This window comes from Alosa alosa, chromosome 8 (assembly GCF_017589495.1).
Source record: "Alosa alosa isolate M-15738 ecotype Scorff River chromosome 8, AALO_Geno_1.1, whole genome shotgun sequence".
Classification (NCBI taxonomy): Eukaryota; Metazoa; Chordata; class Actinopteri; order Clupeiformes; family Clupeidae; genus Alosa; species Alosa alosa.
This window is the reverse complement of record NC_063196.1, coordinates 12464012-12536100: the sequence shown is the minus strand read 5'-3', so window position 1 is coordinate 12536100 and position 72089 is coordinate 12464012. Positions and strand designations below refer to the sequence as shown.

General features: G+C 41.2%; 1 protein-coding gene and 1 long non-coding RNA gene across 3 annotated transcripts; one reads left to right on the top strand and one right to left on the bottom strand.

The window, feature by feature from the left end:
• The first annotated feature begins 25007 nt into the window (after positions 1-25007).
• rhag (Rh associated glycoprotein) lies at positions 25008-67026 on the top strand. 2 transcript variants are annotated; one of them, XM_048250167.1, is made up of 10 exons: positions 25008-25194; positions 59905-60088; positions 60646-60796; positions 61184-61331; positions 62088-62254; positions 62536-62673; positions 63052-63173; positions 64008-64081; positions 64432-64505; positions 65102-67026. In XM_048250167.1, exons 1-10 carry the CDS (start codon positions 25020-25022, stop codon positions 65174-65176), a joined length of 1308 nt encoding a protein of 435 aa, XP_048106124.1. In that variant the 5' UTR covers positions 25008-25019; the 3' UTR covers positions 65177-67026. The 2 variants fall into 2 exon arrangements, with proteins under 2 accessions (XP_048106124.1, XP_048106123.1); XM_048250166.1 differs by lacking the exon at positions 25008-25194 and adding an exon at positions 54717-55000 and having other exon boundaries at positions 65102-66137.
• On the bottom strand, positions 37499-45221 carry LOC125299079. Its single transcript, XR_007194320.1, has 3 exons — positions 45016-45221; positions 37880-37923; positions 37499-37632 (listed from the first exon to the last, which is right to left on the bottom strand). It is a non-coding gene; the product is annotated as an uncharacterized LOC125299079 (long non-coding RNA).
• Positions 67027-72089: the final 5063 nt, after the last annotated feature.

Genomic DNA, 72089 nt, shown 5'->3' with positions numbered 1-72089 from the left:
GTCTTTTAAAGAGGCGCTATATTAGTAGAGTGCCAGCAGTGTCAGAACATGCAGGCAATTAAGGTGCTCGTGACTGAGACCTATTTGTCAAGTTGATTGAGAGGGGGAGACTGACCAAGAGCGATAGAGGGGGCAAGAGAAACAGGGAGTTAGGGTTAGAATGAGAGCAAGTCAAAGCCATTAATTTCTACTCCATACAGTTGGCTACTGGGAGGCCCAGAAACACACGCACATCAAACATGGCATGCTGGAGGCGTGAGAGATGGCCCCAGATATCGCATGTGAGCTAGTTATTTTCTCTGTAACTGCCTCGGATTCCTTGTGCAAGCAGTCTCTCTCTCCTTCTCTCTCTCACTCTTCATTCTCTCTCTCTTTTCAGTATGGCATCTCCACCCACGACAATAAATAATCGTCCATGGGCCTTTGCGTCCGCTTATCACAGAGAAAGAGGGAGAGAGAGAGAGAGCGATTTGCTGGTAATTTGACACAGACGTTGCCCAGGCCTGGCGGCTCAATAAAAACTACTGAGGCATTCCTCTTTCGCATCTCTTGCCCCCCCTCCTGTTCTTTCTTTCTCTCTCTCTCTCTCTCTCTCTCTCTCTCTCTCTCTCTCTCTCAGGTCTGGTTGCTATTATAGTGCCAGGAACCAGATTCATATGGTTTGCAGAGGAACGCAATGGTCAACTATAGGTCACACACACACACACACACACACACACACACACACACACACACACACACACACACACGCACACACATGTATTCTCACATACACACACACACACACACACACACACACTCTCTCTCTCTCTCTCCTATACACATATGTTTGGACATAAAGCCCCTATTTCAGCAGTGTTACCTCTTGGGAAAGAACCCCACTAAGGTGGAGGAGGGGGAGACCCAGAGCCCAGTCCAGGAAAGAATGTGAGATGAACGTGCAGAACAGAAACATCCAAGAACTACAGCCTCCCAGCCAGGATACATCAGCACGCAACCGAAATGCTCCGTTCAAGGAACACAAGAGCGGTTTAAGAAGACTAGTGTCATTTTTTGAATGTGCCTGCCACTATTATGTCTGGTGTAGCCAGTTCCATTGCTAATAGTAGAAACTAATTGTAGCAGCATACACTGCAAACCGAATGCATTTGTTGCACACCTGGTGTAGCCCAGCTGTCACTCTTGAACATCATATGTAGACCTATTAGGTAACTGATACAAGAATCACAGATGTCTTTATCATTCCTGAACAGCCACAGTACCCAGACCAACTTCAGATGAACAAATATTGGGAAATAAAAAACATCATAAGATCTGCTGAGTTAAAATATAATAAAATATACTTGCAATACTGAGCGCTGTCAACTACAGTTTTCTGAAGCCAAATGTCATGGGTGGTGCATTTCTAGGGGTGGCTTATGTAATACATTTTACATCTGTAATTACAATAAATTCACAGGAACCACCAGGAATGCATATGGTGAAACTCTATAATTGAATCTATGTAGAGACATCACGTGTTATCCAAAATGATAATGCTGCCAACAGTGTGGGCTAAAGAAGCTCATCACAAGCCAACCAAACAAAACATCAGAGGAATACTGGGCAGCTGATTACATTTTTAGCAGCTTGGCAAAAATGCAGCTTTATTATTGTTCCAAAGGTGGGGGCGTCCATTCCAATGTCCCCATTGAAACATAACATAACACACACACACACACACACACACACAAACACACACACACACACACACACACACACACACACACACACACACACACACACACACACATACACACACACACACACACACATCTATTCAATTAAAAGTGTAGTGCATAAAATACCATCTTCAAATCTACCACAGAGACCACACTGTAATTAAGAGGTAATGCAGAAAACATTACTATATTAAAAACAAAGGCACTGCATGCTAACCACACCACATCTACAGTACATCATATCTAACCACACCACATCTACAGTACATCATATCTTTCTTTGTCATCTACAGGAAATAGCATTGGGCTCCAGTGAATCTAGACTCTTTAAACGGAGCGTCAAACAATTTAAAATGACTCAACAATATGACAACCATGTTTGCACATAATTCAAATCATTCAGTTCACTTCCCATCATCTCCATCATATCACTTGTACATGTCAGTCAATTCAGGCTACTTTGAACCAGGCGCCACAATATTTTGCCTCACTGACTTATGCAGACACGGCAACATGCTGTAGCATTCCTTGTATGGGTTCTAAACAAATTAACCCTTAAAGGTGTAGGTTTTTGAACATTCTAACATAAGATTCTGTTCTGCAACAATTGAAGGTTCTAAAATTATATGTTAAATTCAGAGCCATATAATACCTTTATAGTCCAGTCATTTTAGGAGAAAGGGTTGAACAAATTGCAACACAAGCAAACTTAACTGATTTTGTATCCTCAATATGTCCCGAGTAAGGGAAAAAAAGCCCCGAAGAATCCCAATAGGGGAAAGTTTAGAAAAAGACCTAAATATACCCTATTCATGCGCCTATACAGTATTTTTCTCACGCAAATAGGGGGAAAAAATTAACCTTCACATATCACCATGAAAATTACTGAGTTGATTACTTACATCAAGACAAACAAAACATGTATTATAAGTTTTTTGAAATTGTTTGTTAACATGGGCAAACAGGGCATAATGTAATTATGTCTAGTTAATGTATAGTGACCCAAAACTAATTGCAACATATGACAAACAAATTGTCCAAGGCATGGAGGAAGATAATACAGGTCTTAACTGGTATTATATCTCATCTAGAAGGTATATGCTTATAGAAAATATATAGATAATGGTGTTTAATTTGTTTTCCCTGGACAGTATAGGCCAAAATGTATCCACTTTACACTAGATTCGCCTTTACAGAATAGAGGGCAATGTATTGTGCATGGCATAGAGGAAGATGGGAAATGTCTTAAATGGTGTTATATCTCCTCTAGAGTGTATATGCTTATAGAAAATATATACTTTATGGTGTTTAATTTGTTTTCCCTGGACAGTATAGGCCAAAATGTATCCACTTTACACTAGATTCGCCTTTACAGAATAGAGGGCAATGTATTGTGCATGGCATAGAGGAAGATGGGAAATGTCTTAAATGGTGTTATATCTCCTCTAGAGTGTATATGCTTATAGAAAATATATACTTTATGGTGTTTAATTTGTTTTCCCTGGACAGTATAGGCCAAAATGTATCCACTTTACACTAGATTTGCCTTTACAGAATAGAGGGCAATGTATTGTGCATGGCATAAAGGAAGATGGGAAATGTCTTAAATGGTGTTATATCTCCTCCGGAGGGTATATGGTTTCAGAAAATATATAGTTTAGGGTGTTTAATTTGTTTCCCTTAATAGTGCAGGCAAAAATGTATCAGCTGTTCACTTGATTCGCCTATACAGAATAGAGGAGTATGTGTTATGCATGGTATGGAGGAAGATGGGACATAAGTTGATTGATGCTATATTTCATGTACAGTGCATATACTTTTAGAATATGTATAGTTTTGACTGTTCTATGACTTTGGTAAAACCATGATCCATGCATAGGCATGCATTGTTAATTATTAATCTTAAACTATATTTATTAGTATAGCATTTTTGCCAGATGTCACAACAATAGTCACACTTGGAGGCTAACTGCAGATATCCCATCTGCACCCTTCTGTCGAATTAGGACATTATCATGTCCATCTTCAACTTTGCCTTCACAATTTACCCTGCATTCACTAATATAAACATACTGTGCTGTCCGATTATTGTTTTAGACAAAAATTGTGCAAAGTAAAGGTGCATCATACAGGCCCCTCTGATTGGACAGACAGTATATCAGTCAACCCCTGGGCAAGAGGTCAATTACTATAAGACTTGCAAAATGATGGACTGATACTTTAGTGTGATATACTGTATGTTTCAGTGACCTCTAAATCAGATTACGTAAACACCAAAACCACTTTCCTAGGCTGAATAATGCCTAACTATGTGTTTGTACAGATTACATTGTGGAACACTTACATGCAAAAACCCACTTGGCTCTGTTTAAAGATTCAACAACCATTTCCATTGATTCAAAGGGCCACAATGTAAAAATAGACACCAATTTTGCAACAAACCAGTATGAAATAAGCCAAAGGAATTCACTCTTTGAAACTCTTTGTTCCTCAACAATGCAAGATTCTTAAGTTGGATGGGGTCAGATATTCTTTAGAATGTGTATTCTACAACATTCTAATTACAGTTTTGTCAGTATTCGCTGAAGAATAATGCATAAAACAACCCTCATTTTAACATATTTCCACCAACTGGATTTTCATGGTCTTTTACTATGGTGTAAAGATCACCAATTGAAATATTAAAATGTGAAAATAAATTCTGTTGCAATTAGTTTTGGGTCAGACCTTTGCCTGGACTATTAGCTCCGTTGTGGTATGTAAATTAACTATACGTAATTACATTATGCCCTGTTTGCCCATGTTAACAAAACAATTTCAAAAACTTATAATACATTTTTGTTTGTCTTGATGTAAGTAATCAACTCAGTAATTTTCATGGTGATATGTGAAGGTTAATTTTTTTCCCTTATTCACGTGAGAAAAATACTGTATAGGCGCATGAATAGGGTATATTTGGGTCTTTTTCGAAACTTTCCCCTATCGGGATTCTTCGGGGCTTTTTTTCCCTTACTCAGGACATACTGAGGATTCAAAATCAGTTAAGTTTGCTTGTGTTGCAATTTGTTCAACCTTGACCCCTATTTTGGCTTAAAATGACTGGACTATTATGCGGCTCTGGTTGAATTCAATGAACCCAGATATTCTTTAGAATGTTCATTTCCCAACATTCCTATAAGGGATAACACCCTTTTTTCCCTGTAAATATGTACATGCACGTGTTCTTTGCGTGACAAGCCATGCTCTGGTTTCTACTCCAGGTCCCCATCCCCCAACGTATCTCCAACCAATTTCACTCCCTTCCTGCGCACAGACTGCCTGCCACCATGTGTTGATGGAGGCAGGATGTTTTTTTCCATGTCTCTCGTTTTGTCCGGCTTTTCCGATTTCTTTAGGGAAATGCTGGCTTTCTGTGCCCAATATTTAGAGTTTTAGCGCTCCAGGTTGATTGTCTGTGAGGAAGGGGTGGAGGAGCACCAGCTCAATTAAGACATTTTAAGTGTCTCTCTCTTAAACAGATAAAGCTATTACAGCTAGCTGCAGGGGACGATCCTTCTGAGAGGCATCATATTCCGAATCAAAATACACAAAAATATAGAGATGAGGAAAATTATAGTGGAATTCTTCTGCATTGTGGGCGGGTCTGCACAAAAGTGCAAGTAAACATAGTGGCAAGTGTGAGAATGTCTATGTGTTTTCTGTTGACTACAATTCATGGTACAAAGTCCAGTTGGATTAAAAAAAGAAGATATTGTTACAGTGAGAAAGAGATTTAGCAAAACCTTGTGTGTGTTGTGTGTTGTGTGTGTGTGTGGGGGTATGTGTGTCAGGGAGCTTATCACACATTCCATATTTGCACTGGACTGTGATGCAATTTTGTTTACGTTATCTGTATAATTAAGGAAGCCTGTAAGAATTTTTTTTTTTATCTTTGCTTTCCCCTAGCTAAAAAAAACCCTCCCAGAGCCCTCATGGGCTGCATCTTAGAGCCCTGACCTCAGCTCCAGACTCCTGAGGGCCCCAGCATAGGCCGCTTAGAGCTGGACTGTGTTGCTGTTACTACACCAGCATGGCCTGACAGGGGCGTGAGAGCTAAACAGGAAGAAAGCTACAGGGCTAATTACCAAATGAGCTTTTCCTCAAGTCCTGCGGTGCCTTCTTTACCTGCCACTCCCTTCCCAAATGGAAATGTCCGACCTCCTGTGCTAGCCATAGCAACATTAACACATATAAACAGTGGCGCTGGAAGTCTTGTGAGCGGTTCAAGAGGTGAAAAGGGAGTCATTGTGTATAGGGAATTCAGACTAATTAGAATGGGGTGGTTGCTAATACAGTTTGCTGTCAAATCTTAATCAGTCATCTGTCGTTTCAGCCATCCACCATTCTTGAAGAAATTAAGTTGCGTAAAAAAAACACCCAGGATGTTTTATTTTCACTCAGTCGAACAGCCAGAGTGAAATAAATCGTGTGAGATCCAAACTAACTGGTACGACAGCAGTCCTCAAATGAGGAACACCCAGTTATACGTTTCTCTGTGTATGCACACATCTCTGATATATTAAGTACGGCACAGACGTGTGTGTTTGTGTGTAATGTGGGCCGTAAACAACAGTTGAGCCTGTGCTCCACAGACTCGCTCACTGCTCCCAATAGTAAACTCGGCACTAAATTCTCCCCACTCTCCTGTCAAACAGATGCGTGTGAGTCCGTCCAGGTGCGTTTTCAAATGAGACCGATCTGTTAGGCAAACTCTGTGTGTTCCACCTACATACGATCACGATCATCAAGGGTCTGAAGCTTAAAAGATCTAGTGTTAGAGAAGGAGTAGAGTAGAGAAGGAGAAAAAATGGTTGTCCTCAGGATGAAAAAATGGTTATTTTGCAACATGATGTTATAAAAGTCAAGAGAGGTCAGTTACAGTAATCCACTGTAGACAAACGCAACATAGTTGAGTAAGCCGGTATTGATCTGGTTTAAATTGATCGGGGTCTTGTTGACAGTGATGGAAGTCACCTTGACTACTTTGAAGTTAGTGTTCCTTGTTCAGAGATATTAGTACATGCAGTATGGTTTGTGTGTGTGTGTGTGTGTGTGTGTGTGTGTGTGTGTGTGTGTGAGAGTGCATGTGTCCATGTGTGTCCATGTACATGTGTGTATGCACATGTATGCTCACATGTGTGTACATGTGTTTGTCTGTGCCTGGTCACATTTTTTTGACGACATGTACTGTATATGGGTGGTCACAAGCAAAAATAAACAAAGTGATAGCTGCCGATTGTTCTTGATTGCCAAACATCAGAGGGACTGATTAGTGGCGTGGGTAGGCTTTCCTCCCCGTTCCTTATCAGGGGGCCCAACTGTTGCCCTCCACTATAGGGCCTCAGGAAGCTTGGGGGTAAGCTTTTTTGAGTGTGGGGCAGGGTTGGTGAGGGTCCTGGATATGAGTGTTGAGGTGGGTATGAACTGTATACAGGATTTACAGTAATGGTTTTGAGTAGTTTGACCCTGCGCCTCATGAACTGTTGAGCAGGTGTTTACACTCTCCCTGACCAAGTCTTTGCTGTAGTTTGTCACAATAACCTACTTCCAACTGTGTCCAGAAAGTCGCAGTTTAGTCAAAAATGACGTTCAAAGAGACGTTCAAACCACGTTGTTAATGACGTTATTCAGCATGTTGAAGGTGAAAACTATTATATTGACTGTCTACTGTATGCACAATTGCACATTTTCAACTCAATTTCTGCTGCTCTTATTTTCTTCATTGTATGTGCCTTCTTAATTTTACTTTTTATATTGTTTACTTGAATGTTATGTTTGTCTGTGGACCTAATTGGTAAAATATGTCTTGTCTCCACCGTGGGATAGTGGGAAACATAATTTCGATCTCTTTGTATGTCTTGACATGTGAAGAAATTGACAATAAAGCAGACTTTGACTTTGAAAACCCATACCCTCAGTATCCTCAGGTCAGTGAGTGAGAGTGCTAACTACAGTATATTTGCTCTTCACTATGTAGTGCATTTTGTAGAGCACAGTGTAGTTATAGAGTGGATGCTTTGAATGCAATTTTGTCTAACCACAGTTGCATTCTTTGTTATGCTGCAGTGGATTATAATGAATGCAAATTTAAGACTAATTAAAAAAAGAGAAATACTCAGTTGCAGAATGTTCAGGTAGGTATATGGGTCAAACTTATCCAACTAATGCAAGGAAAATGTTAATAACAGCAAATATCCATAAATTACCCTTCTAACTAATGCTCTCAAGCTGTCGTTCCAACCACCAAAGTTTCCATGTTTGCGATTATATAGAAACACTGTTTTGCTGACCAAGGTTGTCACAGACATTAGCCAACAACCCATTCTAGAAACAAACTCCACGTTGGCCTTGGTGGATGAATATGCGCAGATGTTCCCTGACAGGAGTTATGTATGGATTGTAGCAGGGGTCCACTATATACCTCCATGCACGCAATGAGCAGAGGGAAGTCAGCCATCTCCTTTCTTTAGACCAGCTGGAGTCAGGTTTGGAAACAGCAGTTCGCCCAGGCCATGTCCATTTCCCAAACTTCAAGCACCACAGCTTCAGTGACCCTCACAAAAGCCTGCAAGTGCAAAGTTTTTTATTTATTTATATTTATATTTAAAAATATTTATTTTTTTATCAGAATGCATTTAAACCAACTAAAGAAACACCTACTCTGATGTATTCTGAGACCATGATAAAGGAATGGTTTAGATTTAAACTAAAACAATTCCTGCGTAAGATCAACATTCCCAAAAAGCTCCGGATTTAGGCTCAGGACACCAGGCAAATTCCTAAGAACACACCTCAATAAATCAGTTCTGACAGGCAAAAAGAAATCAGTAAAGAGAGGGAGGGGGAGGAGAGAAAGAGTGAGTGAAAGAGTAGAGGGTGAGAGAAAGACAGTGAGTGAAAGAGTAGAGATGGTGGGATAGAGAGTGAGAGAAATAGTAGAGAGGGTGGGAGAGAGTGAGTGAGTGAAAGAGTAGAGAGGGTGGGAAGTGAGTGAGTGAGTGAAAGAGTAGAGAGGGTGGGATAGAGAGTGAGTGAGTGAAAGAGTAGAGAGGGTGGGATAGAGAGTGAGTGAGTGAAAGAGTAGAGAGGGTGGGAGAGGAGTGAGTGAGTGAAAGAGTAGAGAGGGTGGGAGAGAGTGAGTGAGTGAAAGAGTAGAGAGGGTGGGAGAGAGTGAGTGAAAGAGTAGAGAGGGTGGGATAGTGAGTGAGTGAAAGAGTAGAGAGGGTGGGAGAGAGAGTGGTGAGTGAAAGAGTAGAGAGGGTGGGAGGAGGAGAGGGTGGGAGGGTGGGGTGAAAGAGTAGAAAGGGTGGGTGGGATGGTGAGGTGGTGAGTGAAAGAGTAGAGGAGGGGTGGGAGAGAGTGAGGTGAAAAGAAGAGTAGAGAAGAGGGTGGGATAGAGAGTGAGTGAGTGAAAGAGTAGAGAGGGTGGGAGAGAGTAGAGAGGGTGGGAGAGAGTGAGTGAAAGAGTAGAGAGGGTGGGAGAGGAGTGAGTGAGAGAAAGAGTAGAGAGGGTGGGAGAGAGAGTGAGTGAGTGAGAAAGAGGAGAGAGGGTGGGAGAGTGAGTGAGTGAAAGAGTAGAGAGGGTGGGATAGAGAGTGAGAGTGAGTGAAAGAGTAGAGAGGGTGGGAGAGAGTGAGTGAGTGAAAGAGTAGAGAGGGTGGGAGAGAGTGAGTGAGTGAAAGAGTAGAGAGGTAGGGAAAGTGGTAGGAGTGAAAAGAGTAAAGAAATTGGGGAAAGTGAGTAGAAAGAGTAGAGAGGGGGGGATAGAGAGTGAGTGAGTGAAAGAGTAGAGAGGGTGGGATAGAGAGTGAGTGAGTGAAAGAGTAGAGAGGGTGGGAGAGAAAGGAGAAATGACTGATGTTCACTCTGTATTTGGATGCAGCATGCGCTCATCTCTCTCTCTGATCCTGCTGTTGCTACAGTACTGTAACTGCAGGAGCAGCTGTTGTCGGGATGGTGTATGACAGGTCACTGAGGGGTGGGCAACGTGTCCGGTGGCTGCTGGACCGCACCGAGTCGGTGGGGATCCCATTTCAGAGACATTTCAAGTGGACACGGAGGTTGCTGCTCACCCTGACCGCACTGGACAGAGGGAATGGCATTTGAGTGATGAGCATTCCCAGCAAGCATCACATAGGGAGTTCCAGAACTACCACTGCTGAGCTAGCAGACTTTAGTGACCAATGGAGAGTGTCAAATACTGTCTTGGGTGGAGGAAATTACTACCACTACTGAGTCAAGGTATACCATGACTTTTATGTAGCACAAGGTGGGCATAGGAATAGGTGGGCACATTTACTTTGCATGTTAAATCTTGCTTTTTCTTTAGGTCACTTGAACACGGTCTCCTTTTTTAAACATTAATGTTAGATAGATGTCCAAGTCAAAACTAGCAAAATGGTTTTCCACAGACAAACTTCAGCTACCCACCCACTGACCCCTACCACAGCCCCACCCCCAAACACACACACACCCTAATCTTTCTTTTCTCATGCTTCATAGCATCTGCTCCGCCTGTGATATATTACTGACCACCAGTTTCCTGCACTGTTCCCTATGTCTGCCTCAGCCCCTGGCAGAGCATGGGAAAACAGGCCCCATTTACCCCATAGAGCTGGGCAAGTGCTCAGGAGCATTAACCAAGGAGAGCACACTGCATTTCAAAGAATCCCCCTGCCCTGCGACCCACAGAGTAGCACAGGCCATGGGGTCAAGAGCTGTCTACTAAAGGAGCGTTTGATCACGCCCATAGTATCTCATGGCTCTCTATTACATTACAGGCTACTCTTCACTAGATAATTAAAGCCACATTCTTGTATGTTAGCTGCAGTAATCACATTTAAAATGTGGTACAAACCCTATTAGTTGTAATTTTTTACCAACTTCATTGAATTTCCTGCCTTTGCCAGTCATAGTTCCCTATATCATGAAAGAATCCCCTATCATTACAGACATATTCACAGCTAAAAGTATTATGTAACATTATACCCCTAATTGTATTCACATAAACATAATAAATGCCTTTATAATATAAAATATGTATTGGCATGGATAAGTTACCTACTATTAGACAACCCCTCCTCTGGCTCCTGCCCCAGTGTGAGGGGTGGAAACGGATCCATTGTTCAGGACACAGCTCTGTGGTGATTTATCAGACTCATACCACTACAGTGCTGGATGGGGCCCCAAGGCTTGTGAATAACTCCACTGTCCACTCATGGTGTATCTGTGTGTGGGGGTGTTGGTGGTGTGTGTGTGTGTGGGGGAAGGAGGGAAAGCAATGTCACACTGGGATTACTGTTGGAACGCAGCGCCAATTTAGTGTGTGTTGCGTGCATGTTTCTGACAGTGTAAGTTGTTCAATCTGAGTATCTCCTCTGTCTGAACCTGCGTTGTCTTAAGGACATATGTTTATCATTATTCACATTCATAACCTTGGTGTATCTCACACTATGAGGTAACGTAGTTCATACACACACACACACACACACAAACATAGTCTGTCTGATACACCACAAAGCCTACCGCAACCCCTATCAGTATGTGTCACACCACGATACTGGAAGTCAAGAAATCAAACTGCTCAGAATCTTCAACTGTCAACAACATGAGGGTAGTCAGATTTTAAAAGCAATCATGGGGGGGAGACCATAGAATTAGAATATAGCGGATGGATGGAATTCCATACTGATCCAGGAAGACGTTGCACAGGCTAGCCTCACCGCATAATGCTTTGAGGTTAAAGACCAGAGGTATCGTGAGATGTCTCGGGTCCTGAAGACAAACAGGCGCGATACAGGAGTTATGACAGAGGTGTTAAATCATAACATGTGGGTCCCCTCTGGCAAATGATAGCCCTGCCGTGAGAAAGAAACATGCAAAAGTTTAATTGGACAGCTTGTTAAAGGAGAGAATCTTTTAGCGCTGAATGGTAAACTGAAACATTCCAGAGCAATGATAGCAATGCTATACAAAACAGCGTCTCAAACATACTCACCCCCCACCCCCGACTACACATTTTGATTGTTCGAAAACTCAAAGACACAATCTGTTTGTCATATCACTTGTTCACTGATATTTCCACTCGAAGAATGTGTAGCTTGATGCATATAGCAATGACCAAATGTGGATTCGAAGCACAACTGTTGAGATCAGACTTAGACAAACATCCCCGGCATTTGTAAGTGCATGCTTATGTATGGACTGGTTGACTGTTGCCAGACACCTGTGTGACGCTGGTCATGGAATAGGGGGGCCCTTTCCGCGATCTATGTCTGTCTGCTCTCTCGCCTCTGGTGTGTCCACACACATGATTGTTACCTAGCTGCTAGCTGCTAGCTGCCGGTTGCCATTTACTAAGGCGCCAGTTTCTTCACTGAAAGTGAAACAACATGAAAGCTATTTCATAAGCGATTACAGTGTTGCCGTAAAGAACATGCCCATGACTGTGTTTATTACTATTGGTTACATAAGTAGTATCAGCGGGACTAGCAGACAGGGACATTTCTGGACAAATTCTGTGTGGATTTTCATTTGTTTTGTTTGCTTCTGATAAGCACTCCGCTGTACAGGAGGCTCTCAAGCGAGAGGACATCATTTGTTTTAATGGTTTTCCTGGAATGCATAGTTCAGAGAGAGGCTAGATTCAGATAGATGCTTTGATAAGAAGAGAGAGAGAGAAGAGTGAAGAAGAAAGACTAGGAATGGGGATTATTTGTCCTTTCACAACTTTTTATCGACATAATGAATCTTGTGAAACGACAATGGTAGCTAGATGCTTAAAAGGGGGCAGGTTCTGTCAGCTGCAGCCTGCGAATTGAACTCCCAAACAGCCCAGAGTAACAAGGGTTACCTTCAGTGTCTGGTCTATTTTACACATGCAAACACACACACACTCAGGGGCGCTGCTAGAAAATCTGGGCCCTATGACAGAATGACAGACAATAATTCTGTTCGGCTCTCTGGGGGCCCCTGTGAGTGCTGGGACCTTAGATTCGACCCCCCCTCCCCTCCCAAAACGGCGCCCCTGCACACACGCACATACAATTGGATCACTTTCCCTGGAGGACAAAGGCAGACAAAAACAGTGTATTTGAAAAAGAAACACAAAAAGAGATGGCAGCGTAGGAAAACTAAACATGCCCCCAGCCACACACACACACACACTGTACACTCTGAAAACATGAGAAGTGTTTTCTCAGCCTAGTTTAATGTGTACAGAGCAATCATTCTTAAGAAAACCCTTAATTACTTTTCATAGGCTTGTTAGTTTTCCATTGTTAGTTACTGTCTGACCTTCCCACTGACTTAGCTTGCTTTGTTTCCAAGGTTTGTATGTGTTATAGGCTCTGACATACATTATTACCGTACTTCTTGAAACGCATCGCTGAAAATAGTTGACATGCAAATTACATGAGATTAGCAGCCTAATTCACTTAACATGTGGTTGCGATTTCCACCAACTCTGGAACTCCAGACAGAGGTTTACATTCCAGCTGATTCCATATGTGTGTAGACGCATACAGCATGCTTTACTGATGCCCTTGAATAGAGCTGTTACCCTCTGGCCCAGACGTGTTGTCTGTGGCCATTACCTTCAGGAGAGGCCATCAGTGTTTCAGTATGAGAACCAGTCTCTTGGGACATACTGCGAAACATGAAACATGAGGCTCAGGAGACTCTAGTGTGGAGACTATATGGTGGGAAAGCAGGCAGAGTGTTTGGGAACAGCAGACAACTGCCATGCAGCCCTCAACCCAACCCACAGAGGGGACAACTGTGTGTGTGGGTGTGTAAGGAGCCAGTAACCAAAGGCTGGCCTGGGTTTGTGTGAGATCTGAATCAGAAATTCACATCTAGCGTTATTCAAAAAATGCAAAAAACATGTGTTCCTACTTCAATGCACAGTAATTTCAGTTGGAGGATAAAGCAAGTCTTTCAACACTCAATTTCAGGTGGTAGTCAGCCATCTTAAAGGTCTCAAATCAAAATAATGAATTAAGTCTCCATCTTCAGCACTTCAATTGGATCCACTTGTAGCTACAGTACCTCTACTAAAAGATGGCTCAAAGACTGATGTTGCACGAAGTTCACTTTATGTTTATTACACAGAACTTGAGTAAGAGCAGTCAAAAACATAGGCTTTTAACCATAAACTCTATGAACACCTGCAAGCACTGTAAGAGCTTGTCAACACTCCAGTAAAGGAGCAACCTTTTTTCTACTCCCTTCCTTTTTTCACAATATATTTTTTAAATATATGTAAATATTCCAAATCGGCCCAAAAATATATTTTGGACACTTAAAAATGATTTCCTTCATGAAGTCAGTATAATTTTAGCAGAATGTCTTATCTCTGGATAGCCTTCGTTTCAGGTGGTTGAGTCTGATCCTGACAAGCTGTGTATTGTCGGGTAGGAGGTACTGTAGGAACAGGATGTCATCTTGTGACACTTTTTTACTGGGGGGGGGGGTGGGTATATCAAGGCGTAAGGTATGCCGTAAGGTTCCTCATCACCACCCACAATTATATTTCTTGGAGCCATTGGCCTTGAACAGTTGTAGCCTATCAACAGACCAATCTCACAGTCTTGAAGGGGTGGAATTTCCTTAGCGACGGCCTAAAAGTGGCTCCAACACTTGTAGGGATATGGGTGCGATTTACTGGTATGCAGGTGGGAAGTCAATGTGATTAGCTGAACTGTACCTTCTCACTTAAAGGCCTGGTACTACTACTCTGCAAAACTGTGCCTTTGTCTAATATGATGGTCAGCTTCAATTAATAGGATAGGAGTCAGCTTGTTGAGCATCTCTCACTGCTTGATCAATGTGTCACTTTGAGTGTCAAGTAGCACATAGACTAATTTTTTGTTGTTTGGATTGTGAGAATCTTCACAGGCAGGCACACAACCAAAGTCCTTTTGGGCAAGTCCCTCCACTTGGCGGCCATATTGCAACGCTTTTTGGGCACTCATCGGGCATCCTATTCGGCAGAAATGCGCGTGCGCAAGGCTTCACGACACCAACCTTGCTCCAGCAGCGAGTTCACAACACATGATTGGCACGATGTCTTCACAACACACCATATGATTGGCTCAATGTATTCACATCACACCACATGATTGGCTCAATGTATTCACATCACACCACATGATTGGCTCAATGTATTCACATGTCGACGTTTTGCCGAGGAAAGGGTGGGATATGTGTAGACAATGGCCATATTGGCGTTACAAACTAACCCCATGCATTTCTATGGAGGATTTTTTGAGTGCTGTGTCTCCTCATTAGAATGTCTCTGACACAACTAGGGTGACCAGATAAGATTGGCTGAAATTCGGGACACTTTTTTTTATGGGGTTTGTGGATGGTAGGCCTTCAGCTAATTTTCAAAACTGTACCAAAACATATTTTTATTCAAACATCAAGTCTGCCTCAAAATACAACAGAGAAATCATGAACTCAAAATGTCATTGTGGGAAAAAAACGCAATGACTGCGTAACAGTGCAAATCAGACCTTTCAGAATAAGGATAATAGCCTAACGCTAATAGCAAGCCTGGCCAAAATTATGGGTCATTAAGTAAGAATACAAAATAATTGTTAGATTAAGTAGATTATGTTAAAACGACATGGACATTAGGCCGAACTTCCGGCGTATTTTTTTTTTTGCACACACGCTGGCTCTGCCTGCTGCGCTGCCTGCACATTCAATGTCCTCGGATTCGCGAAATCAGTGCATATTCGCACCTAATTATAGAACGTCAAAAAGAAACAAAGTAGCCGGGCTGCATCCAGACACTTAGCTGCCGTCGGGGGATGCATGCGGTCGACTCAACCTCTCTACGGACAGTTTTTAATGTTTATCAGAAAATAACTACTCAGTATTCTGATTGAGTATAATTTTCGGGACAATTAGGGCAGGATTCGGGATTCGGGACAACTGCTTGGATTTCGGGACTGTCCCGAATTTTTCGGGACGTCTGGTCACCCTAGACACAACATAGCTGCATCACATTCACACAACACCCGGAATCACATGATGTCTCGAAAGGTCACATGACTAATCAGGAAGTGATAAGTGTTTGCTGGCTGCAAGTCATACTCTCTTTGTGTTGGTGCTAGAGGTGGGCTCCCTTTTAATGCAGGTACGCTTGGCCATGGTAGAGCATGATTAATCACTGGCATTTGAATTTTAATAATTATTTATTTCATTTTATCAGTGTAATTTCTAGAAGCGTGCATCTACTCTTCACGGAGGACACAGGCTTCTGCATGGAGTTTTAACATTGATGTGATCATCTCATTGTGACTTGAGCTGCTGAGCTGCACTGGTAAATGCCTTAATATGCACATTTTCATTGACTGTTTTATACCTGCATTGGAGCATGTTTTTAACAACTTTCTCTGTCCGTAGCAACATAACGTTCACCTTTTCTTTTCCTGCATAAGCGGAGGGAGCGGGGGGGGGGCAGTCGCTCCGGGCCCACGACCGCAAAGGGGGCCCACCCTTTGGCCAAATCTGTCTTGCTGAATTGTTGTATGATGCTTAGGCTATTTGTACTGACTGCTGTGGAAAATAATTTTAAAAATGAAGACCGTAGAGTGCACTCACAATGGGAGCTCGTCTGTCATGCCCTATATGTTGCAAATTTAAATGGTCCGCAGGCACTCTCCCTCTTGCTACTCTGTTGCGTTATAAAAGCTACTGTCACTGCCGGTCTGGGTTTGCTGAAGTAGCCTCGGCTACAGGCTGCATTTAATAGCCTACAGAAAATCAAGCGACACAGCAAGTAGGTCGCTTAATTTTCTGTAATATTGCAACCACCTGTAGCCAAGGCACACGGGGACATGTCAATGTTGTAAACACACGAAACATAACGTCAATAAACAAGATGGGCTAGGTCAACAGGACATAGCCAAGGCACACGGGGACATGTCAATGTTGTAAACACACGAAACATAACGTCAATAAACAAGATGGGCTAGGTCAACAGGACATAGCCTGCCTCTGTCACAAACACTGTTAGTTTCTGCAGAGTTAGCCTACTGCCTCCTCAAGTGTGTTGCCAAATCTTGTAACAAATAAATAAAAGAAAGTCTAGCATTCCTTCAAGCCAGCTATCGTTTTAGGCATATCCCTTAAGCATTTAGTCTGTGAACCCAATTCATGTATTGACGTATGATTAATGGTTGATTTATGTAAATGTGAATTTATGTGAATGTGTCATCTATTTGTCATTATCATGTGCTTGTGTCAGCACTGTCTCACCTTTGGGGCGGTGGTAGTGTAGTGGTTAAGGAGCTGGGCTAGAAGGTCAAGAAGTGTCTGCTAAATGTAATGTAATGTAATGAATCCACGTTGCAAAAAAGTCCAACGTAACTTCAAGCGGACTTGGCAACTAATTTCAACATGGGACCCCCAGTCCATTATACACCCACACCCCTCCCCCCACTACTGTACCTCGACGTACTGTACCTCAGGTTAGCAGTGGGAAATTTAAAATAAAAAAAATAGAAGTTAGTGTGTTTGCGTCTAAGCAACTTTGCCATGTTCAAAAAGCATAAGTCGGGATCTCTTAAGCGTAAAAAGCAAGAGAAGAGAAAGAACTTGGTGGCTTCATGTGTTCCGCTGGCAAAATTTTTCAATAGTCAGCCCTCTGTCATTTCTGCAGCTGCTAGTTCTCACCATGACCGAGCAACAGAAGTGTTAGCAAGGAATGTTCAGCTATTTCAATGCAGGTAAGCAACGATGCTGTTGCTGCTGATGATGATGGTAGCAGTGAGATAAATGAAGACAGGGAGGGAAGTAATGATGACCTTGAGGATGATGATAATGATGGCATTTAGGATGGTGACGATAATGATGGCATACCAGACTGTGAACTGATCGTCCAGGCACCCCCTCCCTCCTTCGACTCCCCGTAGCGCTATCTGCTTAATGTCCGGAACCCTCGGTCTATGATGAGCCAACAGCTGGAAAGCCAACCGCTAGTTTATTCAGGCTTGACACTCAAAAGCAGTACCCTACAGATCCCTTCTTGTTTAAAGAGAAACCCCTCACAAATGAGATGATCAGAGCGTTGATAGAGTATGGTCCGTGCCAGCCAGGGCTAAAAGACAACTACAGCGCATTCCCGTACGACGAGCACAAGAGGCGCTTCAGTCCCCAGTGGTATAAGCGCAGCATAGGCCAGTCATGCACGGTTGAGCGACAGTGGTTGATTTATTCCCCAAAATCGAATCACTTACTTTGCTTTTGTTGCTGGATGTTCGGAAAATATGGAGAGAGCGCAGGACATCAATGGGCAGACCCTAAACTCTCTAAGTTTAAAAAGGGGATAGAGAAAATGAACTGCACGAAAAGTTCGATGTTTTTTATGACGAGGTTCCGCATAGGCCAGGACAGCACTGTGGTCAACGAGCTCATGAGAGCTGAAAGAGAGAGGATTCAAAGAAACAGGAGGATTTTACATAGACTGATAGACACCATGCTGTTTTCGGCAAGACAGGGTTTGGCATTTCGTGGGCACTGGGAATATGCAGGGTTGGGTGCATCTTCTTCCAACGAGTCTGAAGTTGTTCTTGTACTTCTTGGAGTTGTTAAATTACTAGAGTAGACCAATTCTCACTGTCCCTCTCAGATATGTTACAGAAAATGGCCACAGCATCGAACGTTTTATCCAATTCGAAAAGCTCCCGAGCAGTAACGCAGAGACATTTTACAATGTGCTTGTCAATGCTCTTAACGCATTAGGTCTGGATGTAGCACTGATCCGTGGCCAGGCAAATGATGGGGCAAGAATCATGTCTGACCACTTATCTGGCTTGCAGACTAGAATGTTGCTTTGAATCATAGGCGCATGCAAGAGGATGTTTTGGCAGTTGGTAATCAGTTACAGTGTCCGTCAGTTGTGTTAAGTGTTATCTCCGAGAATAAACCAAGAAAATGACAGGAGTTGTCCGTCATTCCTACAAATAATACATGGTGTCAGAAGTAAACGACGAATCAACAGCATGGCAAAGTTTCAACCACCCGAAAGCTTGGATTTCACCCGTCCGGAGCAGTGGCCAGAGTGGCGACAAAGGTTTCAACGATACCGGCTAGCGACGAAGCTGAATTACGAAAGTGGTGCCGTGCAGGTGAGCACTTTGCTATACACCCTGGGAAGAAAGGCAGAACAAGTGTTTAACACCTTTGTTTTCGATGGAGATGAGGATGAGGACAATAATGAGACTGTGTTGGGAAAACTAAACTCATATTTCGTGCCGAAAGTTAATGTAATTCACGAGCGAGCCCGTTTCTACTTAAGGGGGCAAGGAGGAATCGGCTGAAGAATACATAAGGACTTTGTACGAATTAGCGGAAACTTGTCAGTTTGGGACTGTAAAAACCGAAAACATCCGTGACAAGCTAGTCATCGGCATCCTAGACAAAGAGCTATCCGAAAAATTACAACTAACAGCGGACCTAACTCTTGATATGGCCGTTGAGATGGTGCGGCAATCGGAGCAAATTAAGGGACAAGTTAGCCAGCAGGCTAAAGTTAGCTCCACCGAGGCTAGCTACCTCAGCGAAATAGCTAGAAACAGAAGGCAGTCTCGAGCACCGAACTCTCAGTCCGGCTCGAGAGGGAGGCAGCAGACCAACCGCTCCCAACCGCCGAAAAAGTGTTTTAGATGTGGGAAAGAACCGCATTCACTGGCCCAGTCCAAAGCGGTAAACGCTAAGTGCCGTAATTGTCAAAAAGTGGGGCATTTCGCTGCAGTGTGCCGGTCAGCCAAAGTCAACGAGCTGGTTAACATCTGGGCAGAGTACGAGGCAAGCGGCGGCAGTGGGCACTTCCTGGGGGAAATAAAAGCCTTATGTACCGTTGCCGACTCCACCAGCCCATGGACTGTAAAGCTGAAAATTAACCATACACAAGTCATGTTTAAAATCGACACAGGGGCCGACACTACCGTAATATCAGAGGACACTTACCATCGACTAAAACACCCACCAGCGTTAGCTAACAACAACGCAAACCTCCAGAGCCCGGGAGGCAGGCTGGATTGCCTGGGGATGTTCGACGCCACCGTTAAGTACTCCAGGCAGCTGTACCATCCACGTCATTAGAAGTCAGGGCAGTGACTTGCTGGGGCGCAATGTGGCAGTGGCAATGGGGTTGGTGAAAAGGCTTAATGAGGTGCAGAGCACATAGGACACAGAGCTGGGTTTACTCAAGGTGAAACCAGTTAAAATCCACCTGAGAGAGGATGCTACTCTTTACAGTGTGAGCACTGCGAGGCGGTTGTCTGCTCCTCTTTTCCCCAAAGTCAGGGCTGAGCTGGAGAGGATGGTGCAGTGTGGCGTCATCGCAGAGGTCAAGGAGCCGACGGAGTGGTGTGCACCCATGGTCCCGGTTCCAAAGAAGAACAGCGAGGTGAGAATCTGCGTCGACCTCAAGCGCCTGAACACCGCAATAAAGAGGGAGAGGTATGTCCTGCCCACCATCGATGACATCCTGCCGAGGCTGGCAGACTCTCGTGTGTTCTCCCTGCTACATGCTGCCAGTGGGTTTTGGCAGATCCCACTGGACCGAGACACGGCGATGCTCACCACCTTCATCACACCTATGGGAAGATACTTCTTCAAGCTGCTCCTCGCCGAATCTCCAGTGCCTCGAGATATTCCAGAGGAGATGTCGGTCTCTGTTCAACGACATGGAGGCGTTGAGGTGTTCATGGACGACATCCTTGTCCATGGTGCTGACGAGGGCCAACACGAGGAGTGACTGCAGGCAGCCCTACGCATCCTGAGGGACGCAGGCCTGAAGCTCAACGAGGACAACGACCTGCTGAAGAGCGACGCTGCGTGGTCCTGGGACACACCCCAAGCCGAGGCCTTCAGCAAGGTAAAACAACTTGTTTGCACAGCACCCACACTGTCATTCTACGACATTAGCAAGCCAACAATAGTCAGCGCAGATGCCAGCAGCTATGGGCTCGGCGCCGTACTGCTACAGAGACATGATGATGGACTAAAGCCAGTAGCATTCTGTTCTCGAACACTGACTGACTCTGAGACGCGCTATGCGCAAATAGAGAAAGAGTGTCTGGCAGCCGTTTGGGCATGTGAGAGGTTTTCACAGTACCTCTATGGCTTAGAGAGTTTCACGGTGCACACAGACCACAAGCCATTAGTTCCACTGATCAACAACAAAGATCTTGACACAGTTCCTCTGCGATGCCAACGCTTACTTATGCGTATGATGAAGTACAACCCCAAAGCAGAATACGTACCTGGTAAAACACTGACTGTAGCAGACACACTTTCCAGACAACCGTTACCAGCAGTACAAAGTGAAGTGTCAGAGCTAATCTGGGATGTGACCGTTTTTGAAAATGCAGCACACAACGCCGGGCCAGTATCCCCATCTAAGCTGGAGAGGATCAAGCACGAGGAGCGTGCACGAACTACGAACTCCAGGTGGTCAGCAGCCTGGTGGCACAAGGCTGGCCAGCCCACGTGAGTAGTGTTCCAGTCCAAGCCAAAGCTTACCACCAGTGGGGAAACAGCCTGTCTGTCTCAAAAGGACTGGTGCTGTACGGTGACCGCATAGTCATATCGCACAGCATGAGACAGGACATCCTCAACCGTCTGCACGATGGGCACCAGGGCATCACCAAGTGCAAAGAGAGAGCGCGCATGAGCGTGTGGTAGTCCGGTCTGGAGAGAAAGCTCCAGGACCTTGTGGCAAAATGCCCAGAATGCCAGCAGACCAGACCAACACAGAGGAAGGAGCCTCTGATCACCACCGAGCTGCCATCTAGGCCGTGGCAGAAGATCGCTGCAGACATATGTGAGTATGACAAACAGAATTATTTAGTTGTCATTGACTATTTTTCTCATTACCTGGAGATCGCCCACCTGCCAGACCTGAGCACCCCTGCAAGCCACTGGTGCCAGCCCCGCACAGCTGATGCTAGGCCGCCAGATCAAAACGACTGTGCCCACTCTTGACACAGTCCTCTCCCCCAAGTGGCCAAGCACTTCAGACTTGTAAGCGGAGGGTTGCCGGTTCGAACCCCGACCAGTAGGCTAGGCTGAAGTGCCCTTGAGCAAGGCACCTCACCCCTCACTGCTCCCCGAGCGCCGCTGTTGTTGCAGGCAGCTCACTGCGCCGGGATTAGTGTGTGCTTCACCCTTACTGTGTGTTCACTGTGTGCCGAGTGTGTTTCACTAATTCACGGATTGGGATAAATGCAGAGACCAAATTTCCCTCACGGGATCAAAAGAGTATACTTACATTTATACGTAGCCTAATGCCCACACCAAAGCTAGCAGGTAATTGGCCAGCCAATTACTTCCCATGTGGCTCTTGTGTCTATGGTGAGTATGGCCCTGTTTCAAATGTTCCATGGTCAGCATTAGTTTTAGCCTTAACTTTCCATTTTAATCTGTATTGCAGAGACAGTTGGGGTTTTGTAGCCTAAAGTTGGACGGGGAACCATACAGATATCCTGTGTGACCACTGCTGCTTTGCCTGTATGAAGTTTGCCCGCATTGAGCCCACACGGATTCCTGCAGCTTTGCGTCACCTGTCCTGCTTGTTTGTTTGTCTGGTTTTATTCTGGCTATATATAAAGTGACTACGAGCTAACCAGTTGTAACTTGCACCTAGCTGGTTAGCCTCGTGTGTGTGTGTGTGCACGCGCTTTATGTGTTGGATGAATGAATGTGTTATTTCAATTAATAGTTGTATTTCTGTGAAGGTGTTTAACCAGCTCACCTTCTCAATGTTCTGTATTATTGTGTTGTGTCTTGTTTATTTCTTTCTAATTTATTTGTCACTGGCAGGAGGCTCAGGGCTGTGGATAACCAGTGTCCCTGTATTTGTTACTTCATTGAAATATAGCAAGGCTTCACGACACCAATCTTGCTCCAGCGGCGAGATCACAACACATGATTGGCACGATGTCTTCACAACACACCATATGATTGGCTCAATGTATTCACATCACACCACATGATTGGCTCAATGTATTCACATGTCGACGTTTTGCCGAGGAAGGGGTGGGATATGTGTAGACAACGGTCATATTGGCGTGACAAACTAGCCCCATGCATTTCTATGGAATATTTTTTGAGTGCTGTGTCTCCACATTAGAAAGTCTCTGGTCCTACCAAGTTTGGTTTTGAAAACTGCAAGGGTTACTGAGATATGAGCTCGCTTCCTGTTTGGCGGCTTTGCCGCAAATTTCGATTGGCTGTTACGGGAGAGCGGTAATAGTTCTGAAGACGAAAAGCACGAGCCAAATGAGGCATGGTCCGAAGATGATGTGTGTCAAATTTGGTGGGAATGAGAGAAAATATGTCACCCCTGATACATTTTAAGTGTTTTTGATGAAATAGCGGAAAATCCATCAAGGCGGAAAATGACGTCATAGGATGCGTTTAACTCTGCTTGGTCCAAGCATTCCAACAATACCTCATTTTTGACAATCGGGCATACAGGTCAAAAGTTACGTGCATGAACGCACGTCCAACTTTGGCCTGTTGGTGGCGCTAGAGCGCTTGAGATGCCCGCATGAAACTTAGTGACATTAATTATTGGACGGTCCCCAATCAGTGTGCCAAATTTCACAACTTTTGACCAGTCGGTTCTATGGGCTGCCATAGACTTCCATGGCGGAATAATAAGAAGAACAAAGAGAAACACAATGGTTGCCTCGCAGCTTCTCTGCTTGGCCCCCAACTAGTCAGAAAAGTCGAGACAGGACCAATCGTCAAAATGTCAGTGTCCACCACTCAGGGTTTCCGTTGTCTGGTAATTACCGGACATTGGCCGGGAAAAAAATGAAATGTCCGACAAAATTAAATCTCTCCGGTCAAATTGTCCAATTGAAATTGGCTAATAATCCTAACGCAATCTGAATTTGAGAATAAGCCTTAAAATGTAAGACTATATTAAAGCAATAGGTCCTCTGGCTATGTTTTTAAATGTACAGGCTCTACCGTTTGAAAGCTATTAAACAACACGCATAGCCTATGCTGCATTTCAAATAGGAAGCGCACGCTTAAAACGTCAATGCATGTTAAACAACGAACAAATGAGTGAGGCGGTTCAAACATGGCCAGGCCCAGGCAGACTAGCCTTAAAAGTTTTTTCAGAGGCCAGACGCGATGGATGAAGATAAATTGGTAACAAGCCTCAGATATCCGGTCAACTCCACCACCACCAGATAAAAAGCAGAAGTGTCGGGCGTATCTGTCGGAATCATGACGTTCGTTGAAGAGGAGTTGCAGCTTGTTGCGGCCGCTCCAAGACACGGTCATTCTCCGTGTACACTGGACATGCAACTGTGTTCTGTAGCCTACCCAAAGCATACAGTAGGCCTATGCGTTCTCTGTCTATGATCTGCAGGGTTGGGGCCTCCTCGACGAGGAGATTGCTGGTCTGGATAATTTCTGGCACAATTAAACGGTATCATTGAACCGAGGACCGAAAGAAAAAGAAACTAAACATTTCCCAGAATAGGAAACATTTCTATAATGTATTGTTATCAAATAAAGAGGCATAGCCTAGGGGGTACTGGTGTGAGCGCTCATGCTTGTGTGCGCGCATCTGTGCAAGTTAAACAGTGTAACCACTGGAGAACGTGGGAAGCAGCAACAAACAACGTAGCCTTTTTAAAAAAATGAACGAAGCGGACTCTTGCGGTCCATGAAAACATAAATACTGGCTAGATCTTGTTAGGCATGTTTACGTAATTTAGGCTAATGAACATGTTGCATTCTATTCAGCCTGATTATGTCATTCTTTGAGCTACATATCGGGTCTCATGTTTTCCTCAACTTGACTAATTAAGAGGCGATAATAGGATATTTGACCGGCATATCATCAAAATGTCCGGAAAACGAAACCTCTTTTTTTCTAGCGGAAACAAAACAAACCAGAAAAGGGACTCGGTGCTAAATACCGGAATTATCCGTTAAGACCTACAATTACAAGACACTAAAAGACATGACGAGTCCAAATCAAGATGACGAGACAAAATCCCAATCTGAGAGGCATGCAAGACAACCAGCAGCCGCCCACCACAAAAAGCCTCTTACCGGAACAGGATTCTCCAGCCTTTAACCCCTAATCAATCAGCTGGTCAGGTGCTGCTAATCAAGGTCCTCACATGCAGTGCACCTGAGCAGAGGTAGAGAATGTAATATAACCCAGAGAGATAAGAGAAAGGACTGACTATGCCAGGGTACGTCACCAACATGAGGATCGTGTTCCCCACACTCGCACTGACCCTGGAGATTATCACCATCATTCTCTATGCCGTGTTTGTGGTTTACGATGACGCCAAGCCCTCGCACCATGATGGCAATGTGACTGAACCCCATGGCAACGTGACTGAACCCCATGACCGTAACCCCCTGAGTCTGTACCCCAGTAAGTAACCACACGCTCATCTCCACACAGTCAGGTCACGAAGGGTCATCCCAGCGTGTGCCCTGTTCTTGAGATTTTTGGAAGGCGTGTAAAGTTTGGAGTTTGGAGCATCTCCACTCTTTGTCAGAAAGACCAGGAGAAGAGGTGTAGTCCAAGCAGTGTGATGTTTTGTGCATAGATCGATACTTTTTTTGCTGAGATTTACAGAAAACAGCCCTTGATTGATTGATTCAGAATCAATTGACTTGCAACGGAGATTTAATATAGTTAGGTGATGTAATTAGCCTGTGGGTTTTTTTTTTTATGCTGATTGCATTCACTATTCTATCACAAGACATGGAATGTGTATCTGGTCAGTGTTATCTGGAAGCTAAATGATATGCATGGGTGTGTGTTGCTGGGATACCTTCTGTCCATATGTTACGTCAAAATAATTTGGGTATACTTTGTCTAACATGGTGGTCATCTTTAATCTAACAGGATAGGAGTCCGCTTGTTGAGCATCACTCACTGCTTGATCAATAAACGTGGCATCACTTTGAGTGTCAAGTAGCACATACTCATTACAGTGCATGAAAATGCACTGTACTGTTCTTCCTAGGCAACTTATTATTATTCCGCTTACCACTTTTTCCGTGCGCAATTTCTCTTGAACAGTTTAACTTAGAAACTTCATTCAAACTTTGTAACGTAGGTCTTCAAACAGATCGGGTTGCTATGTCTTCAACTTTTATACTTTTAAACTATTAAAGAAAAACGTTTTAAAAATCCTCAGACTTCACATTGCTGATTATGACCTCATAATACGGCCATTAAGCAATTAGAATCCTATGGCAGGTGTTCAGGCCACCTGCAGCCTCAGGCTTTAAGCATACAATCTGGATCAATTAAGACTATACATCCTATTCAACTGTTTCCTCTGCCCAAAACTGTTTCAAAATAAGTCCTCACTACAATAATCCACTGTTAAACAATGTAACCCATTAAACTACTGAACTTTTTACATTAAACTTTTAAACGGTCTACTTTTAAACTATCATTAAACTATCTATCTATCTATTCAAAGTCAAAGTCAGTCAGCTTTATTGTCAATTTCTTCACATGTTCCAGACATACAAAGAGATCGAAATTACGTTTCTCACTATCCCACGGTGAAGACAAGACATATTTTACCAATTTTAAGTCCACAGACAAACATAACATTCAAGTAAACAAAAAAGTAAGTAAATAAGTAAATAAGAGGGCACATATAATAATGAAAAAAATAAGAGCAGCAAAATTTTGTTGAAAATTGCATAGACAGTCAATAAAAACTAGTGCAAAGTCAGGCCAATAAGAGGCTTGGGTAGTTCTGTTTGACCTGAGTAATGAAGAAAGTGGCATAGTGGTGCAAGTTATGTAAGAGCAGCAGAAGTGTTGTGTTTTTCAGGACAACAACACCAAGTTGTAAAGTGTACAAGTGTGCAAGTGTTCAAGTGTGCAAGTGGAGTAGTGCAGGCGGCCATTGTGGGTCCAATGTCCAGGATGTTATGTAGCTGAGGGTGGAGGGGGGAGAGGAGGAGAGAGTTCAGCATCCTTACAGCTTGGTGTATGAAGCTGTTGGTGAGTCTGGTAGTCTTGGGGAGCGCAGGCTTCTGTACCTCTTCCCAGAGGGCAGTAGATCAAACAGATTGTGGCCGGGGTGACTTGCATCACTCACAATTTTGGTCGCCTTGGGGTGAGGTGGGTGGTGTAAATGTCCTTCAGGGGAGGGAGTGAAGCACCAATGATCCTTCCAGCTGTGTTCACTATGCGCTGCAGGGCTTTCCTGTTGTATTCAGTGCAGCTTCCCACACAGCGATACAGCTGGAGAGGATGCTCTCAATGGTGCCCTCGGTAGAATGTGGTCATGATGGCTGGTGGAGCACTTGCTCGCCTGAGTTTCATGAGGAAGTACAGGCGGCGCTGAGCTCTCTTCGCCAGTGATGCAGTGTTGGTGGTCCAGGAGAGGTTCGCTGATGTGCACCCCAGGAATTTGGTGCTGCTCGCCTCTCCACCACAGCACCGTCGATGGTCAGTGGCAGGTGTTGGGTGTGACCTCTCCGGAAGTCAACAACAATCTCTTTGGTCTTGCTGGACGCTCAGCAGGAGGTTGTTGTCCCTGCACCACGTGGTCAGATGGTCGACCTCCAACCTGTATTGAGTCTAAGCCCTTGGTGATGAGACCCACCAGAAGTTGTGTCGTCAGCAAATTTCACTATGTGATTGTTGCTGTAGGTTGCAGTGCAGTCATCGTCAGCAGGGTGAAGAACAGCGGACTGAGCACGCAGGCCTTGGGGGGCCCCCTGTGCTCAGTGTGATGCTGCTTGAGGTATTGTTGCCAACCACGCACTACTTGGGGCCTCTGACAGAGGAAGTCCAGTAGCCAGTTGCAGAGGTAGGTACTGAGTCCCAGTTTGTCGAGTTTGCAGATGAGTTGTTGTGGTATTATGGTGTTGAATGCAGAACTGAAGTCTATAAACAGCAATCTCACATATGAGTCTCTTTTTCCAGGTGGGTGAGGGCTGGGTGGAGGGCAGAGCAGATTGCATCCTCTGTAGACCAGCTTGGCTCGGTATGCAAACTGGAAGGGGTCCAGGGTGGGGGGAGAATGGCTTTGATATGTGACATGACAAGCCGCTCAAAGCACTTCATCATGATGGGTGTCAGTGCCACAGGGCGGTAGTCATTGAAGCAGGATGGAGCAGTTTTCTTCGGCACAGGTATGATGGTGGCAGCTTTGAAACATGATGGGACGATGGCTTGCTTCAGGGAAGTGTTAAAGATGTCTGTGAGACATCCTTAAGCTCCCCTGCACAGTCCTTCAGTGCGACCTGGGATGTTGTCTGGACCTGTTGCCTTACGGGTGTTGATAGCAGCAAGTGTCCTCTTCACGCTGTCGGCAGAGAGGCACAGGGGCTGCTCATGTAGAGGGGGATGGGTCTTCTGTGGGCAGGTGCTGTTTTGTGCTTCAAAGCGAGCAAAGAAGCGGTTCAGGTTGTTGAGCAGAGGGATGTTGCTCTCACAGCTCTGTGGCGCTGGGCTTGTAGTCCCGTGAGGGCCTGAATGCCCTGCCATAGGCTTTGTGAGTTCCTGCTGTCTTTGAAGTGGGTGGTTATCTTGTGAGTGTATTCCTTTTTGCTTCCTTGATGCCACGGGACAGGTTGGCTCTCGCTGTTTTCATGCCAGCTTCATCCCCAGCTCTGTAGGCTTTTGTCTCTGGCCCTCAGCAGCCTGAGGGACATCCCCTGTCAGCCATGGCTTCCAGTTAGCCCGAGTGATGTCTTTTGTGTGGGTCACATCATCGATGCACTTGGTGATGTAAGAGGTTACAGTGTCTGTATACTCCTCTATGTCTGTCCGGTTGTTGTAAGTGGCTGCCTGCTTAAACATTTCCCAGTCTGTTGTGTCAAAGCAGTCTTGAAGAGCATCGGAGGCTCCCTCTGAGGAGGCTCCCTCAGGCCACACTTTTCAGGCCACTATTAAACTATCTATTAAACTAGCTGTCTATCAACAACTTTTATCTTGTCATCAACTATGTCAACACTTGTCATCAACTATGACTCCTACCCACCCAGTTAGCATGGTTACCATAGTTAGCATGGTTAGCATTTTTAATAAAACTGCTAAAAATGATTAGCTAGGTTAGCTAAGTCACATGGTTAGCATGTTAGTTAGCATAGTAAACATAACAACTAAAAATGATTAGCTAGGTTGGTTATCATAGTTAGCATGTTAACATGTTAGTTAACATAACTATTAAAATGATTAGCTAGGTTAGCTAAGTCATATGGTTAACATAGTTAGCATGTTAGCATTGCTAACATAGTTGGCATGTTTAGCAAAACTGCTAGAAAACATTAGCCAAGTTAGCTAAGTAACATGGTTAGCATGTTAGCATTGTTAGCACTGCTATAAAACATTAGCTAAGTAGCATGGTTAGCATAGTTAAAAATCTTAGCATAACTGCTAGCAAACATTAGAGCCATTCCAACTTTCAGTTATCGTCAAATATCTACCTATACACAGCCATTAAACTATTTGAATATCAACATTCATTAAACTTCCAGTCTGTCAACAACTTTTAAACTATTTACCTTCAACTTTTAAACGGTCTACTTTTAAACTATCTATTAAACTAGCTGTCTATCAACAACTTTTAAACTATCTACATTCAGCTTTTAAACAGTCTACTTTTAAACTATCAACTTTTATTACAGTGCATGAAAATGCACTGTACTGTTCTTCCTAGGCAACAACTTTATTATTATTATTATTGTTCCGCTTACCACTTTTTCCGTACGCTATTTCTCTTGAACAGTTTAACTTAAACTTCATTCAAACTTTGTAACATAGGTATTCAAACGGACGAAGCTGCTATGTCTTCAACTTTGAAACTTTTATACTTTTTAAACTATTAAAGAAAAACGTTTTAAAAATCCCCATAGACTTAACATTGCCGACAGACATCATAATACAGCCGTTAAGCAATTAGAATCCTATGGCAGGTGTTCAGGCCACCTGGATCAACTGCCAGTCTCAGGCTTTAAGCATACAAACTGGCCCTATTAAGACTACACATCCTGTTCAACTGCTTCCTCTGCCAAAAACTGTTTCAAAATAAGTCCTCACTACAATATTTCACTGTTAAACAATTTAACCCTTTAAACTACTGAACTTTTTAACTGTTCAGCCATTGCAACTGTTACTTGTCATCAACTAATGACTCCTACCCACTGTAGTTAGTTAGCATGATGGCATAGGTAGCATGTTAGCATTGCTAATGTTTTTAACAAAACTGTTAAAAATGATTAGCTAAGTTAATTAACATGGTTAGCATGCTAGCATGTTAGCATAACTGTTAAAACCGTACAGCTAAGTTAGCTAAGTAACATGGTTAGCATAGTTAGCATGTTAACATGCTAGCATGTTAGTTAGCATTTTTAGTAAAACGGCTAACTTAGCTAATCATTTTTAACAAGGCAACATGGTTAGCATAGTTGGCTAGCATTTTTAGCAAAACTACTAAAAATGATTAGCCAAGTTAACTAAGTAACATGGTTAGCATGTTAATTAGCATAGTTAGCATAACTGTTAAAAATGATCAGCTCGGTTATCTAAGTAACATGGTTAACATAGTTGGCATGCTAGTTAACATTTTTAACAAACCTGTTAAAAAGGATTAGTTAAGTTAACTAACATGGTTAGCATAGTTAATATGATAGTTAGCATAACTGTTAAAATGATTAGTTAGGTTAGCTAAGCAACATGGTTAGCATAGTTAACATGTTAGCATGTTAATTAGCATAGCTAATCTTTTTGAGCAGTTATGCTAATTAAGTTAGCTAAGTCACATGGTTAATATAGTTAGCATGCTAGTTAGCATAGTTTGCATAACTACTAAAAATGACATAATTAACATAGTTAGCATTTTACCATTGTTAGCATGCTAGTTAGCATAGTAACTTGGTTAGCATTATTACCCAGATAGCAGACTTTCTGGCAGCACTTTGGCATACATCTGGCGATTTTGGGCTTTGTTTTGGCAGACCAAAACTTTTGGCTTCAATTTGGCATGATTATGGGCAGCCATAACAGATAAGAAGGCGCCAGTAGTGTATGGCTGAATTATGGCATATTTCTGGCCAACCGTAGCGTTAGATTAAGAGCAGGGACAGCATCTGATTACTCATACGGGCTGTTTGGCATGTTTATGGACAGCCAGAAGATGGACGAAGAGCGGGACAGAGTTTTGGCATGTTTCTGGCTAACCAAAAGACTCCGCAAAGACCGGGAATTTTCAAACTTTCTACTCGGACAAGACCCAGCCTAGCCCCCAGTTCGACCAGCGATCGTGAGTTGAGGTATGTATTATGTCTCCATTCATCTTTTTAACTTTTAAATTCAGGAAAAATGTATTCAATAACCTTGGTCAAGCAACTGTACAGCCTACTTTTTAAACATGTTAAACACATTTACATGTTATTAATTTACTCATAGTAACATTGGATTTTTGTTATTGTTGTGAGACAGTTAAAGCTAACGTTAGCGTTCCCATGATACTGTTAACGTTAGATGTTCCCACAACGATATTCCTGCAGCTCTTGTAGCCTGTTATGGTTAATAAGGATTAGATAATTAGAACAAGAAATAGCAAATACCTGCCTATTCTGAAACAAGATTGTGGTTTAGAGAGGTAATTGAGCCGATAGCCAGGGTTAGCGGGGAGCTCCCAGTTAGCTATATTGCCAGTTTTGTGGGCCTCTTACAGACACAAAATGCAATTGAAATTTCGGTGCAACATGAAGATGCAAGATGCATTTAACGTTGAGCCCCTAGGGATCAATAAAGTATCTATCTATCTATACTGTATATCTATCTATCTATTTTTATCTCGTACATTGCGAAGAAATCGTTTAAATTCAAAGTTTGTACTGTCACCGACCTATATTCCTATGGTTTCTTCGCAATGTATTCATGAGTTAAAAACGCATCTTGTTGTCACGTAAGGCCCTGTTCATGTTGCACCTCTGTTAAGAGGCACAAAGACACTCCAAATCATGCCCCTAAAACGTTGTTTTTGTACCCCCCTTTCACTGCAGTTAAACTAATCATGGTTTCCGGTTGTTTTCTGTTTTGTTCTTAGTGCAGTCAGCACCCAGCTACCCAGCCATCCAGCCGCCCAGCACCCAGTTTCACAGCTACCCAGCCATCCAGCACCCCAGCCGCCCAACTGTCCAGCCACAGGCACCAGCCATCCAGCACCCAGATACCCATCCAGCCACCCAGCTACCCAGCTGTCCAGCCACAGGCACCCAGCCATCCAGCACCCCAGCTACCCAGCCATCCAGCACCCTACCAAAACATATAATAAAGCATAATGAAATGTATTTAATTTTCCTGTTTTTTAACAGATACATACGCATATATAATGTACAACATAATTTAAGTATATAGTGAACCTAGACTAACCATTACATTATCAGCAATTAAGTCCCAATTACCAGCAATAAAGTCATACAGACAGCTGAATAAATTAAAATAAATAATACAAATAAATAATAATAAAAAAATAATAATAAATACATAATTTCTATGTAAAAGCAAACATGTGGCACAATTATGGTATCATTTAGGGTCAGTTATGGCTACATTTTGGCTGGATTATGGGATTTAGGATTCTTTTTGGGACATTTAAGGCTATAGTTTGGAAATCCAAAATTGGTTTTGGGTGAGCTTTGGCCTACTTTTGGTTGATTTTGGCATGCCAAATTTGGGCCATTTAGGGCCCATACATCCACCCAGAGCTTTACCAAAATGGCAAGCCAGTTTTGGGCCAAATCTGAGCCATAATAATTTTGCTATCTGGGTATCTTTGTTAACATAGTTAGCATAACTGCTAGCAAACATTTGAGCCATTCCAACTGTCAGTTATCATCAATCTACCTAAATAATTTAACCATTTAAAGTATCCACCTATTTAACTGTTCAGTCATTTCACAAACCTCATCTACTTAGCAACCAATATAGTTTGTTTTTACTCTGTATGATATTTTAAATCACATTTTTGCATTTTCATGCACTGTATTTCCTTCAGGAAAGGCTTTTCTAGTTTTTCCTTGTTATAGTGGATGGAATCCACCATCTTGAAATCTCCTGGCTCCTTTTTATTATTGCATTGCATGTAAATGCAATGGACTTATCACTGTTCTTCTTATTCTTCTTCCTATCGAATTTGACGTTTAAAGGCTCTAAAACCACTGAACCGTTTGACGTCATTCAAACACTCCTACAAAGGTTTTGTAACGGAGATTTGTCCTATGTCTTTTCATATTTGTGAACTTTATACTTTTTGAGATTTACGATAAAAGAGCAAGAAATTCTCAGAGTTAACATTGACAGCCGTGGCGGCAACTTAATTGCATTATGACGTGACTGCAGCTGAAAGCAATAAACAGCTGAACGCGATCTACCACTGGAGCTGTTAATCTTCTGAACGTCTTCGCTTGCTGTGCCGTGGTCACTTTATTTGCTCGTAAAACTCTCCTTCAGAGGCACATTTCTCTAATTACAGACAAGGTAAGTGTTCTGGTTTTTGGTATTTGAGTCATTTATGTCGTCAAATGTTATGTAACGTTAGCGTTATAGGCCTATATGTATGAAATGTCACGAATAGCAAAACTAACGTTGTAACGCTATGTAATATTTTAGTGAAATAGTTAAAGTTAGCACCTTGCTACGTTGATATTATTATTATGTAAGGAAACCCGCTGTTAATCAACGTTAATATGTCGTCAACTTTACATTGACCGGTTAGCTATCAAACATAACGCATAGGCACGTTACATTTGTTCATTAGGCCTAGGCTACTAACCAGCAGCGTTTTAACTAGAACGTTAAGGTAAACCAGAGAAGTAGGCCTGTCGCTCTGGTTCTATTCAACATCAGGTCACTTTCCACAGGTGTATAGAATCAAGCACCTAGAATAGATTATTAATGCAGACTGGTGCTTGATTATACTGGGGACCTGATGAAACCCATCATGGGTTTCATTCATGGCATAAATAACGTTAGGGCCTACTCATTGTCATAACGTTATAGCTTCTACCGTTCACATTTTAGTTAAAGCTAACAAATGCTCCTGTTTTTATTTTACCAAATTTGTAACGTTGTACACAGCGTGTTTGTGTATCAAATAGGCCAGGCTACGGTTTCATTCTACGCTGTTGATTCTCCTGTGGAAAGGGACCTTATGAAAGCCATGAATAGGCTAGGCTACTGAAATGGACCATACGACTAAAGTCTTGTTAAAACACTACAGAAGTTGAGCTATAATGTTTGTGTTAACATATACTATTGTAGCCTGTTTACTTGGCCTACTAATTTCTGCATTGTTCTGGTCTATAAATTGAAGTGTAGCCTGGCACTTGAATCAAGCTTTCCAGTTGTAGTACATCGTACCATCTTAGTCGTTAGGTTAAAAATGTGTCAGCCTAATATAATGTAACTTCACTTAAATAAATGAGTTGTATTGTACAATTGCAGACGTTCCTTGTATTGTTTTGGTATAACTGTTAAACTTGTTTGCTTTTGTCTTTTAGGGACCAGACCAGTGGTGATGACCGTGTATGACATTACGTGTGTGCCTGTCTGTGTGCACACCTGTCAACCAATCTCTGACAATGTTGCTAGCAACATGCCTACTAACATACATTCTTACAAACATGTGACCATATCAACATATCTGTGCAGATACCATTTAACCATACTGAGACTTATCCGAGATCTACACTAAGACATTCTGAGAACTATATTGTTGTGTGAGGAACTATATGGAACTTGTATACTCGTGAATCATATTTGTTAACCATTCACACCTTTGAATCATACCTGTGCTGTAAAATCTGTAAAACTTAGCTGTGCTGTTAGACCTCTGTTTTTAGACCTGTGCTGTGTGAAAAGTTAAGATTCTAACCTAAGTTCTGTCTAAAACTGATCATCTGAAGGGCTGAATCTTATTCTTCAGTCTATCACCACCAAATGTGACCCATTACTATTAACTGAGACCTTTAGCTCTTGCTGCCAGTTCAGAATTACCACTGATAAATAGATCTGTCTTAGGATAATAAGATTGGCATTATCAAGTTCTGTAAGATTGGAAATTCAGTAGATATCTGGTTTCTCCCTAATCATTATTGGGTAACTTTAAATTGGTTTCAACAACTTTTTTTTTTTTTTTTTTTTTTTTTTTTTTTTAAATTCAAGCTTACATTAGTTGATAAGTGTTCATACTGCTGTATTCTGCTGTATTAAAACAAAGAATGTTGATCAATATTGAATTAACAATTTATTTTTACTGTCATAGCCTATACTCTAAGCTAACATCTAACCAAGTAAGTGGTTTTCAAGAATACTGTAAGTCTATGTAATCTGAATAATTATACTGTAAGTAATATAATGTTATAAACAGCAGCTTTTTTGCATTTACATGCAATGTTAATTCCCTGGAATTACATTTTCTAGTTTATTATTATTATTATTATTATTATTATTCAGGGCTCTACAGTGCGCCCATTTCACTCGCACATGCGAGTAAAAATGATGGCGTGCGAGTGCAAAAAAATATTTAGGCGCACTGGTGCGAATGACTTCTAACCATGTCAATGTTTGTCTACAAAATACACTGCAACATCGAGAAACATGTGCAAACCATAGAATCACGTCGCGAATGCAGCATAAAAAATACACCTCCCATCAACGTTAGCAATTTATCGTTGTGACTCGCTAGTAGTAGCTTCTATCAAATCCAAGAGCGCGCAGAAAAAGCAGAAAGTTAGACTAGCCAGCCAAGATGCAAAGATTGAAAAAATGAGTTATTCTATCCATCTAGAATTCATCGGATATAGGAGGAACAGGATGAGATTCTGAGAATGCAGTGAGGGAAGAAAAGGTAACCCAACATGCCTTTTATCCCAGTTGACGTATTGGCTGCAATATGCAAAATATAGCTGTAGCGAACAGGCACAAAAGTAGCCTCCCGTAATACTCCCATTTTATTCAAAGGTAGAACGCTACTGACAACTCCAGGCTTCCACGCATGCTTGTTTGTTTACACCGAATACAAGCTGAAGTACACAACGAAAGTAGGCCTAACGTTTGCCTACTGCCCCCATCAATGCAGATATTTAAAAAAAAAGTGTAAAATTATATATATATATATATATATATATGTATGATGGCGGCCTATGTTGGGTTTTGTGGAAGAGAAAATGGACTTTTAGTAGTAGTATTAGGCAATATGCAGTCAGATAGGTCACCATGGGCATATTTGGATTAGCTACAGATGGATTCACAAATAAATAAATTAGCCTACATTTGGCAGTATACTTAATATACAGGCTTAATGCAAATATGGCAATGTATTATATTATTTTACATTAACAAAATGTAGGAAAATAGAACAGACTGAAAATAAAGTAGGCACTGATCTTTAAAATCCTGTTTCCTGTAGCCTAAATGTTGTCAGTCATTCTTTAATATTAGCAATTGGTGCACTGGCACGTTTAACTGTTAGCTGCAGTGTAATGTTAGATTATGTGTAAGTTAACTTACACATAATTGGACTGTGCGCCCAAATTTTTGTCTGTGCTCCTAAGTTTTTTTTAACTTGGGCGCACAAGTGCTCCTGGAAAAAAATGTTAGTGTAGAGCCCTATTATTATTATTATTATTATTATTATTATTATTATTATTATTATTACCTTTTTCTTTTTACCTTTTCAAGAGTGAATGCGACTAACCGCTTAACAATAGACATGTTGAAATAACCGGTCTGGAGTGGGACGAGTTATTATTTCAGATTTTTTAAAAAAAGTTTATACTTTTTGAGATATGGGATTAAAAATGGTAAAAAGCTCATTTTTTTCCCCCCATAGACTTGAATGGAGGCTGTGATGTCATAATGGCCTAAAGCCAGCTGCGCTCGTTAAGCTCCCAGAGTAGTTACCGGGCTAATCAGAACTCTGGCACAGGTGTCACCTGTGAATCCAACTGTCTCAGCTTCTAATGCATACAATCTGGTGCTCCCTAAAACTACATATCCTGTAATTAAAGGAACACGCCACCCAATGTCAGTAGTAATGTATGTTCTTACCTTCCTGCAAACTTTGGAGGACCTAAATGTATACATGGCTCTATTATGTGTATTGGCGAACAAGGTACACATACTGTATGATAAATGTTGAGCTCCAATTTAAAGGCAAAGCAATTTCACCTATCCAAACCATATATTTTCTGAAAGCCTGTCACTTGTAGATGTCATTTAACATACATTAGGACATACCCCACCTTCCTGCAATCTTTGGTGGACCTAAATGTGTACATGGCTCTTTATGCGTATTGGCGAACGAGGCACAGATATGACACATTTTGAGCTCCAATTGAAAGGCAAAGCAATTTTGCCTATCCAAATCATATATTTTCTGAGAGCCTGTCATTTGTAGATGCCATTTAACATACATTAGGACATGCCCTACCTTCCTGCAAATTTTGGAGGACCTAAATGTATATGTGGCCAAAAAAACGGAATTTGGAAAATATAACGGGTTTCGTAGGGCCCTATATATCCCTATATTCCACCCTAAAGATACAAAACATAAAAAAAATACTAAAGAGAATACTACACATGGGTTTGTAATGTCGGTGAGTCTCAGAAAAATAACATTTCCCAAAAGCATTATTAAAAAGACGTACTGTATCAACAATAAATGTAGCTTCTAGAATTTATTGATATGTGTATGTTTGTGTGTCTGTGTAATGGTGGAACCACCAGCTCCTGTTGTGGTCAAGTGTTTGTGCATGTGTGTATGTTCTAAATTGCACATTTCCTGTGGGTTCCCAAGATGAAGGCCAGGTTTTGCCACTGAAAGAAAATTAAACACAATTAGGTTACATTGACAACACAGATTCACTTTGAAAAGTAAGTACCGGTAACTCATACCTGAGTGTAGTATGAATAGTAGTCATGCAATGAAACAAAGCCATGTTTTTCTATTTTCATTAAGAACGTGATCACAAAGACCACATTTGGATATGGTGACATTACAAATGCTTTTAAATGCAATGTTCCAGTTAGAGGCTCCACCTTTTGTAATTAAATAAAAACTCACCATGCCGGACAAGGACTCCAAAATACCTGGACCTCTGCTACTCCCTGTGAAGAGAAACGCATTATTTTTTTTTTTTTTGGGCCTTTTTATGCTTTTAATGATGGTGACAGTGGAGAGTGACAGGAAGCGAATGGGAGAGAGAGCAGGGGTGGGATCCGGAAAGGACCACGGGGCGGGAATCGAACCCGGGTCGCCGGCATACGGTGAAGGTGCCCCAGCCAGGTGAACAAGGGGGCCATGTCATTATTTTTTCTCCTTTTAGACCTTTTCTGGCCAGCCACGCTGTGGTGTATTTTGATGCGTGTGAGGAGGATTGTCCTGCATGAATATCATGTTTTTCTTGAATGATGGCGACTTCTTCTTGTACCACTGCTTGAAGAAGGTGTCTTCCAGAAACTGGCAGTAGGTCTGGGAGTTGATCTTGACTCAATCAACCCGAAAAAGTCCCACAAGCTCATCTTTGATACCAGCCCATACCAGTACCCACCTCCACCTTGCTGGCGTCTGAATCGATAAGGAACTTGCTGCCCTTTACTGATCCAGCCTCGTGCCCATCCATCTGGCCCATCAAGACTCACTCTCATTTCATCACACCAAAACACCTTGGAGAAATCAGTCTTCAGATATTTCTTGGCCCAATCTTGACGTTTTGTCTTGTGTGTCTTGGCCAGGTCCCTGAGTATTGAGCACCTTGTGCTTCTCGGCACTCCAGACATGTTGCAGCTCTGAAATATGGCACAACTGGTGGCTAATGGCTTCCTGGCAGCTTCACGCTTGATCCTTCTCAATTCATGGGGAGTTATTTTGCGTCTTCTTTTTTCAACACGCTTCTTGCGCCCCTGTTGGCTATTTGCCATGAACCGCTTGATTGTGCGATGATCCCGCTTCAAAAGCTTGGCAATTTCCAAACTGCTGCACCCCTCTGAAAGACATCTGACAATTTTTGACTTTTCAGAGTCTGTCATCTCTTTTCTGACCCATTTTGCCAAAGGAAAGGAAGTTGCCTAATAATTAAGCACACCTTATATAGTGTGTTGATGTCATTAGGCCACACTCCTTATTACAGAGATGCACACCACCGGATTTACTTAATTGGTAGTTGGCTTTCAAGCCTATACAGCTTGGAGTAGGACAACATGTATGAAAAGGATGATGTGGTCGAAATACTCATTTGCCTAATAATTCTGCACACAGTGTAGAACCGACCCAAATATTTTTTTTTTACTCCCCGTTGTAAACTTGTGTTAAAACTGACCAAATATGTTTTTACTCTTAACAACTAATGTAAAAAAATAATATTTATTATATTTTAGTAGGCGTTCTCTCTTTAAAATAAAAACCTGCAGCGTCATCTACACCATTGGTTTACACATGTTGGACTATGGCATATGCTTTGTTTCATCAGCTATCAGGAGGAAATAATTTCTAATTATCCAGTTGGTAATAAGTACAACTATGTTCTTAGAACCATTGGGTCTGAATGTACCTAATGATGACAGTGCGACTTTTTTGTCATTTCTTGGCCATCCCTAGTACGTCTGAATGGCTTGTGTAGTCTGGGCTAATGTCTGTGTACTCTAGTAGAAGTTGAGTTGCTTTGCATTTCCATTTTAGGTGATTCTGAAGTCCCCTTATTCAGCTTGTAGACCAACCTTTCTGGTCCTTTCTTTGCCCAGTTTCTTGATTGGAAAAATGTCCAATTTTGTATGGACATTGCACTCTGAAAATGAATAGTAAACAGATATGTGTTAACAAGTGTCATTGTAGCTAGAGACAGAGGCGGACAGAGTACACAGCTTCATTACTTGAGTAAAAGTACAGATACCCTTTGCTAATTTTACTCAAGTACAAGTAAAAGTACAACAGTCAGATGTCTACTTAAGTAAAAGGTACTGAAGTACTTGTTTTTAAAAGTACTTGAGTATCGAGTAGCCTACATTTTCGAAATATTGCATTACTACTGCCACAGTGCTTACATTTATGTACAGAAACGTCCTACATGGAGTTATGGAAAATGTTAATGTTAAAGGGACACCAGGCAACGTTTTTGTGTTAATTACTCATCTTCGTAAGTCGGCATATGGTTAAATGACTCATTACAGGGCGAATGAAGACTCTCGCCCGCCCCTACTGCCTGTAGGAAGAATATCCCGCTTGCAAGTTCAGTGTATCATACCCGCCGACCGTAGCAGGATCAGTTTACATCCTGCATCCACAGCACAGAGGCAGGGACGCTAACGAAACGCTAGCGATTGTTGCAAATGTGTGTATAATGGCAGAGCCGGCGAAGAAGCAGCGAAAACCCTTGACGGAAGATGCAAAGAAAGGGAAAAGAGGGGGAGTTTTGTAGAGAAAAAGCATCAGGCTTGCCTGGTGTCCCTTTAATACCTAAAATTAATTGGAAGTAAAATCAAGTAATTTTCATCTTTTTACCATGTTGCCATGGATGGGCAGTATTTCTAATACATGTATTTAAAATACGTATTTCAAATACAAAATACTATCATTTAAATTTAAATGGTCTGGCGAGGTGGGGCCACAGGTTGGCACATTCCTGGGATAGACCTGCTGCGTCTTCATCTATTGTTTCATCCGTGGTTTCGTCTCTTATCTAAATCTGACCATGGAGTTGACTTTGGCGGAAAGCTGAAGTTGATTGCTGATAGGCTGTCCCAATCAGTGGCGCCTGCACAATGCAATCACGTTTGAGAGGGAAACAACAAATTAAGGGTTTCCGAGATTTTTCTTTTTTCTTTTTTTTAGAAGTAGTAACGGGTACTCACGGTTATGGATAGAAATGTAGTGGAGTAAAGAGTACAATATTTGCCTCTCAAATGTACTTGAGTAAAGTCATGAGTGCTTCCCAAAAAATGATACTCGAGTAAAGTACAGATCCCTCAAAATTGAACTCAAGTACTGTACTCAAGTAAATGTAGTCCGTTACTGTCCGGCTCTGGCTAGAGAAAAAGAGAAGATGAAGGGGTGGTGTGATCCACATTGTCCACATGGGCTTGTGCCTTGTGCTTGATAGCATGCAATGTTTCTTATATGTGGTGTTCTTAACTGGACAGTGGCTGTGGCCTCCATCTTTCATCCAGTGCAACGAGACCACATCACCCCTGTCCTAGCCTCCCTCCACTGGCTTCCGGTTTGTTACAGAATTGATTTTAAAGTCCTTATTTTTACTTTCAAAGCCATTAATGGAAAAGCCCCCCCTACATCTCAGACCTCCTCTCCCCCTACTCCCTTAGATCGGCCATGCAGGGGTTACTGACGGAGCTGGCCAATCTCAGGCACGGGATCTACCGTGCCTTTGCTGTCGCAGGCCCCAAACTGTGGAACAGCATCCCCACCGCCATCAGATTCGCCCCTTCAGTTGACACTTTTAAATCCCAGCGCAGAACATACCTTTTCTCTCTAGCGTTTCCCAATTCATCTTTACCGGAGCCCTGTTTGTACTGTCGTCTCTTTCGTGTATTTGTATCGTCTGCTTTATGATGTGTGTTTTTTTTTTTTTTTTTTTTTTTTTGTATGGCCTGTCTTATTTGTTATGGTATACAGTATGTTATATGTTTGCTTCCCACTGGTCTCTGTAAAGCACTTTGGTTGATTCAAGTCATGTTTAAACGTGCTATTTAAATAAATTAAAAAAAAAAAAAATGTGGAAGCAGGCGCTACGCAATTGTTATTGCTAGTATGTGGCCGGCTGTTTATTCCGCCACCTGGCCTAAAGTGAAATGCACTGATGTGCTCTTATGAACCCCTTGCTTTTAAAGAGAATGTCTGTAGATAAATATGTACAAAAAAGTATACACACTTGACACATGTCTCTGGCCAACAATAAGTAACTGATGGACCTAGAAGACAAAGGACGGTCAACTATGAGACACATCAGCAAAAAATGTTAAATCTAAAAGTCTTGGCCTATACATTTTGGGAGCAAGTCATGGCTGGGCTGTGAAGTAGGTGTTGTGTAATAGACTGCTTGCAGCTGTTCATATGCCACGTTCAGTAAGTAATTTTATCTTACTGCTAACAGTACTCCTAAATTGCTAAAACTCCTAAGGCCCCTTAGGCTATGGTACGGTATCTAAACTTAAATCACGTAGGCCTAGTTGTGTAATTTCTGTTCGATCTATTCAATCTTAGTCCTCTTAGTCCACTTAGTTTTCCGTTCATACATTAAGTGCTTGATTTGGAAAGAATTAGGTATAAGAGGAGTAGATGAGAACATACAAGCAGACAGGAGTGCACTCCAAAGTAGGCTATAGTCACTTATTCTAAAACACAATCTACAAAAACGTGTAAATAACATCAATTAAGCTATATTATTTCCAACCATGACCATGATAAACTTGTGAAACAAGGCAGACAAACCAGTGTTGTCAGTTAATGAAACCAGGTAATTCACCTCTTTTGCACGTCTTTCCAATTAATACTAACTACAACACTGTTTTACTACTGTTTTACTAATGTACACAGCCTAATGCTTTCACTACTGTTTTACTGCTACACTGTTTTTTATGCTATATTGGCACACATGATCAATAGCTGCGGTCAGGCTTCTGCTACAATACTGAATGAATGAATGAATGGCTATAACCCTATTACCTCAACCTGTTCTTGCACTGAAATAGTTTTTTTATTTTACCTTGTCTACTTTATACTTTACTCTCCTATTTGTCCATATTATTTATGCTGGTCTCTAGACCTACTCTTGCACTGTTGGACTAATGTTGGACTAATGCTGGACTACTTTTGCACCTTCACCATGACACTCACATCCTTGATGCTTGAGCACCTTGCCATGCACACATAACTAAAGGACTATGGTTGGACTACTTTTTGCACCTTCACCATGACACTCACTCCCTTTAGCACCTTACCAGTCCCGGCCCGGTCACTACAAGCGTCTTATGCTTGATCACCCTCAAGCACATTGGACCTTCTTATTTAATTTATATAGTGTATTTAGTTTTGTTAGTTTTGTACAGTGGAGTTTAGTTATATGTTTATACTTATGTTTACCATTTCTGCTGTAAGTGCATGTTGTGTGTGATGTCTGTATGCTACTGAGACCCTTGAATTTCCCCTTAGGGATCAATAAAGTATCTATCTCTATCTCTATCTCTCTACATTGGTTTGGCTCATTTCTTGAAACAGAAATTACATTCTCAAAATAACACGGACAAACCTCCAAACTATTTGGCAATTGTTCACAACAGAATTGAATTTCTCATTCATTTCATTAAATTGCAAATGTCTTACTCTTAGTACATGTCTCAATGTCTCCAGTATATCTTTGCAAATGATTAATGACCGGTAGCCTCCATATAGCACAATTTCCATGTGAATAGATCTTGTTGGTCTAAACTGATTGTTGATTCTCAGTCTATTGATTGTTCTCTCCAAAACATGTCAGCATCATTTCATTGTACAAGTTATCACATGCACAATATTCTGTTCAATTGTCAAAATTAGCCAAGAACATAATACCATATATATATATATATATATATATATATATATATATATATATATATATATATATATATATATTATATATTTTTTTTTTTTATATTTTTTTTCCCCTTGTTTTTTGTTTGTGTTTATATTGCACTACATTTTCTTTTTAGTTTTTCTCAGTCGCTTTGGATCAGAATTGAAATTCTCAAAACTACCTGTTCAATCTTCACATCATTGTGTCACTTGTGCACATCAAAAAAGCAGTTCCTCATTTCTCTACTCTTACTGTAAAATCCTATTATTATTATTATTATTTTTTTATATATTTTTGTTTTTCCATTTTATACACAATTATATTGTGCTAGCTAGACAAGAAATGACTACAGTAACCGTTGTCAATGAAGGACTGGGCTAAGACTGAGAGGTGGACATGAGGGATATTTGCCATGACCATGAGTGGTCCTCTGCCATAGATTTTTGAAAGACTACAGTCTCAGACCTTCTCCCATCTAAAGACAAGTGATCGAGTTGTTGAGTCACAGACTAGTGATAGACTATGATTTAGCAACAACTAGGGATCATGCAGGGTCACTATTTACAAGACTGCTACTACATTCCTTTAAATTATTTCCATCGTGCACTACATATCAACAGGAACTCATAAGATCGCCTACTCATATCAGTCATTTTTTCGTGTTTCTGCAGCATTGTTTCCTGTGTGACATCCCTAACAAATATAGAGTTGTTCTGCCACGTGGAATAGCCGACCAGTCTTCATTGCTATGGATGACGTCATTACTCATGCACGAGCTTGACTGAAGTGACCACCTTGATTTGGTTTGATAGGTGGTCACTTCAGCCAAGCTTATGCATGAGTAATGACATCATCCATAGCAACGAAGACTCACTCTTAGTTTAAAAGTCGTAATTTTTCCTTACTAAGAGTAGGTCTGAAACGCTTTGAGAACTCCTAGCTAAAATCTTTTAGTGTGATTTAGGAGTAATCATAGTTGTAAGATGGGAATGTAGCCCCAGACCTTTACAGAAAAATTTTGTTTGGTCCCCACCCATCTCTTTTCCCAAGTGGTCTATCTTCAAACCGATTTTGATACCATGCTGAAGACATACTGGGTGCTCACTTAGCATTACGATGTACACGTGACAACATGATGTGATGGTTGAACTAATAGATTTGAGAATTTCAATTTCCAACCTGAGAAATGCACCAAAGTGACTGAGAAAAACTGTAACACTTACTTAAAGCCACACCAAAGAACTTTTCCTCTGTCGCACCACGCTATTTGTTTATCCAGCAACGGCTATGCAAATAACGATGTCCATAGACAAGGTAGTATATGTTGCATGATTTTATGAAAGTACGATGTATTGCGACATCATGCAAGTCAAATTTATAGTTTCTTATGTCTCATTCCATCGAACTACAAACCAGCTACCCGATCTGGCAAACTTACATAATGTGGTTATAGCCGATAGAGGGCCGCGAAGCGAATGCAGAAGTGCCGTTCACCCTGTTACGAGTTGATGAACCACAGAAACAATTTTGGAAACAGTATTTTAAGGTACAAAAAAACTCTTTGGTGTTGCTTTAAAGTAATTTTGGATTACATAAGGTCTTTCACATCATATGATGTCATAGTGATGATTACTACCATGGCAGTTGCAGCCCCTTCCTCTCCTGCCTCCATGGCTGCCTCCACGGCACTCTCCTCTCTCTCTTCTGCGTCCTCTCTCTCTCCTGTCTCCTCTCGCTCTCTGGCTCCCCTGCATCCATGGCTACTTCCTCTGCCTCCACGGCACTCTCCTCCTCTGCCGCCACGGCACTCTCCTCCTCTGCCTCCACACCTGCCACAGCCCCTCTCTCTCCCATGTCTTATTGAAATAAATTACAATGATGTCAAGGTTTGTTTGCCACAGTATCTCTTAAACATTATACACAGAATGTATTTGAGCACCTAATTAACAGTTAATCATTACACAAAATGTATACATTAAAAACAAAATTAATTTTCTTACGTCTGTCTTTTTTTTCGCTGGCTCCTCTCCTGGTGGAGTCCATCCTTTCATATATATATATAGAGATCCCCAAGACGAAAAAAAACAATATGTAAAGCTAGGATGTGCTGATAAATTATGTCCATATATAAGCGACAGATAAATAATTAAAAAAAAACGTACCCTCTAATAGTGTTAATTTTGTCACCTATTTTTAATTTAGTCTTAGTCTTAGTCTTGTGACGAAATGTCCTTTTTAGTCTTGGTCATATCTAGTCATTCAAATATCATTTTTGTTAGTCAAGTTTTAGTCAACTAAAAGTCTCGTCATTTTAGTCTAGTTTTAGCCATAAGGTATCTTAGTCTTAGTCAGTTTTAGTCAACACATTTTAGTCTTTTTTTATAACAAATTATTTCTGATTACCATTTGAGTCAAATAGTGTTTCACACATCTCAATTTTCCAACAATATTGTGTGTCCACAGGGCTACTCGTCTGTTATAATTACTCATTGGATTTTTGTCAGTCAGTATGTTTACATGCACAGGTAAGTCGAGCTACAGTTATAGCTCGGCTGGGATTTGACCATAGACAGTAAAGATTTGACTGGATCACTGTCATATTAAGTAGACCAGTGTTTCTCAAAGTGTGGTCCGGGAATCACTGGTGGTCCATAAGCTATCTCAAGTGGTCCGTGAGCAGGCGTGGTAAAATATAATATAGATGAGTTGTTTGCAATATTGAACCAACTTGTATGTAAAAACAGTTCTGCAACACTGTCTATGTAAGATATGCCAGTTTAAATCATACAGTATGAATCCACACAATAAGCAAAGTGCAAAGACAATAAGCAAGGTGGTTCAGTGAGTAGGCCTATTGTGTAGACTAATTATAGGCTACTGTTGAAGTAGGTCTAATCTTTTTTTTTTTTTTTTTTAGCTAGGGTTAGTTAAGTGGTCCTGAAACTGAAAAGTTTGAGAAACACTGTCGTAGAGACCAAAGTATTAATGTTTTACTCGCCTAAGCTAGATGGCGATATGTAAACACAACACATTCCCCAAACAGACTCTCCATCTTAGCCATAGCTAACTTGCTAGCGAACTTTCCATATTAGCTTACTTGCTAGCAAACTTTGCATCATCAGTCTAACTAGTTAAATAGTTGACATTACATGATGAACATTTTCGTATGGACATTCTGGTGGATGTTAATTTGTATGAGAGAAGCTTCAACTTCTGGGTATGTAGCATTGTGGCATAAAGCTTAGGTAGTTAGTTGCTAACTCTGGCAGAAATCTCCAGTGTTCGTGTTGCAGCCACAGGGTTGCAGCAACAGCACGTAGACTAGCCTACAGGAAAGCTGTTGCGTATGAACTCATTCGGAATATTTTGAAAACATAACAGCTAGATATTCTGTCTTCTCATTTTGTAGACGAAAATTAAGAGAGATTTTATCTTAGTTCTTATTTCATGCAAAACATTTTAGTCTCGTCTTTTTTCGTCAACAATAATTCATCTTAAGATAGTCTTAGTCAGTGTTTCAGGACATTACTGCCGTCTCGTCATCGTCTCGTCTTAGTCATGAAAAAAAAGGTCGTTGACGAACATATTTCCTCTTGTCTCGTCTGACGAAATTAACACTACCCTCTAACAGGTTTCTATACAGAAACTGAATCTGTTTGATGATGTTCTTAGCCAGGTCTGAGGTCATATGGGAACACACATTCTGTCCCCCAGACCTGGCTAGTATCTGAATAAGTCCCGGTGAGTAGTAAGGGTCTCATCCCCAGGGCCTTCAGTTTTTCCACCTGAAGGAGTTGCAAGACAAACAGTTGTTTCATAAAGCACAATAAATTATTAGGAGGGTCAGAGGCAATGTGATCTGTGATTTTCAGCAAGTTAAAAACATGACAATTGTCATGAGTGTCTGTGTGAAAAGAATAACCAGCATGGTTTTCTTCCTGCTCTGCAACTTAGCTGTAAACCATGAGCACATACCAGTTGAATGCAGGTCAAAGTGTTTGCTTTACGTGGCCATAATCATAAACCACACCATAATATAGTTCATTGGCTAGTTCACCACCTTTATTCTCTTTATATTAATATAACTTTTTACAGGGCTTGCCATTTTTAGAACCACCCAGATAAGTAAACCATTGAAATTAGAGGGTGGGGGTTCAGTCACGTCCTGGTGTTAAAAATGTGGGGGAAGTGACTGAAAAGCACTCTCACTGCACCACAGCTGAGATGCCTTTGAGCAGGGCACATAGCCCCAATGGCTGCCAACAACCCCTCGTTTGTGTGTGCTCCTGGTGTGCTTTATGCTTATAAAATGTGTGTGAGGATTAGATTAGATAAGAGTAGAAGGGAATTAGATAAGAGTAGAAGCAGAGATGGGCAGTATTTCTAATACATGTATTTCAAATACAAAATACTATTTTGTAATTTGTATTTTATTGAGATGATGAAAATGCCATTGTAATCAAAATACTTGTGTTTTTGAAATTATTTTTGTATTTTCAAAATACTGTAAAATACTTTCTGTGAAACACTGTCATGACCTCTATCTAACTATCTATAAAGCACAAAATCTCTGTCTCTGTCTGTCTGTGGCACGCTCGCATGGTCAAGCCCCTCGATCTGCTCCAGTAGAGTGTTTATTTTCTTTTGCTGGACTGATTAACAGGCCCCATACGCGTCGTCTGAATGCAACACTGTTTGAGAAGTTAGTTGTACTTAAATAACTTAAAAGGTTAAAATGCTACCTAGTTTAAATTTCTAAATAAGTCATCCATTTGAATTGTTTGTCTGAGTTATTGTCACTGATTCATAGTAAGCAATGTATTACACCAACTGGGAAGTGCTACAGTTGTGGAGTCGGCATTCATAGGCTGTCACTGCAAAACAGTACATGTCCAAACTCAAAAACAGTAGACTAACAGTCAATAAAAGTGGACTGTCAGAGCAGCACATAATACTAAAAGCCATGCAGAGTATCCTGTTCGTCCTTAAACTTTCCATCACATTTGGTGCCTCTGCCTACTCACTTTCTAAATGTGTTAGAATTAGTTCTGTACTTTAAAGAACATTTGTGCCCATCCCTGAGTAGAAGGTAACACTTTACTTGACGGGTACATTCAGCTGACTTGTATTTGTGTAACCTGGACTGGTTGGACATTCCCAGCAGGGGTGGAGCCAGAGAGGTGGCTCGGGGTGGCACAGGCTACCCTTAAAATTCGATTGGCCACCCCAGGTGCCACCCCAAAATCCTAGTCTATGGTTGGCCATTATGACTGTCTAAGGCGGGACTTTTGCACCTGCAGAGCTAGTTTGAAGTGTCAGACGTCGGAAAGTGGCAAACACGCTTGCCATTATACATGACTTATTGTTTTTAGCATGCGAGTTTAGGCCTACAGGCTACTGCTTATGCTAACATAAATAGATATGCTAAGATATCTATTTACCTATCGCATCTGCCAGTGCTTATCTAATCACACACACAAGTTGCGTCTGTTGAATCACGTCATCCTAGACTAATTTTCCTACCTGCTTATTTTACCTAGCCTACCCTGCCAACATTTGCTAGGTCATTAAGTGTTAACTATGGGCCTAAAAGCATTTAATTATAATACTGAGGTTCACAGGCTACTGTGACCTTGGTGCCCCCTTCTTTCAATATTTTAATTTACTTTAATTTAATCATATTACTATACAGTTCTGCGCCCATCACCCTACCCATTCATCTCGGTGGAATGCTTTGCAAACTCTTCCCATATAGCCTACAAACAATACATACAAACCATATCAGAATAAACAGCGGACCTTACCGAACACAAAGGTGTAAAGCATCCCCCTGTACAGATAGCCATTCCAGAGTAATCCGGTTTTGAATTTACAGCAAATTTCTACATGTCTCCAACTTTGGCAGACATCCCAACTTGCAAAAAGTCATTTCAGGGAGGCATCACACGCACCACCTCTCTCTCTCTCTCTCCCCTCGTGTGCGCGCTACACTCAGATGCACACGCGGTCTCGCATGCGCGCTCTTGATCGCTCATTCTAGATTCCGGGAGATTTTATCTAATTTGCGGGCGTCAGGGAGCCGCTATCAATATGCGGGAGACTCCCGGGACTTCCGGGAGACTTGGGATGTCTGCTTTGGGCTTTACATTTCATAGCAGGCCAAATAAAACATAAATTAAATATAGCCTAGATATTTGTAAATATTAAAATCAGATTTACAGTTCTATGTAATAGGTCATGTTTCATGTTTTTGGTCATGTTTCGTACAGTGATTCAGGTCTACTGTAGCCTACTGTTCAGCTCACTCATTATACTACAGCTCAGCTACAGAATTAGATGGCCATAGATAGCCATAGAATAGAATATATTTTAATGTCCCCATGATGGAATTTGTTTTAGCACAGCATAATCCATTAATAGACAACTTAGATTTAATGTTTGTTTATTTGTATTTGCATTTTATTCAAATACAAAGACATTGTATGTGAGAGTATAGTGTTTGCCCTTCAATTGATGAGTATGGTGTTTGGTGCATGGTTTTCCTAATGTATTTGTGCTAATTTAACATCTTGAGCCCATTTCTGTTTATCTGGATGTTTTGCCTCATGCCACCCTTGAATTAATCAGTGCCCCACTAGGGCCACCCTTGTTAAAAATGTCTAGAATCGCCACTGATTCCCAGTAGCAAAAGATGAGAAATTATCTGCAAAGGTGACATCATAAAACCGATACATTTTTATGAAACAAAAATTATTTGCTTGACCATGTTCTGTCTTTTTGGCACTGGACTAGCCTATTGACTCAGATGTGACCTGGTCAGGTAAGAGGGTTGGAACAAAAACTGCAATGCTGCTTTGCGATTGATGGACTTTTATTTTGACAAGTTGTCGTCATTCTGTCTTGTTTTTACTAGTTTGTCAAAAGCCAGTGGTGGAATGTAACGAAGTACAAATAAATTTTCCACGTATTCATACTTTACTTAAGTAGAATTTATAGTGCATACTTTTGACTTTTACTTTGTTACATTTTACAGCAATTATCTGTACTTTTACTCCGCTACATTTCTACAACACCATCGTTCCTTTTTACGATTCATTTTATGATTTAGTTTTTTTTCTCTGACAAACACGTTTGTTTTACCAGGGGGCGGGGTTGCTACCAAAGATTCTGGAGCTCTACGTGCCCAGCTTCTAAATCTTTGAAACATAAGCTTCTAGTCTAGCCTAGAAATCTAGACGCACCCTAGCGGCGGCAAATTAATTTGCTCAGCCTGTACGTCTAGGATTTCTATTGGCTGACGCCGTGGACGTCATCCAATCACAGCGCTCTATTTTGTTAGTCTTAAGGCGGGCTTAACAGGATAACGACAGTCTGTGACGGTGAACAACAAGGAAGGTGGCTATGGTGAACGAAGAGCGGTTGTTTGAATCGGCGTTGGCGTCAACTTTGGAGGAGTTGGACTTTTTTTTTTGAAAGTTGAGCAACACAATGCACTTAAGTCATTCCTTTTCGAAGAAGGATGTATTTGCCGTTTGCCGACGGATACGGATATGGTCGTAACGCTGGCCTATTGCATGCCTAGGCAGTTTGAAAGACAATTCTCTGCCCGCCCCTTGGATTAAGCGAGGTGAATGGTTCGATTCCAGACTTTACATTTCAATGATATAGGATGGCCCGCCAGGCTACTTCTAGTCTAGACCAGGCAAAGCGTGAGCTTGTAGCCATCTGCATTCGGTAGGCTATATTCACCAGATATATACTGGACATGCAACTGTGTTCTGTGCCTTCTGTCTGTTATCTGCAGCGTTAGGGCCTCCTCTCCGATAAGATTGCTACCCGCGGATCAGCGAAGTTACAGGCTATGCCCATGCTTCTGTCACACGTCTGATAATTTGCGGCACAAATGAATGGTAGACTACTGTATTATAGAACTGCTGGCTGAAAAAAACAGATGAGGATTCCAGATTAGGAAATCTTTATTAATTGTGTGTGATCAAATAAAGAGGCATAGCCTACATTTGGGGGTAGTAATGTGAGCGCTCATTCAATGTCTATGTGCGTCTGCGGAAGTGAAACTGAACCTAATCATAGACACCTTTCTCAGCAACTTTTCTGTTCAATCAGCAGAATTGGCATTACGATCCACCCGACGTTTCCCTTGTCTACCCTGTTAAACTTCAGGCTCTCGTGTTTTGCTGAATGATCTTACTCAGCAGATCACCCTAGTAGATAACCAGAATTACAGTCTTTAGAATTGTAGGTCAGAATGTAAATTGGGCCACAGATGGTAAGCACAACTGCATTAGCTTAAATCTAGTCGAGTATAACCTAAAACTAGCTTAATTAAAATGCCTTCGGTAGTCTACCAATGAAGTGTGGAGATGCATTGAGCCTCGTAAATGGTGGTGTAAAACAGTGATTTATTTGCATGGCTAGCCCGATGCCGAAGCACCACCACTGAAAAAGCTGTTGGTAGCATCGGCTAACTAGCGCCAGATTTTGGAGTGCAGGGGACAAGCCGAAATGGGCTATGAGACATACGTTCACACTCGGTATCATGTTTCAACACACTTTAGGTCAATATCACACCGGAATTCTCCTTTAACTCACACATCACACATTTTTGGCAGAAAAAGATCATGATCATGTGTGGTGTCAAATTATAATTAACTAATTCAAACTCAGAAGAATTGTGACAAAGCAACAGGATACTGCAGAAGGTGTAGCTTTAATCCAACACAGAGCATAGGTTCATGACGCCAGCTACCAACATCCTGTCTTTACACAGCTTATATACCCCTTTTCAGTAGCATCACTTGTTTTTGTTAACTCAGAATAGAACAGAGCTCCTATGTTCTTACCTCTTATGGTAATACATATGGGCCTAGGCACTCATTGTATATTTCTACAAAGGACCTTGACCCTGGCTGAACAACTGCTGGGGATGTCCAGTCTCTTCTATGCATTCATGTCCTTATAGGTAAACTTCTGGGCCCCAAGCTTGTGTATACATTAACTATATTTACCCCTGCTGTTTCACCACATGTACCTCAGACAGTATCCCAATGTACAGAACATCTTTTGGTACAACTACAGAATATCTTATCAGGAAACTTACACCACACATGCTTAACAAATCATAATGATGAACCCACCGTACCTAATGCTTTAGTTGATGTGTTCAACTAAAATGAATGAGTCAAACTGTGAACTCATGTAAATTCCTGATTATTCACGATATATTAAGGAATGAAGTAATGCATAAATCATGAATTAATTCATACATGAATTCATGATTAATGTGCCCTTGCCGTAAAGTGTTAACTATTCTACAGAGAGCATTTTGATCGACATGGCAACAGTGTACCTGTAATGTTATCACAAGATCAATTGGGGTTTGTGTTTGTAAAGTTCACTTAACAAACCTTTACTTTACCTAAAAATACTTTTAGTATATTTTCTTAATTAACAACACTGTAATAAAGACACTTAATGTAAAATGGGATCTTATAGTTTACCCTGGGTTGCCTTAGGCATAAAAAAAAAAAATTCTTGGGTTCCGGTTTCCGACCGACCCTGTCAATTTATGTGCGACCCAAATTTATTTTATGAGCTTGGGGAAGAAATAACACTAAATACATTAAATAAATCCACAAATAAAAGGCGAACTAATAATTACATTAATTACCCCTTGCGTTATGTATAGGGATGAGCGTATTCTCTCTTTTACAAAGTAGCCTATAGCTGTTCACGAAGACTATTGTTTCGTCACTTACCAAGGCACTCGCAATTTTTTGTCCAAACACGCAACTTTTTTTCGCAAATTTGACCAATCATCATTAGTTTCACCGTGAAATTTCACCTACCACAACAGTCCCTCGCGCAGAATATTGAGCCAGATGGCACACTTACTTCTGCACCTTCTGCATATGACACCAAAGACTGCCCTAGCGTGTTGGATTTCCTCTACAGTTTTGATGAATAAATAGAAGGCTAACGTTAATGATCTGCTTACTTGCATCTCTCAACCTGGTGTTGCTAACCTACCTAGGCTATGAAAGTAAGTTAATTAAGGCCTACTTGGTTTACTGACATTTGAGTAGGCTATGCAACCCATTGGCAAACGTTTACCTGGATATGTCCTTTTAGCTTATGTCATGTTTGCTAGCTTGTGGGCTTAGTTTGAGTAGTGCTACCAAAATCAAATAAATTAATAAAATTGCAAGACATTTACCTCTTCTATGATCCAAGAATGATTTCATTCGAGTTGTTGTTTTTTTTTTTTTTTACATTTATTTTAACTAATGACGTAGAAGACATTCCCAATTGCATCCACATATCGTAATGCACTATGCAAAACGTGATTTACACTCAGTGAGAACACAGTGAGATGCAAGCCTTCCAATCCACTCAGAAATGTAATTAGGCTACTCTCACGTCCTTAAAGGGGCAGGCAGTCAATTAGACGTACACCACCAATGTAATGACATTAAACAGAAGTGTAGTCAAATAGTTTAAATCAATATGAAATTACTAGATACTTACTTGACTATTAGTAATTATGCAGGCCACAGACTATGAATTACAAAATATATGAATGTATTGAAACATTTGACATGATGCCATCTCTTTAGGTGACTCTTTTTTGGACAGTTCTACGAAAGGTTATAGCCTACTGCTTTGTGAATTACCTCAGTCAAAGCATTTTCACAAATAAAGTAGGCCTACTTTGATTTTCTGTAATCCTTACTGTTTACCTTTGATTATCCTTTTTTAATAAGCATCAAGATTATCAGTGTGATTTTGGTCTTACTAACCTTAATTGCCCTAAAAAAAAAAAAAAAAAAAAAAAATCTCAACTATTTTTGCAATTTTCACTTCCTCCCGCAATTTCTCCACAAGAAACAGCTAAAAACACCGCAACTTCCATCCAGGCATTTTAGGTCGTAACAGTCTAAAAAAACCTTGTGAAATCCTGGAGGGACTGATTTTCTACCTATCCCTTACTGCCACTGGGAAAAAAAAAAATTCCCTACCGCCCCATGGCCTCACCTGACAACCAACAGGAACCAAAACTTTTTTTTTTTTTTATGCCTTATTGCCTTGCTGCTGGAAGGACCAATTGAGCTTGTAAACAGATCTCATTCTCTCATGCTAAGAGTGTAAACAGAGAGAGAGAGCAAGCAGAGGGGAAGGAAACCCATCCCCACAAGCAGAGTGCATAGTGGGGGGCGTGACCGTCTAGCCTGCGCCTCTCTTGGCTTCGATTGGCCCATGCCAGAACCTGTGCTCCTCTTAAAACCAGGCCCTAGTGGCTTGGCCCCCCTTGTCACACAACGCAGGGCCCCTGACCAAGGAGAGATAGCACTGGAGCTAGGGAGTGCCAAACGGGGAGAGAGAGAGAAAGAGATATAGCCCAGAGAGTTGAGAGAGAGGACTGACTATGCCAGCGTACGCCACCAACATGAGGTTCAAGTTCCCCATTCTTGCACTGACCCTGGAGATTATCACCATCATCCTCTATGCCGTGTTTGTGGTTTACGATGACGGCAAGTCCTCACATCATGATGACCACAGCAACAAGACGGAACATGACAGTAACCCCCTGAGCCTGTACCCCAGTAAGTAACCACACACTCATCTCCACACTGCTCAGGTCACAAAGGGTCATCCCAGCGTGCGCCCTGTTCTTCTTGAGATTTTTGCTAACAGTGTAAAAAAAAGTGAGTTTGGAGCATCTCCACTCTTTGTCAGTAAGCCCAGTTGTCCAAGCAGGGAGAGGTGTTTTGAGATGTTCAGTTGTGCAGAGATCAATAACTCCCCCATCTTTTTTTTTTTTTTTTTGCCGAGTGACAGAAAACAGCCCTTGGTTGGTTGATTTCATTGAATAAATATGGATTGATTGATTGATTTGATGCAGAAAAGCATCACTTGCTTTAATATAGTTAGGTGATGTACTGTAATTAGCCTGTGATTTTTTTAAATGTTCTACCACAAGACATGGAATGGTGTGTTTATCTGGTCAGTTGTATCTGGAAGCTAAATGATATGCATGGGTGTGAGTTGCTGGGATACTTTCTGTCCATATATTATGTCAAAATAATTTGGGTAGTCTCTGGCTATATGTGTGTGTGTGTGTGTGTGTGTGAGTAGATAAGTGAGGAGTCTCACAGAAAAATTGCACTTTAATCTGGAGCTGCTAAGGGCTGTTTAAATCTACCGTATCACAAGTTCATTCAAATGTCTTAAAACACTTCCACAAAGGATTCTGGGAAAAAGTAAGAGTGAGAAAGGGAAAGAGCGGACCAAAGACGTCAATCTGTTGAAAAATCAAGATAGATTGATGAAGAGGAAAGTTTCCTAACTCTGAATGAATGTAAACTCTGGCCAGTCTGTTATCTCGCATGGCAATTTGCAGAGCTCGTCATGGGTCCCCACCCTGCTGCAACCGTAGTCCTTTCATATCTACAGAGCCCACATGAAAATAACTGCATTTCATGAAGTTATAAAAGGGGCCTTTTTTGCTGTTAAAGCTCACCCTCATGAGTTTGGTATTAAACAGATTCTTCACCGTCGTCTCAGTGTATGTATGGTAGGGTACAGTTGGACTAGGAACTGTTGCTAGGGCGTAGGATCAATGGACACAAGCTAAACTTTGGTCCAATATTTCACCTTGCAGTCATCTAGCAGTGTGAAAACTCATGCATAAAACAGATTGCTGACCATTTTTTTTTCCTTTGGGGGTTCTACTTGCAAACAAGTAGGGTTCATAAAGATGCAGAATACATAAGCTAAGTACAGGCACAGGTTTTTCTTGAGCTTTCCTCATGGGTAAAAAGTGTTTGTTTTGCGTAGAGGCTCATTGATCTATATTTTAATCAAGTTAAAAAAATTCCATGCATACATGGGCTAATTGTGTGAGTATATAATTATGGCTTGGAGCGTCCATGCATGTGTGTGTGTGAGGTCTGTATTTGTGTGTGTGTGTGAGTTTGGTGTATGTTAAGTGCAAATATGAGTGCATGCATGGGTGTGTGTGTCTGTGTGGTGGGGTGGAACATGTATTAGATTGTCACTGATGAGGTTTTCCTTCACTACGCTTCATGTTTTCGTCTCGGGATCATGCTTGCCTTTTGACCCTTTGGGTGTTCTATAGCATGGTAAAGACCAGGGAAAACAAACACAACGCGACTGAGATTGTGTGGGAATTTTTTGTGGCATGCCATGCCGTGCAAGAGTATTGGTAATCTACGCAGAGCCTTCCAGACCACGGCAATTACTACTTCAAAGAAAAGAAAATATATGAAGGGCAGTGAATGGGGGGGAAAAAAAGAAAACGGGGAACAAAGTGTCCAATCATTGTCAGGGGAGAAATTAACGCTGAGAGATTATAATTGAGTTGTTCTACAGATGAGAAAAACGTTCAAACACTTCCATATAAACTTCAACAACAACCAGAAAAAAAGGACTTGGAACATTCTTCAGATGTTATCTGCTGGTGTTACACCTCAGCTAATTAAAGCTCACAATGCTCAATGCTGGATTGAAGTAATTAAAGCTCACAATGCTCAACGCTGGATTTGCGTCTGGGCTTCATGAAGGGACCCAAAGAAGTTCAGTGGGAACAACCAGAAGCCATAACTCCATGCCTTGGTTGCATGGGAATCAACTGAGTCCAAAATCAACCGTGCATAATCTGCGGTCTACACAGCCCATACCACTGGGAGTATGTCCCGGCCATTTCATGGGCTATGTCCTCTCTTTGTGCATGCATGCCTTGCATGCTGATTGATTGGCATTTTCTCATTATTTCTACATTGTCTAAGCTGTTGGAATTGTGTGGCAGTTGCACCAAGAAACCAAATAGGCATAGCTGGTAGTTTTGCCAAAATGACAACTAGGAATTCCTTCTCTGTTGCAAGCTAAAGAATGTTAGTTACCCCCTACACACTCTTTGATAAATCACCACCCACACACACACACACACCCTGCCCCCTCTGTCCTGTCACGAGGGGATCATACAGCAGCATGCATCAGGTTAAGTCAAAGGTGAAGGCCTAGAAAGAGATAATGTTGACATGGCGGCTCCTTTGAAACCATCTGGCAAAGAAAATCCATACCTCTTCTGGGAGTCTGGCATGAGACAAAGTGCCATTTCAGTAATAAAATAAAGAAAAAATAGTTGCAAAACTATTTGTGTGTACAGCACGCTTCAAAATTTTAATTGGTCAGAGTGAATCTCAACAAAATGTGATACTAAAGTGAATTTCCCACATTTGCTTCAAAGAATCAAAACGTGCCATCATTGCTACAGTTATTGCATAAGAGGTGCTACTGATAAGGCAGGAATTTGTAAATGTGAGTTGTAGTAGCAGGACAAGTTGGATCTGTTTAAAGGAGCCCTTCTTCCTGTTTAGGCTGAGTCTCTATCAACATCATCCATACAGGGAGAGATGGACAATCCCTATGGGGAGGAAGATGGCCTCAAGTGTTGAGAGAGAGATATGGGTGTTGCATGGAGCATGACCACAAGTCCACAAACTGATCATCATGGAAACACATGCACACGGATACACGCAAATACGCACACGCACACACACACACACACGCACACACACACACACACACACGCACACACAGACATGCACACGAGCGCACACACACACACACACGCAACTCCCAAGAGGAGATTAGATTGATGGATATAGACAAAGATCCTTGATTACTACTCCGCTTCAACCCTCTCTGATATAGCTCTTTCCTTCCTATTTTAAAAACGCATCAAAAATAAAACAAGAAAATCAGATTTGTAGGGCGTTAGTCCTGCCTCCCGCTGATTAATTCCATACCTTGTCCCCACAATTCTGATCCCAACAATGGGGGGGGTCAGCCAGGACACCGGGCGATACGATTGTTCTCCCCGGGCAGTCACACCTTGATGGGCTTTCCAGATGCCCGGTGAGGTAGCCATGCAGAGAGATGAATGGGTTTACGGCTTCATCGGTTTCCTCTATATTCCCGTAAAGGCCTGGACACACCTTTTGTTTGATCCCAGAGAACTGCGGATGACAGATGATGCCCTCTCTGCAGCTCTGAAATGGACTGACGTAGATGCTAGACCTAGTCTCAGTTATTGGTGGTGGAGTCTCTTCTGGGAGAAGCAGCCATCCCCCCACCACCCCATTTCAAGTACCCATGCACACACACACACACACACACTCACTCTCTCTCACATGCATGCACACACACACACACACACACACACACACACACACACACACACACACACACACACACACACACAAATCCATACCACACACACCACAACAGATATACACACACACACACACACACAGATCTATACCACGCATGCCACCACAGATACATAAAGAAACATGCGCGCACACACACACACACACCACCATTATGGATCCCGTGGGCCCCTGATCCCAATCTGGAACGCTGATTGAGATCCATATCCTGCTGTCCGTGGAGCCAGCGGCTTGGGCCTTTGATGAGGCCCTAAGTGCCACGTCTGCCCCAGGCTGGCTCCGTCTGCGTCCTCTCCTGCCCGACTTTGTCATTGCTGTCAATCGAAGAAGGCCGACTGTTTCCACAACGTCACCTTGATAAGAACCTGTGTAAAGTGTAAATAAGTGTGAGGAGATTGGATCAGTTTGTAGCTGTTTAAAGATGTAGTGCGTTTCCTCTTTCCGTGTCATGTCATTGGATTTCTCTTGAAATGTAATCTGTCTAAGACACTGATTGCAAATGTTTCTAGTCAGTATGTGCTATGCAATTAAAAATATGTATTTACCCCTCAATTACATGGAAATAGGTTTCATGTTTGAGGGATGTGGGTGCACAAGTATGGTAATTTTCCAATAATAGTGAAACAGTAATTGGTATTACTTGGCGATGTGACATCCTTAGATTGTCACCCCAAACATTATGACATTAGGTAAAGAAAATATGATTACATTACTATATGTATCTACTATTAGATTCTCCAGTTCTGTACAGTAATTGTGTAGATCACTTCTAACAGCAGAACTGAATTACTGTTAGAAATGTAAAATCCTGTGTCGTGTTTTGGATTAATTGTGCATGAATTAATTGTATAAATCAAGGGCACAGAGGAAAGGGTCATTCACACCAGGAAAGATAACTATAACTTTAACAAAGAAAGCGTCCACACACGATAAGGAAAGTCTCTCCTCGTGTTGATGGGTGTGATGGCTAAAATTTGATAGATTTTGATTGGTTGTTAGCTTTTTATTATTCTCAAAATCACTCAAAGTAATCCCCAACTGTATCATTCTTTAACAAGAAGAATGACACAAGAAAGACTTCCCAGAGTTCCCCAAGTGATATCACTCTCTCAACTCTATTCTCATGCTCCATCTCTGTCTCTCTCTCTGTCTCTCTCTCTCTCTCTCTCTCTCTCTCTCTCTCTCTCTCTCTCTCTCTCTCTCTCTCTCTCTCTCTCTCTCTCTCTCTCTCTCTCTCTCTCTCATATATATAGTGTTCCAGGATGTCCATGTGATGATCTTCATCGGTTTTGGCTTCCTGATGACCTTCCTGAAGCGCTATGGCTTCAGCAGCGTGGGCATCAACCTGCTCCTGGCCGCCTTCGGCCTTCAGTGGGGGCTGCTGCTGCAGAACTTCTGGCACATGGAGGACGGCAAGATCAAAGTGGGCATCGTCAAGTGAGTGAGACTCCAACATTAAACAAAACAGTTGACATGCAGGGCCCTAATTTAAATAATGGTCAAAGCACAAAATCTTAAGTCCAACTAAAGCCAATTTGATAACTAGGCAAAATCAATCTGCAAATCTAATGTCATGAGCAACAGCTTAACTGCAGATATTGATGAGTCAGTTCAATGTTCCCACGTGCCACATGACAGCTGTAGTTCATGCACAAGAACTTTGCTTGTTGCTCACCATTTAAATGAGGGCCCCTGGTCTTACTGTCATTTCTTAAGAGGGTCCAAGTAAATCCACTACTTAAGAGTTGAAACATAAATCACTGCTTAACAAAAATTAAATGAATTCAACAACGATTATAAATGTCCTCGTGCAGAAATAATTTGCTGTGAACGTATACGCTCAATGATGTTTTATTTGGATTCACAGTGAAATACAAACACCCAAGAGATCTTAGACTCAAACATCCACTTTGACAGACCGCTTGGTGGTTTGTTTGACTGTTTGCTTCCCCTGTCTAACATTGTCTCTGTCTTCCTCCTCTTCTACCATGTAGCATGATCAACGCTGACTTCAGCACGGCCACGGTGCTCATCTCCTTTGGAGCGGTCTTGGGAAAAACCAGCCCTGTGCAGCTTCTCATCATGACCCTGCTGGAGATTACCACCTTTGCCATCAATGAGCACATCGTTGTGGAAATCTTGAAAGTGAGTAATGGTTTCATTTCGTCTTTGTCTAGTATGTTGTTTGGTACAGTGGTTTATGTTTTACATGCTGTGGTGTTATATGTTGTGTGCATTGTTTTGGGTGTTTTGTTTAATTACCATGTTTTTCCAACAGTCATTAGACTTTAATGTTCTATTTACGTGCCATTTTTCTACTTTTTGCATGTAATTTATCCTCACCAACCCATTTCTTTCTTTCTTTCTTTCTTTCTTTCTTTCTTTCTTTCTTTCTTTCTTTCTTTCTTTCTTTCTTTCTTTCTTTCTTTCTTTCTTTCTTTCTTTCTTTCTTTCTTTCTTTCTTTCTTTCTTTCTTTCTTTCTTTCTTTCTTTCTTTCTTTCTTTCTTTCTTTCTTTCTTTCTTTCTTTCAGGCCTCTGATATTGGAGCATCTATGACCATCCATGCCTTTGGTGCCTACTTTGGCCTGGCTGCGGCCCGCATGCTGTACCGCCCTGCTCTGAGGAACGGCCACGAGAACGACGGCTCTGTGTACCACTCTGACATGTTCGCCATGATCGGTATGGCCGATGCTCGCTCACCCTTATGTCTGCCCTCTCCAGTGTGTAATGCCCTTAAAATAGTCAGTCATAGGTGTGGGGAGTGTTCGAACCCAAGCTGTCACAGGACATATGGGGACCCTTAATATTAAGCTATTTTTTACCACTAGATTTCCATCTTCATGATCCTCTTATACAGTACTGTATGTGTGCCAAATGAACAACAATCTTGTAATTTGTTTATCAATGCAATATTGCTACATATCCAACATCTAGCAGTTATACATGAACCGGACTACACAGTATTCTACTATTCCACAAGAGACAGCATTCTTTGAGAGCCCTTTGACTGAAAGTAATAACTGTACTCAAGTCAACACATGGACAATGATGCCCCCTAGTGGTCATTGAATTTAACACACTTGCATCAATTGAAACAGTTCCCATCATACATGTGGGAAAAACATTTCATCCAAACTTGTGAACTGAACCCCATGAATTTCATGTGTGAAGTATGCACCATGACCAGTTCAGGTTGAGATCACCGGCCTCTAAACCCCCTCCACCAACTCCTCCTTTTGTTGTTATTATTATTAATAGATAGATAGATAGATAGATAGATAGATAGATAGATAGATAGATAGATAGATAGATACTTTATCTATTATTATTATTATCACCATGAGCTCTATTTTGGTCAGGTGGGTAACCAAGAGTATGACAGCATGTATGATCCAGCCAGCTAATTCATGGTGATGAATTGTTTGATCCTCTCAGGTACGGTCTACCTGTGGATGTTCTGGCCCAGTTTCAACTCTGCCATTGCTGAGCCTGGCTTCCCCCAACTCGTGGCCATCACCAACACTTACTTCTCCCTGGCTGCATGTGCTCTCTCGGCCTACGCCACCTCCAGCCTGGTGGAGCATAATGGAAAACTCGACATGGTGAGCCTCCCATCTCAATACCATCAGCAAATAACGGCTTACACAAAACCTATTTTCAAAAGTGCCCTTGATTTCTTGATTTCTGCATTTCCACAGGGAATTTCTTCAACTGTCCTAATTTGTGTGTGAATGCACATTTACAGTAAAAAAGGGGGGCATTCTGATCATGTTTAAACTATCAATGTAGTTTTAAAAATAAAACTCTGCAGAAAAGTTTAAGGACATTCTACACTTTTGATTACCTGTAGTTTGACTGACCTTTTTTTTTGTCTTTTGTCCAGGTGCACATTCAGAATGCCACCCTTGCTGGAGGTGTTGCTGTGGGAACTTGTGCCAATATGACCATTGGCCCATTCGGTGCCATGGTGATCGGCCTTCTGGCTGGCATCATCTCCACGCTTGGCTTCAAGTTCCTCACTGTAAGTCACAAATAGACCCCCAAGAAGTATTGCTGTTAGTGTGGCAAAACCCCAGTGCATCTCTTCAAAATATAACTGAGAACCGAGACCACTTTTCAGACATATACTGTACACACACATGTAGTCCAGTTACTATATGAAACACACCTCCCTTTCATTGTGTAGATGATTGCTGCTGACCAGTGCAGTGCATCACTCTATTTCCCTCAATTTACAAACATCACAAACACCTATAGGCAAATATCATACTGTATGCTCATTCACATTCAGGGGAGCTAGACATTGCTAGGCTATATTATAGTAGCAACAAGATGCCTTGCAACAGAACGCGTGCTGTCTGGTGGAATCCTCATTTTTATGATGTAATTTCCCTTCCAGCCCATTCTGGCATCAAGCCTGGGCATCCAGGACACCTGCGGCGTCCACAACCTGCACGGCATGCCTGGCATCCTTGGCGGCCTGGCTGGAATCGTGGCAGCGGCTCTTGGCAAGCTTCAAGGGTGAGACCTCATGATAAGATACTTCAGACTGAGATCCTAGACATTTACATTTAGCTGATGCTTTTCTCCAAAGTGACTTACAAGGTACAATAAAGGTATAAGGTAGTCAAATAACGACATTAAAAATACTTTCAAAGAGGCACGCTTTGTAAGCATAACTAATGAAATTATGAATATCAGCATATCATTGTTGCCTAAAGTCAGTGTGTAAAGGTTTAATTGTGTGTACATCATGTATGTTTTATAGTCATAATTCATTTTTTATTTGTAAGAACATTGCATAAGTCTGGGCCTTTCAATCAAAAATACAACCTAATTTATCAAGTTACAATTACACCACAATATGTTTAATATAAGCAATAGCAACACTGCAAAGTAGAGTATTCACCGACTACAACAGTATCGTACTGTACCTCCGCAATTTGATTATGAATTGCTTTGCCATGATCCTCCAGATAAGAAGATATTAGAACACATTATGTGGTTTCTGTGTGAATGTTACCCTGTAGGGCTATCACAGCATTGCCAGTCTATTCCTTGCCAGCCAAGTGCAGTATTGTAATGGGTCTCAAGTTCATACACCTCAGACGATAAGCATGCCATAAAACCCATGTTTCGACTTCAATGAGACCTTCGAGAGATATCACTGATTAAGTGATCACTTTGGGAATGCAGCTCCACAACTCCAGTTCAAGTATTTGTTGAAGTTTATGTTAATGGTATTTGACACACGGTTTTGTCCAAAGCGACTTACAGTACGTGTATTTGTCTCTTATACATTTTATATTTAAATGCATTTATTCTAATTCAATCTGTATGTTTTTCTGTCATCAGTGGGGATCCCACCAAGCAGGCTGCAGGCCTGGCCTCCTCTCTGGGATTCGCCCTGGTTGGTGGAGCCATCACAGGTGGGTGGGAGATCACCTCACATTCCTCCTCATGATACCAACTCAAAGCCTCTTCATCACTGTGAATTATTGTTTATTTATTATTGTATATTTATTACTGTAGGCTACTCAGTGCTTTGCTGTGCAATGCCATGCGGTCCGTCAATATTTAAACAGGTTACAGATGCAAGCAAGTGTATGATGTTGATGGTTATTGTCAAGAACTTTTGTACAATACTACATGTACAACATGTATGGACATATAATATTCTTGATTAAATTTAATATTAATGAAAAACGAGAGACACATAGTGTAATAGTATTAACAAATGATATTTAATTCTAAAATAATCTTTATCCCCTCATATCAGGCCTTATAATGAAGCTTCCATTCTGGAGTCAGCCTCCAGACCAGAATTGCTTTGATGACTCCATCTACTGGGAGGTAGGTGTATTGCCATGAGTGTTGACGAATGTTACGATATCTTGTACTGTAACATTAATGAAAAGTAGCATGGTGTATTACAGACATCACATTTGATTTCTGTTCTGCCAGTGCTAGTTATTTATACTTTTAAAATGTGTTAGCGACCACGTGGTTGATGCAGCCATTTGGTGCCAGAACATTCGCAACACACAACAATAGTTAAATACAGTGCATGGCAATGAGCAGGGGGTACAGCAATCACAGCTAATCACATCTATATTTATATCATTTGACATGTCCGTGTTGGCAGATGTTTGACTACTTATTTCCTCATTAAATAAAATCAAATAAATCATATGCTATACCCAACATTCCTTATGAATATATATTAAAAAACATTACACACAAGAGTTCACGTCTCTGCGAGAACACAGCCCCGTAATCAGCTTTGTGATTGGGGACTGTTGATGTAAATTGGCCTAAGGCTAACTCTGGTACAAGATATCAAATTACATTTATTTTTTAAATTGTACATGGTCCCTTACTACTACTACTACTACTACTACTACTACTACTACTACTACTGATAATAATAAATGGTGATTTCTCGACAGGTTCCTGAGGAGGAGGATGACAACGAGGAAAGTCTGGCCCACGGAGATCATTCCAAAAATAAGACAGAACCTTAGGGTCGAGTACAGATATCACACACTTCATGGTTGTGAGTTAGGCATGATGGTCACCAGGTGGATTTAGAGCAGTTCCTGACTGAAGCAATAGAAGTTCTGAGTGTTTTGACAGGCATGTTTTGAGCAAGGCTTTTCATTTTTAGATTCAAATTGTATAGTCATGCACTGGCATGATTCAAACCAAAAAGCACCATTTTTCATTATGTCAACATGAACTCATCCTTAGTGAACGCGCGCACACACACACACACACACACACACACACACACACACACACACACACACACACACACACACCAACCAAAGTTTTTTGGCTGGGTGAACATACTTCAGAAAATGCACCTAGTGTGTGTTATCAATGAGATATTCTAAAGAGGTCTTACAGTGATTTGCATTTAGTTTTTTGTTTACCCCACACCTTAGTAATTATAACAGTAAGCAGAGGGTCTATGAACATTATAACAATAACAGGAACATTCTGTGTGAAAACATTCCACGATACAGAATGCTATTAAAGCAGGAATATGTATGGCTGTGATTGGTGATGGCACCAGTAAAGCTGATGATTAATTGTGCACATTAAACTGTCAACACCAACTCCCATACAGTACATGTACACAACCACAAATATATCAGAGCAATCATGGATTTATTTGTTCCTTTGCAATAAGCTTTTTTTACATTCTTAGTAAAGGTTCTTGACCTGACTGCTCTGGACACAACTTTTAGGAGCTTTCCTATGGAGAGAGGCAGAGACACTCTGACGGGGTTACTTTAGGGTTGTCACCTGTGCTTTTACTGAGAATGTACGATGGATAAATAACTCAGGATAGAGTGAGGCAGAGGTTTGCTGGTCTTTAGTCCAGCAGCCGTCCTCTATCACACTAACATCACGCTCGCCTCTGGTCTTCACAGGCAAGCACAGCCTGGTTCAAACAATAAATATTCTTATGTTGTGATATTTTGGAACAACTGTCTTCATTGTTACTTGCATTTAAATGAAACAAAATAGAAGTAATATGTACTTTCTCTTTACTCATAATATGCATGAAAGTATACTTTATAAGTATATTAGTGTGATCGATATACATCCTCATATATTCCATGCACTATAAAGCCATTAGTCCAAATTACTTCTGTTTAAACATACCTTCAACATTTTACACAAAGTTGTTTATGCAATTGTTCTAAAGTAGCACAGTGTAGTCATATTTATTTATTTTACCAGGTCAGGCATTCACACTGGAGCCCATAGAGCCTTGTTGATATCCGGCCTCAGGCTTCTAACCTCGGATAGAGACAGACTGCACGATGGGCTAGGATAGATTCACACAGCTATTAGGTGTACCTGTTCACACTCTCAATTTTTTGTTTTCCTTAGTTTATTTGACTTAAATCTTTTTTTGTTGTAAATATACAGCATGTATGTGTATACATAACGATATAGTCTGCTTCTAGTTCTCCCAGCATCTCCTTCTGACTAGTGGTACCAAGGCTTTCTGTTGTTTCATCAGTGGAGCGATGTCAAGACTGCACACTTACAACTTACTCTGTACAAGTATAAGAGCTATAGCCTAAATGCCCCAGCGGAGAACAGGGACAAACTGACCAGACTACAGATAGGTTAGATCCTAGGTATTTAGATTAGTAGATGCTACAATAAATGCTAACATAGAGGATGTGTGTCTTAGAGCTAAAGTGTAGTGCACCAGTAAGGTTTCAACTTTATTTTTCAAAGGCTTAGCCATACATGTTTATGTTCAAATGAGATTTGATCACACTTTCTATGTATCACACTTTGTATGAATGTATTGAATACTGTCATTTATAAACTTGCTTTTATACAATAACTAAATGCCTATGTGTCTTTACTGTATCCAACATAAAATGCTAGTAAAGGGTGAATTTGAATAAACATAATTGTGTCACTTCAACCTAAAAAATAAAACGGTCAAACACACATTATTAATAGTGTCTGCATTACAGAAGCAGAAAATAGCTTTAATAATGCATGCTTGCTTTATACAACCCATTCAATGGCTTGCAATGAATAGCAAGCAACCAGAGGCATGTTGGCTCCATCTACTGTCCAGACGGAGGAAATACCCAGACACAGGAAATACAACTCTTCAATTGCTCATCAACCCACCTCAGGGACTTCAGAACCATTAAGATATGCTGATTTTCTGAACAGAGTGTCCATTTGCACCCAAGTAATAGCAATTGCCAAAACAGTGAGGCTCTCTGCACCCATTGAATAAAAATATAACAACAAACACAAGTGTGCATGTGCAAGTCTAACAACCACAAATCAGTCAATCAGGGAAATGGTAGAATAGGCTAATGGTAGGGTAACCTAAATTAAACACAAAATCACAGAGTCCAGGGGTGTTATTTGACTAATGTAAAGTGAAACTAATACATGCAGTTATTTTGCTAAAGCGTGCGCTCATTTTACTGAAATGTGTACTCATTTTACTAAGGTAGGAAACAAGCTACAACTTAAAGCAGCACTCAAGAAAATTTGCTCTCGGCGTCCTCCTACAGTTGAGAAGCACAATCCTAAATGAACTAAATATCCGGCAGTGTTCCTACCCGAACAGCAACTTCCTATGGCTGTTTTACAAGCAATAAGGCCTGCTCAGAGTGCATCAGAAGTGCCGTTCGCCTTAGGTGAAATACTCTTTAGGTGGCCCTTATTATTCACAAAATTGAACCGTAAGAGCTAAACGGCTTAACATTATGTGCAGCAGGCTGTCAGGTTGAGTACATAGGGATTGGGAACATTTTCAAAAAGGCGGCTACAGTCTGTCTCTTTGAATATATCAAAATCACTTTGTTATTTGTATTTTATCAATGTTTGGCTTCTGACTTACTGATCAAGGGGAGCATCTAATGTGTGAATAGTCTAACTTTCCAGCTTTATCAAACTGTCTGTTGTGCTTCCCAAGCAAATCATTTAATTAAAATGAGAGCACAATTTTGTAAAATGAGCACATGAATTCGTAAATGAACACACAATTTAATAAAAATTAGAACATGATTTACTAAAATGGGCACATAATTTAGTAAAATTAGCACGATTTACCAAAATGAGCGCACATTCTCTTGATATACAAACAAATCTTGCTATGACACCTCCCGTACAAAATATAGCCTACCCTTATGTTTTTTTGTTTTTGTTATGTTGGTCACACAGTGGTTCCACATTATATTTTCCTCCTGATGCCCTGGTTCTGATGTTTTAATTTATATGTAGGCCTATCAATTTATATTACTATTTTGTAATTTGTATTTTATTGAGATGATGAAAATGCCTTCAGTGTTGTGCATTTTCAAAATACTGTAAAATACTTTCTGTGAAACACTGTGATGACATCTATCTAACTATCTATAAAGCTCAAAATCTCTGTCTCTATCTTTTTGTGGCACCCTTGCATGGTCAAGCCCCTCGATCTGCTTCAGTAGGGCGCTTTGCTGGACTGGTTAACAGGCCCCACAGGCGTCGCCTGAATGCAACACTGTTTGAGAAGTTAGTTGTGCTTAAAGGCATCAACTGATGAGACACGACTAGATAAGGTTACACACTCCTTTGCTCACATACGGACAGCACAAGGACTTCACAAGCTTAGATCGCAACACTTGAGTTTGCTATTTTCCTTTCTTTTTTCTGTTTTACAGTTTTTTCTAGACTTTAAATTTGTCTATATTCTCTGACCTGTGAAATATTTCAGTGCTATGGTGACTTGACAAGATAATTTCCTAAATCAAACAAGGACATTTCCAACCTCTTGGAATTTCCAACCAACTTAAATAATAAATGATTGATAATGTCATAATTATTGGCTTCTAAGTGGATAAGTGATTGGATGGTATTATAATGTGAATTTTTATTTTTAGGCCTACTTTTTTTTGGTATTTACATTGATAGAGGCACAGACCAGTTTCAGGTATACAAAATTATTCAACTGTGATAAAACTCACCATATGTGTGGTAGTGATGGTGTTAAATAACTTAAAAGGTTAAAATGCTACCTAATTTAAATGTCTAAATAAATCATCCATTTGGATAGCCTGACGAGCCAGACCCACATAAAGATTCGAGGGGCGGGATAAATGGTTGTCTTTCAAATTCCATCGTATTCCGATAACACTACAACTCATGAGCCCCATGTGTTTTGTACGACGGAGTATTAGGGCCACACATGAAAAAAAATATTTTTGCCATGGCGAGATTAAACTCGACATGTTGACTTTAAAGTCGACATGTCGACATTAAACTCGACATTTCGAGAATAAAGTTGAAATGTCATGTCAACTTTAATCTCGACGTGTCGACTTTAAAGTCGCCATGTCGACATTAAACTCGACATTTCGAAAAATAAAGTTGAAATATCATATCTAGGCCTACTTTAATCTCGACATGTCGACTTCAACATGCCGACATTAAACTCGAAATACAGTTTAAACATAGCCTACAGTTTAAGCTGTGTAGCCTACACTAACAGTGTTGGGCAAGTTCAAAATCATAATGTATTATGCATTACTTATTGCTGTCATTTCAAGTAATTTGTTACATTATAATATGTCTCTGAATTGTAAGGCATTACACTACTATTGCATTACTTTTAAGTTACTTAAAAGTCACTAAGTTACTTACAACAGTAGAATGCAATAGGCGCAGTGCTCATGATGCAACACTAACACACAATATATGTGACATGAATAATAGGCCTACTTCAAATAGGTGTTATTTCAGATAGATTTCTAGATTGCAGATAGATTCAGATAGATTGTGTCTTGTCTGCTACTCATTGCCGTCATCGTGAAGCGCATATCTCGCGGTTATGGAAATACCATGCACTATGTCATCATTTATATAGGTAGAATAATACATGTTTCCAATTATATAATGTTTCTATAAAACAAAATGTTATTTCACTCTGTTTTTACGTGGGTAAGGCCACCGCACATCCAAAAAAACTGCCCTTCATGATCCAGCCCGTCACTCTCCATATGGTTAACATGGCAAAACTATTTTTTCTAAAAATGCTTTTCCATGTCTCACCTACATACAATATAGTAAGCTATAAACATGGATATGTGTGCATTTACTTAGAATACATGGGGTTGCCTGGTCGGGAGGACATGTTCATTCGTCCCTCTATAGACATTCAGCAATAGCTGGCTGTTTTGCATCCATTACAAACATTCAAAGTGAAAGTCTGGGATTGGGGAGAGCACTTATGCCTAGTCTAGTGCATAAGCATGAAGTCGAACCTTTAGATGAAAAACACTCTTTAATAATAGGCCTACAGTAAATAAATAAACCGCTAATGAAGTTTACTTTTGACCATCGCATTTATCCCTGTTACTCCCTGATAAAAGGACGTAGGCCTAACAGGAATTTGGCTGAGCAATGGAGGTTAATATGTTCTTTTGTCCACATGATGTAGGCCAATGTATCGCTGTTGCACTCGAAAAAAACTGGAATGTTTCATTCGTCCTCCTTTTTAATCGTCCCGGTTAGGCTACCTACTTTGGATCGGTCGGAGTTTAATGTCGACATGGCGACTTTAAAGTCAACTTGTCGAGTTTAATCTCGTCATGGCAAAAATATCCTGTGGCCCTAATACTCCGTCGTAGGTTTTGCCACCTGCGGAGCTAGTTGATCAAACTTTTGGCAACTTAAAACAAGCTTAACTATGCGCTGTTCGCCAACAGCAGCATTCATCTTTGTTTTCAAGTAGCAGGAAATTCACACGGAACCGTCGCAACTCTGCTCTCTCTTGCTTTCAGTGTTTTTTCCAGGTAGTGTACAAGTGAAGGGATAGACAAAAAAAAGTAAGTAAGCAAAGTAAGCGCAAGTATTTTGTAGAATTGTGAAAATACAAAAATACAGTATTTTATTTTGATTCATTTTTGGCTGCTGTATTTTGTAGCTTATTTGGATACATTTTTAAGGTGGTTAAAAACATCACACATTCAAACAAAACACTGCTGAGACACACGTCAATAAAGGTTACATTACTAATTTAACCTTTGCAGCAGGTAACCTGTCATCACAATCACCAAGGGGAGTCATATTGTTGACAAACTCATATGATATCAGTTGATATGATAAGTGCAGCAACACATTACATCATGTAGAGTGAGGGTTTGTTTGCCAACACCTTTAATTGCCAGGAGTCCTTGGGGATATCAGGGGTACCAGTAGAGCTCATCCCCAATTACAGGTGTGAAACATGTCAAACGTCTGCTAAAGCTAATTACCTACAACCCTAGGAAAGCATTCATGGGTCAAGATTCATCTTTATGTTTTTATGGGCATAATGGCCTACACTGTAAAAAAGGAAAAACCAGGGCTGTCCAATTTATCCATATTGCATTACAATTACATGAAACTAGTTTTGAATGGAACATTATTGTGTTCAAATAGTAATTCCATTCAAGCAATCCATTTTTCTAATTGAATCACATAGAGTATGCATAAAAGGAGAAGAGGGTTTGTCACAGTTACTAAACCACAAAACATGTTAAACAAGCTCATGTTTTTCCTTCAAACACATTGTTATTACGTTGAACTGGCATATTTTGCCACAGCAATGAATTTTTCAACAGAATTCTGTAAGATCAAGTGCCTAAGTACTGTACCAATGAGGCAAATTAACACATGGGATGCCTTAGTGCAGTGTTTTTCAAAGTGTGGTCCGGGGACCACTGCTTGTCCGCAAGCTATCCCAAGTGGTCCGCGAGCAGACGTGGTAAAATATAATATAGATGAGTTGTTTGCAATATTGAACCAACTTGTAAATCTAAACAGTTCTGCAAAGACAATAAGCAAGGTGGTTCAGTGAGTAGGCATAGTGTTATTATACTGTTGAAGTAGGTCTACTCTTTTTTTTAGCTAGGT

Excerpts from the sequence above, each read along its gene's own strand:
- rhag (XM_048250166.1), top strand. The coding sequence starts at position 54,823 with ATGCCAGCGTACGCCACCAACATGAGGTTCAAGTTCCCCATTCTTGCA. Across the intron at positions 64,082-64,431 it reads GGTTGGTGGAGCCATCACAG|GCCTTATAATGAAGCTTCCA; the intron begins GTGGGTGGGAGA and ends CCCTCATATCAG. Across the intron at positions 64,506-65,101 it reads ATGACTCCATCTACTGGGAG|GTTCCTGAGGAGGAGGATGA; the intron begins GTAGGTGTATTG and ends ATTTCTCGACAG.